The sequence below is a fragment of the Orcinus orca genome, chromosome 17 (genome assembly GCF_937001465.1).
Source record: "Orcinus orca chromosome 17, mOrcOrc1.1, whole genome shotgun sequence".
In the NCBI taxonomy this organism is placed as follows: domain Eukaryota; kingdom Metazoa; phylum Chordata; class Mammalia; order Artiodactyla; family Delphinidae; genus Orcinus; species Orcinus orca.
Genome location: NC_064575.1, coordinates 41,912,814 through 41,984,902, shown reverse-complemented (window position 1 = coordinate 41,984,902; position 72,089 = coordinate 41,912,814). Strand labels below are relative to the sequence as shown.

Sequence of the window (72,089 nt, the reverse complement as noted above, 5' to 3'; positions counted from 1 at the left end):
AGTGAATAAACAGCAACACCAAAACAAAACTGAGTTTGTTGTTTCCCATTACCTGAATAGTGTTTAAAATAAAAAAGTGTTCCTGGCTGTTTTAATTTCATAGAACTATGGGTTTCATGTTCCTTTCCAAAGAGGTTAACAAGTTATCAAACATTATATTACCAAATACCAATATTACTAAGATAAGCTATATACAAAATTTAGTGGCAAAAAAAGACAATTAATAGAAATGCCATGCATCTACAACTGTATACAAATACATTCCAATCTGTACCTAATAAATTAGTAACCACCATATGGTTTTCTAAGATCATAGTAAATACCTAGGCACATATATAAAAATCTAATTTCAATACCATTTTTTAAACTCATGCTAAAATTGAGTATGTCAGTGATACCATTTGACTTTTTTCCACTGGGATTATAGCTTCTGAACATCCTTGTAAATATTTATTACTTAAAATGAATTTGGATTGAGTAAAATGTTTAGAAGGTTGGTTTCTTTTTGTCTGCTTGCCTTAGGATTGGTAAGAAGAATGAGAGCTCTTCAGTGCTACTTTTGCCATATAAGCACATCTAGGTAGAGATTCCTTAGAAGGGATTCCTTAGAAAAGATACTCTAGTCTCTCCATCTGATCCTGGGGAAGTCAACTGTGGGCTCAGTGTCTTCACTTGAGGATGAGCATTAGCAACCTCACTAAAATCTCCTTAAGCCTATTTACATTTGTAGAATAAAGTTGATACCTCAAATTGCAAATAAACAAACATAAACAAACATCAAAATAGATTAAATTTTTATTATAGAAAGTTAGAAAGGATAGAAAGCGCTAAGAAGATATTTTAAATTCACTCATAAATCCAACATCCAAAGGAGAGCATTTTGGTGTATTTTGTTCTAGTATTTTTATGCATACTTAATTTTCAGTATTTATTTCTTACACAGTAAGTCCTCATTTTATGTGTCAGTGTAAGACCTTTTATGCCCAGCATAAAAGAGAATACTGTACAAGTTCTGCACTGAATGAAAAAATAGAAGTGAGTCAAAATTTAAAAATAAACAGACTAAAATACTAGGGGAGTGGTGAGGGGATAGAATTAGATTTTCACATTACCTATGTCATGTGGAAGACAGTAGGTGTAACTAAGGAAGATACTCCTCCCAATAAAAAAACCTAGTAGTGATCTTAGGTTCCAAAATAAAATTTAGAGGTAACTTAGACATAGATTCCATATTGTTTAGTAGCTTACCTGTAATACCAGGAAGGAAATCATTCTTTAGGGCACTCTGTAGCCTGTTGCACTAACGTGAAATGAATATGGGGGACAATCTTGGATTGCTCATACCAAAGTCTAAATGCAGTCCAAAGAATAAGGCTCAATGCATTCTTTCTATGTGATCACGGGACCAATTTTTGTTTTACCTGAGGAATGGCTCCAGTAAATATGTAATTTTGAAATAAATATTTTATTTATGGGGTGCCAAATATTAAAAAGTGAATTTTATAAACCAAGATGTGAAGAGGAATTATTAACAATAATTGACTTCACTTAAGAGAAATTTTCTTTGTGAAATAGATTTTTAAACCTTATTTTAAATTGGTGCTGCTATGAACATAGGGGTGCATAAATCTTCTTGAATTATAGTTTTGTCTGGGTGTATGCCCAGGAATGCGATTGATGGATCATATGGTAATTCTATTTTTAGTTTTCTGAGGAAACTCCACACTGTCTTCCATAGTGGCTGCACCAACTTACATTCCCACCAAAAGTGTATGAGAGTTCCCTTTTCTCCACACCTTCTCCAGCATTTGTTATCTGTAGACTTTTTAATGATGGCCATCCTGACTGGTGTGAGGTGGTACCTCATTGTAGTTTTGATTTGCATTTCTCTAATAATTAATGATGCTGAACATCTTTTCATGTTCCAAATGGCCATCTGTATGTGTTCTTTGAAGAAGTGTCTATTAAGGTCCTCTGCCCAGTTTTTGATTAGGTTGTTTGTTTTTTGTTGTTGTTGAGCAGTATGAGCTGTTTGCATATTTTGGAGATTAAGCCCCTGTCTGTTGCATCATTTACAAATATTTTCTCCCATTCCATAGGTTGTCTTTTCACCTTTTTTATGGTTTCCTTTGCTGTGCAAAAGCTTGTAAGTTTGATTAGGTCCCACTTGTTTGTTTTTATTTTTATTTCTATTTCCTTGGGAGACTGACCTAAGAAAACATTGGTATGATTTATGTCAGAGAATGTTTTGCCTATGTTCTCTTCTAGGGGTTTTATGGTATCATGTCTTAAGTTTAAGTCTTTAAGTCATTTTGAGATTATTTTTGTGCATACTGTGAGGGTGTGTTCTACTTCATTGATTTACATGCAGCTGTCCAACTTTCCCAGCATCACTTGCTGAAGAGACTTATCTTTTATGCATTTTATATTCTTGCCTCCTTTGTTGAGGATTAGTTGACCATAGGTGTGTGGGTTTACTTCTGGGCTCTATTCTGTTCCATTGATCTGTATGTCTGTTTTTGTACCAATACCACACTGTTTTAATTACTGTAGCTTTGTAGTATTGTCTGAAGTCTGGGAGAGTTATGCCTCCTGCTTTGTTTACTTCCTTAGGATTGCTTTGGCAATTCTGGGTCTTTTATGGTTCCATATAAATTTTTGGATTATTTGTTCTACTTCTGTGAAAAAATGTCTTGAGTATTTAGATAGGAATCACAATAAATCTGTAGGTTGCTTTGGATAGTATTGTCATTTTAACAATATTAATTCTTCCAGTCCAAGAGCATGGGATATCTTTCCATTTCTTTGAATCCTCTTTAATTTCCTTTATTAATATTTTATAGTTTTCAGCATATAAGTCTTTCCCATCCTTGGTCAGGTATATTCCTAGGTATTTTGGGTGGGGGTATTATTTTAAAAGGTATTATTTTTTTACATTCCCTTTCTGAAATTTCATTCTTAGTGTAAAGAAATGCATCCAATTTTTTAATGTTAATCTTGTATCCTGCTACTTTGCTGGTTTCATTTATTAGACCTAGTAGTTTTTGTGTGGAGTCCTTAGGGTTTTCTACATATAGCATTGTGTCATCTGCATATAGTGACAGTTTCACCTCTTCCTTTCCAATTTGGATACATTTTATTTCTTTTTCTTGTCTGATTGCTATGGCTAGGACATCCAATACTGTGTTGAATAGAAGTGGTGAGAGTGGGCATCCTTGTCTTGTTCCAGACTTTAGCAGGAAGGTTTTTAGCTTTTCACCATTGAGTATTATATTAGCTGTGGGTTTGTCATAAATGGCTTATATTATGTTGAGATATGTTTTCTCTATTACCACTTTGGTAAGAGTTTTTATCATGAAGCCATGTTGAATTCTGTCTAATGCTTTTTCTGCATCTATTGAGATGATCATATGTTTTTTTTTAACTTTTGCTAATGTGGTATATTACATTGATTGATTTGTGAATGTTGAACCATCCTTGTGAACTGAGGATGTTTTTGTTTGTTTGTTTGTTTGCGTTATGCGGGCCTCTCACTATTGTGGCCTCTCCTGTTGTGGAGCACAGGCTCCGAACGCTCAGGCTCAGCAGCCATGGCTCATGGGCTTAGCCACTCCATGGCATGTGGGATCTTCCTGGACCAGGGCATGAACCCACGTCCCCTGAATTGGCAGGCAGACTCTCAACCACTGTGCCACAAGGGAAGCCCTTTTTTGTTTTTTGGGGTTTTTTTTGTTTTTTTGCTTTCATTTCTTATTTTATTTATTTGGGTTCTCTCTCTTTTCTTCTCAGTGAGCCTGGCCTGAGGTTTTTCAATTTGGTTTACCCTTTCAAAGAACCAGCTCTTGGTTTTATTGATTTTTTTCTATTGTTTTTTCATCTCTATTTTATTTATTTCTTCCCTGATCTTTATTATTTCCTTCCTTCTGCTGACTTTAAGTTTTGTTTGTTCTTCTAATTCTTTTAGGTGGCAGGTTAGTTTGTTGACTTGAGATTTTTATTGTTTTTTGATGAAGGCCTGTATCACTTTGAATGTCCCTCTAAAAACTTATTTTGCTGTATCCCATAGATTTTGTATGGTTGTGTTTTCATTATCATTTTTCTCAAGGTATTTTTTTAATTTCCTTTTTGATTTCCTCGTTGACCCTTTGGTTTTTTAGTAGCATGTTGTTTAGTCTCTATGTAGTCATTTTTTTCTCATTTCATTTCCTGTGGTTGATTTCTAGTTTCATGCCATTGTGGTCAGAGGAGATGCTTGAAATAATTTCTATACTCTTAAATTTGTTGAGATTAATTTTGTGCCTAAGTATGTGGTCAATCCTAGAGAATGTTCAATGTGTGCTTGCAAAGAATGTGTATGCTGGGTTTTTTTTGTTTTCTTGTGTTTTTCTTGGATGTAATGTCATGAAAATATCAATTTAGTCTAACTGTTCTATTGTATTATTTAGGATCTCTGTTGCCTTATTGATTCACTGTCTGGAAGATCTGTCATTGATGTGAGTGGGGTGTTAAAGACTCCTACTATTATTGTATTCTTATTGATTTCTCCCTTTATGTCTGTTAGTATTTGATTTTTTGTATTTGGGTACTCTGATATTAGGCACATATAAGTTGATGAGTGTAATATCCTCTTCTTGTATTGATCCTTTTATCATTATATAGTGTTCTTCTTTATCTTTCATTATAGTCTTTAAAGTCTATTTTGTCTGATATGAGTATCGCAACTCCCACTTTCTTGTCATTTCTGTTTGCCTGAAATATCTTTTTTCATCCCCTCACTTTCAATCTATGTGTGTCGTTTGCCCTAAGGTGGGTCTCTTGTAGGCAGCATATTGTAGGCTTTTGTTTTTTTATCCAGTCTGCCACTCTATGTCTTTTAATTGGAGCATTTAGTCCCTTGACATTTAACCTAATTATTGATATGTATGTATTTATTGCCATTTTAAACCTTGTATTCCAGTTGAGTCTTTGTTTCTTCTTTGTTCCTTTCTTTTTCTTATTGTATTTCTTTTTGTGGTTTGATGATTTCCTTTTATTTTATGCTTGTGTTCTCTTCTTTTTCATTTTTGTGAAGCTATTTTATGTTTTTGATTTGTTGTTGCCCTGTTTTTCAAGTATGGTAACCCCTTCATATATTTGCTTGCTTTAGACTGATAGTCAAATAGGTTCAAACACATTCTAAAACAAAATAATAATAATAAAAAGAATCTGTATTTTCTTACTCTCCTTCCCATTATGATTTTTTAAAAATTCTCTCTTTCTCTTTGATGTTTGGTGGGTTTTTTTAATATATTAAGTAATTAATTTGGCTGCATCAGATCTTGGTTGTGGTGTGCAAGATCTTTTGTTGCGGCTCTTGGGCTATTCATTGAGGAGTGCAGACTTTTCTCTAGTTGCAGCATATGGGCTCTCTAGTTGTGGTGCACGGGATCAGTAGTTGTGGCATGCGGGTTCTTAGTTGTGGCACACAGGCTCTACAGCATGCAGGGTTAGTTGCCCTATAGCATGTGGGATCTTAGTTCCACAACCAGTGATCAAATCCATGTCTCCTGCTTTGCAAGGTTGATTCTTAACCACTGGAACACCAGGGAAGTCCCAGATTTTATGATTCTCATGTCCCTTTTTACATATTCATGTTTATCCTTTTGCTGTTCCTTGTATTTATCATTGCTTCCAAAAATAGTTTTGGAGGGCTCGCTAGAGTTCAGGGAGGCCACCACAAGATTCCAGCGAGGTGATGGGTCCCACTTCCCACCGGTGGGGCAAGGGTGGAGTGGTTAGAAGGGAGAGGATGGGCACCAGGTCAGCTGTGGCCCGTGTGGAGGCTGAAATGGCCAAGGGCATGACAGGAGGCAGTCATCACTCTTCAACTTTTATGACTCAGACATTTTGGCTATGCTTCTCTAGATTCTTCAGTAGTCCTGGAGGCAAACAGTGTGGGTGACAGGGTCTGGGTGCTCTGGCCAGGTGTCAGACCTGTGCCTCTGAGGTGGGACGGCTGAGTTCAGGACATGGTCCACCAGAGACTTCCTGGCTCCACATAATATCAAACATCAAAAGCTCTCCCAGAGATCTCCATCTCAATGAAAAGATCCACCTCCACTCAACGACCAGGAGCCTACAGTGCTGCACAACCTATGACAAACAACTAGCAAGACAGGAACATAACCTCACCCATTAGCAGAGAGGCTGCCTAAAATCATAATAAGGTCACAGACACCCCAAAACACACCACTGGATGTGGTCCTGCCCACCAGAAAGACAAGATCCAGACTCATCCACCATAACACAGGCACTAGTCCCCTCCACCAGGAAGCCTACACAACCCACTGAACCAACCTCAGCCAATGTGGGTAAACACCAAAAACAACAGGAACTAAGAACCTGCAGCCTGTGAAAAGGAGACCACAAATACACTGAGTTTAGCAAGATGAGAAGACAGAGAATCACACAGCAGATGAAGGAGCAAGGCAAAACCCCACCAGACCAAACAAATGAAGAGGAAATAGGCAGTCTACCTGAAAAAGAATTCAGAGTAATGATAGTAAAGATGATCCAAAATCTTGGAAATAGAATGGAGAAAATACAAGGAAGATTTAACAAGGACCTAGAAGAACTAAAGAGCAAACAAATGATATACAACACAAGAAATGAAATTAAAAATTCTCTAGAAGGAATCAATAGCAGAGTAACTGAGGCATAAGAAAGGACCAGTGACCTGGAAGATAAAATAGTGGAAATAACTACTGCAGAGCAGAATAAAGAAAAAAGAATGAAAATAATTGAGGACAGTCTCAGAGACCTCTGGGACAATATTAAACACAACAACATTTGAGTTATAGGGGTCCCAGAAGAAGAGAAAAGGAAAGGGACTGAGAAAATATTTGAAGAGATTATAGTTCAAAATTTCCCTAACATGGGAAAGGAAAGAGTCAGTCAAGTACAGGAAGTGCAGAGAGTCCCATACAGGATAAATCCAAGGAGAAACACACCAAAACACATATTAATCAAACTATCAAAAATTAAATACAAAGAAACAATATTAAAAGCAGCAAGGAAAAGCAACAAATAATACACAAGGGAATCCCCATAAGGCTAATAGCTGATCTTTCAGCAGAAGTGCTGCAAGCCAAAAGGGAGTGGCAGGACATATTTAAAGAGATGAAAGGGAAAAACCTACAACCAAGATTACTCTACCCAGCAGGGAACTCATTCAGATTTGACAGAGAAATTAAAAACGTACAGACAAGCAAAAGCTAAGGGAACTCAGCACCACCAAACCAGCTTTACAACAAATTCTAAAGGAATTCTCTAGGCAGGCCACAAAAGAAAAAGGAAGAGATGTACAAAAACAAACAAAAAACAATTAAGAAAATGGGAATAGAAACATACATATCGATAACTACCTTAAATGTAAATGGATTAAATGCTCCAATGAAAGACATAGAGTGGCTGAATGGATACAATAACAAGACCCATATATATGCTGTCTACAAGAGACCAGCTTCAGACTTAGGGACACATACAGACTGCAAATGAGGGGATGGAGAAAGATATTCAATGCAAATGGAAATCAAAGGAAGCTGGAGTAGCAATTCTCATATCAGACAAAATAGACTTTAAAATAAAGACTACTACAAGAGACAATGAAGGACACTACATAATGATCAAGGGATCAATCCAAGAAGAAGATATAACAATTGTAAATATTTATGCACCCAACATAGGAGCACCTCAATACATGAGGCAAATGCTAACAGCCATAAAATGGAAAATCAACAGTAACAAAATCATAGTAGGGGACTTTAACACTTCACTTTCACCAATGGACAGAACATCCAAAATGAAAATTAATAAGGAAACACAGGCTTAAAATGATACACTAAACAAGATGGACTTAATTGATATTTATAAGACATTCCATCCAAAAACAACAAAATACACTTTCTTCTCAAGTGCTCATGGAACATTCTCCAGAATAGATCGTATCTTGGGTCACAAATCAAGCCTTGGTAAATTTAAGAAAACTTAAATCATAACAAGTATCTTTTCTGATCACAACACAATGAGACTAGATAACAATTACAGGAAAACACCTCTAAAAAATACAAATATATGGAGGCTAAACAATACACTACTTAATAACCAAGAGATCACTGGAGAAATTAAAGAGGAAGTCAAAAAATACCCAGAAACAAATGACAATGAAAACAGGATGATGCAAAACCTATGGGATGCAGCAAAAGCAGTTCTAAGAGGGAAGTTTATAGCAATACAATCCTACCTCAAGAAACAAGAAAGATCTCAAATAAACAACCTAACCTTACACCTAAAGCAATTAGAGAAAGAAGAACAAAAACCTCAAAGTTGGCAGAAGGAAAGAAATCATAGAGATAAGATCAGAAATAAATGAAAAAGAAATGAAAGAAACAATAGCAAAGATCAGTAAAACAAAAAGCTGGTTCTTTGAGACGATAAACAAAATTGATAAACCATTAGCCAAACTCATCAAGAAAAATAGGGAGAAGACTCAAATCAATAGAATTAGAAATGAAAAAGGAGAAGAACCAACTGACACTGCAGAAATACAAAGGATCATGAGAGATTACTACAAGAAACTATAGGCCAATAAAATGGACAACCTGGAAGAAATGGACAAATTCTTAGAAAAGTACAACTTTCCAAGACTGAAGAAGGAGGAAATAGAAAATATAACCAGACCAATCACAAGCACTGAAGTTGAGACTGTGATTAAAAATCTTCCAACAAAACAAAAGCCCAGGACCAGATGGCTTCACAGGCAAATTCTATCAAATATTTAGAGAAGAACTAACACCTATCCTTCTCAAACTCTTCCAAAATATAGCAGAAAGAGGAACACTCACAAACTCATTCTACAAGGCCACCATCACCCTGATACCAAAATCAGACAAAGGTGTCACAAAGAAAGAAAACTACAGGCCAATATCACTGATGAACATGGATGCAAAAATCCTCAACATAATACTAGGAAACAAAATCCAACAGCACATTAAAAGGATCATAGACCATGATCAAGTGCAGTTTATCCCAGGAATGCAAGGATTCATCAATATATGCAAATCAATCAATGTGATACACTATATTAACAAACTGAAAAATAAAAGCCACATGATCATCTCAATAGATGCAGAAAAAGCTTTCAACAAAATTCAACACCAATTTATGATAAAAACCCTCCAGAAAGTAGGCATAGAGGGAACTTACCTCAACATAATAAAGGCCATATATGACAAACCCACAGCCAACATCATTCTCAGTGGTGAAAAACTGAAACCATTTCCACTAAGACCAAGAACAAGACAAAGATGCCCACTCTCATCACTATGATTAAACATTGTTTTGGAAGTTTTAGCCACATCAATCGAATAAGAAAAAGAAATAAAAGGAATCCAAATTGGAAAAGAAGGAGTAAAGCTGTCACTGTTTGCAGATGACATGATACTATACATAGAGTATCCTAAAGATATTACCAGGAAACTACTAGAGCTATTCAATGAATTTGGTAAAGTAGGAGGATACAAAATTAATGCACAAAAATCTCTTGTATTCCTATACACTAATGATGAAAAATCTGAAGGTGAAATTAAGAAAACACTCCCATTTACCACTGCAACAAAAAGAATAAAGTACCTAGGAATAAAAGTACCTAAGGAGACAAAAGACCTCTATGCAGAAAACTATAAGACACTGATGAAAGAAATTAAAAATGATACAAACAGATGGAGAGATATACCATGTTCTTGGATTGGAAGAATCAACATTGTGAAAATGACTATACTATCCAAAGCAATCTACAGATTTAATGCAGTCCTTATCAAAGTACCACTGGCATTTTTCACAGAACTAGAACAAAAAAATTTCACAATTTTTATGGAAACATAAAGGGCCCTGAATAGTTAAAGCAGCCTTTAGAAAGAAATACGGAGCTGGAGGAATCAGGCTCCTTGACTTCAGACTATACTACAAAGCTACAGTAATCAAGACAGTATGGCATTGACACAAAAACAGAAATATAGATCAATGGAACAGTGTAGAAAGCCCCAAGATAAACCCATGCACATTGGTCACCTTATTTTTGATAAGAGAGGCAAGAATACACAGTGGCGAAAAGACAGCCTTTTCTTTTGGTTTTGGGAAAACTGGACAACTATACATAAAAGAATGAAAGTAGAACAGTCCCTAACACCATACACAAAAATAAACTCAAAATGGATTAAAGACCTAAATGTAAGGCTAGACACTATAAATCTCTTAGAGGAAAACATAGGCAGCATGCTCTATGACATAAATCACAGCAAGATCCTTTTTGACCCACCTCCTAGAGAAATGGAAATAAAAAAAAAGGGACATAATGAAACTTAAAAGCTTTTGCACAGCAAAGGAAACCATAAACAAGATGAAACGACAACCTTCAGAATGGGAGAAAATATTTGCAAGTAAAGCAACTGACAAAGGATTAATCTCCAAAATTTACAAGCAGCTCATGCAGCTCAATATCAAAAAAACAAACAACCCAATCCAAAAATGGGCAGAAGACCTAAATAGACACATCTCCAAAGAAGATCTACAGATTGCCAATAAACATATGAAAGAATGCTCAACATCATTAATCATTAGAGAAATGCAAGTCAAAACTACAATGAGATATCATCTCACACCAGTCAGAATGGCCATCATCAAAAAATCTAGAAACAGTAAATGCTGGAGATGGTGTGAAGAAAAGGGAACCCTCTTGCACAGTTGGTGGGAATGTAAATTGATACAGCCACTACAGAGAATAGTATGGACATTCCTTAAAAACTAAAAATAGAACTACCATATGATGCAGCAATATAACTTCTGGGCATATACCCTGAGAAAACCATAATTCAAAAGCAGTCTTGTATCACAATGTTCATTGCAGCTGTATTTACAATAGCCAGAACATGGAGGCAACCTAAGTGTCCATCAACAGATGAATGGATAAAGAAGATGTGGCACATATATACAATGGAATAGTACTCAACCATAAAAAGAAATGAAGTTAAGTTATTTGTAGTGAGGTAGAGACCTAGAGTCTGTCATACAGAGTGAAGTAAGTTCAGAAAGAGAAAAATAAATACCATATGCTAATACATATATATGGAATCAAAAAAAAAAAGTTCTGAAGAACCTAGGAGATGGACAGGAATAAAGATGCAGCCGTTGAGAATGGACTTGAGGACATGGGGAGGGAGAAGGATAAACTGGGACTAAGTGAGAGTGTGGCATGGACTTATATATACTATATACTACCAAATATAAAATAGATAGCTAATGGGACGCAGCCACATAGCACAGGGAGATCAGTTCCGTGCTTTTTAACCACCTAGAGGGGTGGGATATGGATGGTGGGAGGGAGACGCAAGAGGGAGGGGATATGGGGATGTATGTATATGTATAGCTGATTCACTTCATTATAAAGCAGAATCTAACATGCCATTGTAAAGCAATTATACTCAAATAAAGGTGTTAAAAAAAAGAATAAGTAAGGTGATCATGTGAGAAAAAAGAATAGTTTTGTTTTTTTTTTTCTTTTTGATCTGTATACTGGCTAATTTAAGTGATTTACTTTGTTTGTGATTTTCTCGTTCCTATATCTTCTTGCTTCTTTTCTATTTAGAGATGACTTTTCAGTATTTCTTGTAGGGTAGGTTTAGTAGTGCTGTATTCTTTTAGTTCTTGCTTGTCTGAGAAATTCTTTATTTCTCCTCCTATTCTAAATGATAATCTTGCTGGGTAGAGTATTCTAGGTTGCAGATTTTTCTCTTTCAAGACTTTGAATATATTTTTTCACTCCATTCTGGCCTGCAGTTTTTCTGTAGAGAAATCATCTGATAGCATCATGGGGGTTCCTTGTAATTAACTCTTTGTTTTTCTCTTGCTGCTTTAGAATCCTCTCTTTATCTTTAACTTTTGCCATTTTTATTATAAGATGTCTTGGTGTACGTCTGTTTGTGTTCATCTTGTTTGGGAGACTCTGTGCTTCCTACATCTGGATATCTGTTTCCTTCTTTAGGTTTGGGAAGTTTTCAGCCATAATTTCTTCAAATACATTTTCAATCCCCTTTTCTCTTTCTTCTCTTTCTGGAATCCCTATTATGTGCAGATTGGCCTGCTATATTTTATCCCATATGTCTCATATTGTTGTGTTTATTTTTTTCATTTGGTTTTCTGTCTGCTGTTCCAATTGTGTGGTTTCCATTATTCTATCTTCCAGGTCACTTATTTTTTCTTCTGCATTATTCATTTTGCTCTTCACTGCCTTGAGCTCAGCTTTCATCTCAACAAATGACTTTTCTAATTTTTCTTGGCTCCTCCTTATAGTTTCTAGTTACTTTTTACAGTAACCTGCATTTCTGTAAATAGCCTTTCTTAATTCCTTCAGTATTTTCATTACCTCCTTTTTGAACTTGCTGTCTCTTAGACTGAAGAGTTCTGTTTCCTTGTTATTTCCTTCAGGGGAATTCTCTTGGTCTTTTAACTGAGAGTGGTTCCTCTCCCTCTTCATTTTGCTTATATTTCTCTTTGTGAGTTTAGGAGAAACAAATATCTACTGTAGTCTTAGGGGTCTATTTATATGTGGGAGCATCCCTGCATAGCTTGTGTGGCTTTTAATTTTTTTTTTTTTTTTTTTTGGTGTGAAGACTGTTTTTGGTTTGGATGCTTGCTGTCCCTTTCCCCAGTATGTGCTGGCTGTTATCCCCTTGATAGGCGGTGTGCAGCTGCACAGCACTTGCCCATGCTCCCAGGTAGGCGGGAGCAGCCACTGGCTCCCATTGCAGGTCTCTCAGCAGAGGTAGCTGGCTGCACCTATTCCTGGGGAGGTGGGGGCAGTTGTTGGCCATGGGTTGTGTGACCCTTGGCAGCAGTGGTGAGTCATGCATGCCCCCAGGGAGGTGGGGGCAATTGTTGGCCCTGGGTCGCTCGTTCCTTGATGGAGGCGGCTGACTGCATGTACTCCTGGGGAGGCAGGGGCAGAGGTTGGCACCAGGTCATGGGACCCTTGGTGCTGGTGGGCAGTGCACACTCCCAGGAAGGTGGGGGCAGTGACCTGCATCCACTCACAGGACCCTTGACAGCAGCAGTGGTTTTCACCTGCCTCTGGAGTCCAAGATGGCAGCTGTGGCTCACATCTGCCACCATAGCTCGTGTATGTGGTGCCCTGATACCTGAGAGTGTGCAGAGAAAGAAGCTCCTATGGCAGGCCCACCCCTCACCTTGCACACACCCCCAACAATGGTGCATTTCCTCTGGTGGGCTCAGGCTTCTTCCCGGACTCCTTTGGTTGTGGCACACCATACCCTAGACCCCTCAGGCTGTCTTTGTGCTGCCAACACCAGTCCTCTCCCCAGGGTCTGACCTCTGAAGCCTGAGCCTCAGCACTCAGCCCCTGCCAGCCCCAGTGGATGAGCATCTCAGGCTGAGTAGTGCTGACTGGCACTGATCGTCTGTGCAGGTCTCTCTCTGCTTTGCCCTAAACAAACCTGTTGCTACACTCTCCTCTGAGGCTCCAAAGCTCCCCCTCTGTCCTGGCTGATCTCCCCACCAGTGATGGGACTGCCCCACATGTGGAAACTTTTCCTCTTTCACACCTCCCTTCCAGGAGTACAGGTCCCACCCATATTCCTTTCTCTCCTCTCTTTTTTTTTTTTTTCTTTGTCCTACCCAGTTACGTGGAGATTTTCTTGACCTTTTGGAGGTCTGAGGTCTTCTGCTAGTGTTCAGTAGATGTTCTGTGAGAGTTGTTCCACCTGTAGATATATTTTTGATGTATCTGTGGGGAGAAGTGAGCTCCATGTCCTACTCCTCCACCATCTTGATCCACTTGCAAGTCCTTTTCTTCTACATGTTATAATATTGTTCCATTTCAATCAGTCATTAAGTGGTAATATTTGCTAAGAATAAAGCTTTTAAATTCCTTTCTTTCTAGCATAATTCTCAAGTCATTAATTATTAACATTTAAGTAAATCAGTTGCTATTTTATTTTAACAAATTCTTTTATAAAGTGAATTGCTTTAGGAATACAAGGAACTTTTTAAATAACAGTTTTTATCAGATTTCCCAGATAAAATTATCACTATGTACAAATTGTATATCTGATTTTCTTAGATGGTCAAACTTGTTTGTTCAGCAACTCGGTGGGTGGTTTTCTCTTAACCAAGTAGCCTATAATTTTGACATGAAGTTTCTTTCCTTTTAGTTTCTTTTTAAAATGAATCAGTGTTGCTGATGTACACATATCCTCTCCAAGGAGACTATGAACCTCTTGAAGGTTAGGATTGTGTCTCACTTTTATACACCCTGTACCTTTCAGAGGCTGACACATTTCTGGCAATCAGAAAATGTCTTATGAGCCAATTTTATATTAGTGCTCTATGCTCCTTTCAGTACTTCATAAGGAAACAAGAAATTATTCCTTTTATTTCTCCTGTCCAAATTCTTCATCTTTGTTATCAAATTTTATTAGGTAGCTGTATAAGTTTCCTAGTGCTATCATAACAAATTACTACAAACTGGCTGGCTTAAAAACGATAGAAGTTTATTCTCTCAGTTTTGGAGACCAGAAACCTGAACTTGAGATGTAGGCTGGGCCACGCTCTCTCTGAAAGCTCTAGGGGAGAATCCTTCCTTGCCTCTTCCAGATTTTGGTGGCTCTAGGAGTTCCTTGGCTTGCAGATGCACCACTTAAATCTCTGCCTCTGTCTTCACACGGCCTCCCTCTCCTTTCTCTCTGTATTTTCCTCTTCTGTCTCTTATAAGTGCATGTGTCATTTGATTTAGGGTTCAACCAGTCAATCCAGAATGATCTCATTTTGAGATTCTTAATTACATCTTCAAAGACCCTTTTTTCCAAATAAGCTGACATTTACAAGATCTAGGTAGATTTATATTTGGGGGGGGGCCCTCTATTCAACTGACTATAGTACCTAATTGTACAGATTTCTTCCTATTGAATATTTTAACAAATATCATATAGAATAGGCATAATATTTGTACTATTTGGTATATATGTTGACATTAAAAAAAGACCTATGAGTGGTGGGGGTGTGGGATGAATTGGGAGATTGGGATTGACATATATACATTAATATGTATAAAATAGATAACTAATAAGAACGTGCTGTATAGCACAGGGAACTCTACTTCACTTTGCTGTACAGTAGAAACTAACAAAATTGTAAAACAACTATACCCCAATTTTTAAAAATGATAAAAATGTAAAATAAATAAAAATAAAAAGAGACCAAAAAATCACAGTGGCCTAAATAGGTAGAAGTTTATTTCTCTCTCATCTTATAGTCTGGCCAGGCTAGGTTAGTAGAAAGGCTCTGCTCCATTAAGTCATTAAGGGTCCCTGGAACCACTGGTCTCTGCCACATCAGCATCTCAGCCCAAGAAGGGGAAAGAAAGTGGAGACCAAGTCATTTCCATTTAAGCAAGTGAGGTTGGAGTTGCACACATCACTTTTACTTTGCCATTTCATTGGTGAGAACTTATTCACATGGCTACCCCTAGTGGCAAGTGAGACTGGGCAATAGTTTCTCTAGCTGGTGGCCATGTATCCAGTTGTAAATTTACTACTATGGAAAATGGAAAAATGGTGTGGAGGATAACTAACAGCATGTGACAACTTTTAAAAACTTTAATTCCTCTAATTATATATATATATATATATATAAATTAAATAATTGGTGGAATCAACACAACTTATGCATCTAAATACAGATTTTGTCATCTTCATTCATAGCCTGAAAAATAAATATTAACTTTCCTGATTTTCTAAAATTCCTAATTGTGTGACATTAATTATCTTAAAGGAAGAAATTATTTTTCTACAGTTCAGAAGTCATTGTTAGACACTGTTATGGTTAACCATTGTTATTTTCTTTAAAATTCTATTATAAAATATCTGGTTTCCACGAGGAAGTGTTTATCTTGACTTCTTGCCACTCTACCCCTTTACTCCTCCACATGGTGGTGGAATGAATTACCTGAGAGGAGGGTAAGAACTTAGGTTAATGTGTCTGCCCTCCAGATTCAAACTTTCCCTCTACTGGGTTGTCCAAAGGACTAGACTGGCAGCAGGTTCTTATACTTGGGTCTCACTCTAAGATACATTCTTCATCAACATTATCAGTAATAGAGTTAAAGTTTTGAACTTCATTTTCCTGACTCATGTCTCTCTCAATTAGTTCAGAATTTATATGGTGAGAAGAAGGAGTAATTTATTAACCCCCTCTAATTCCAATAGTAACTAAATGCATTATGAAGCTTTTGTTTCCCACAGGAATTATGAACATAAGAGAATGAATCAGAAAAGTCCCTGGAAGGCTGCAGCCAAAGGCTATGTTTAATGTTTAAAAACAGAGTAGCATTTTCTGTCTAAGGCAGGGATCTGTTTCCAGTTTAGACCCAATCTGAAAGTTACTCTTCTAGTCAAAAGGAGCAAAGTATACCATGTACCTTACCCCCATTCTACTCCATTCTCTCCTTCCAACCTACCTCTCCCTATCATTACCAAGGGGCAGAACACAGAGGCTGCAGCCCAATGCAAGAAGCACAGAGGGTTAATGGGCTGCAAAAACAAAGAGAAGTTAATGGCTTGTAAGTATTTAGCAAAGAGGATTGAAGAAAGCAACCTCCTTAGAAATGCTATTGGCAGAGATTATACTGATGGAAAAATTTTTTAATAACAAAAAGGTAAAAAATGGTTTATACAAGGAGCTGACCATTTCAACAGCCCTGCAAGAGAAAAGAACAGCACGAACAGAAGAGGGTCAGCAGAACTTTAAGAACAACAACGTTCAGAGAAAAAGAAAGCAGATCAGTGACATTTCCTTAGTTACACTTGGCTAAGGGATCAGTTGCTAGAAGGAGAAACTAGAAGTTAAAATCAAAACTTCACTTCACGTTACAATGGGTTTAATAGAATTAGGATCAAGTTAGTCACATATACTTCTTTCCATTTTGTGGTTTCAGCCTGTCTCAATTTATCCTTCATGTTGCATCTATAAATTCCTATGTATTGAGGGAACCTCCTACAGTTAACAGTATACTAAGGTCTTTCCAGACCGCAACTGATACTTGCAGCCAAGGTTCTGATACTCAGAGTAGGCACACTGGGTAAACAGCACCCCTAGATGGAAGCTTCCTTAGGAATGCTTGATCTTACCTGAGTGGGCTTCATGTCATACATTTTTAAGGTGTGACTGCTGAATGACCATGGCCAAGCCATCTCACTTTCTTTAGATGTAAAGGTCTAACCTGTGACACTGGCAAGAAAATGATCTGAAACTCTGAATGAATTGTTGGACCCCATTTTTAAGATTTTGGTAGGATAAGACTCTTTGAATACCTAAGTATTATAATGTTTCATTTACATTATGGAACATAATTTTAACATTCTGAGATTCCTTCCCTTTCCTTCATTCCCCATATTCAATCATTCCAAGCAATCTTGATCACACCTCAAGTCATTCTATTTCATCTTTCCAAAAATATGTTGAGGCCCATTTACTCTGTCTCTTAGACATGTGAAATAATCTACTAATCCTTCCATGATTCTCCTCATAACTTCCAATAAACTTTCTAAATTCAAATCTGACTCCTTTATCAGCTATAAAAATTCCAGGTATTCTCAATTGACTATAGAATAAAATCCAAACTCTAGAAAGTGGTTCTTAAGGTGTGTCCCAAGACCAGCCTCATCAACATCACTAGGGAATTTGTAAACAATGCAAATTCTTGATCTCCCTCACCCCAAACCTTCAGAATCAAAATCTCTGGGGGACCCAGTAAACTGTGCTTTTAAAAGTACTCCAGGGGAACTGATGCATGCACAAGTTTGAAAGCTACTACTAGAGAATGGTGATATCTGCCTCGCTTCCTCCAGACTCACAAGTGTGCTCTGTGCATCTGTCCTCAAATCTCACCACTTCCCAAGCATATCGTACTTTTTCACACTTCTGTGCTTTGGTACTGCCTGTGTCCAAAATGCAATTCCACTCTTCCACTGTGTGGTCAACTCTTACAAGGCACATAGAATCCTTTTGGAATGAGCAGGATATAAATTAGTGTATACTCATCCTTTAACACAAAGCTCAAATAATCACCTTTGCTGCAAAACTTTCACTCCCAGACTTAGTCATTCCTTCCTCTGTGCTGTCATTGTGTGTAACATGCTGTGTTACAGTTGTTTATGGCTGTAGCACTGGAAGATGAATACTTGAGGCCCAGTCTCACCCTCAAGGTGCCCTTTAAAATACTGGAATTATAGATTTTCCCAAGTAAATTATCGAGTAAGATCTTACTGGGTGGTTTAGCAGACAAGCCTATCTACATCTCCTGTGTTTGTTTGTTTGTTTTTAACTCCTTTCTCTTAACTGAAGATGAATCCTCTTCTTTCTGGGGAGATTCCCCTCTTCATCCTCTTCAACTGAGAGCACAGATTTGAGAGGGGATGACACGAAGAGATGAGGTAAAAAAGTATCAGCCAGATGGGTTACTTTATGCCTGGAGATCAGCAGAGTATGCCTTTCCTCCTTAACTCATACCTAATAAATGAAACAAATACTCTCTATAAATAAAAATAGACTATAAATTTTTTTAAAAAATACAAATTCAAATTTTTTAAATGCTCTCTAATCATATATTGTCTTTCAATTTTGACTTATGAGAAGAGTTGAAAGCCATAAGTACTTGATAAATATTGGAGAAGATATACTTCTGTGCATGTGTGGCTAAAAAATAAAGGATTCATTTTGTGGAATTAATCAATATCAGTCTCAATATCAGTATCTAATCATATTTTCTATACTGAGAAACAAGGCTCATTAGCAGTAGGATTTTCTAAATTTTCCTTTCTCTTACTTTCTAACAAAAATTTAAAGGTGATATTTTATACTCATTTTTCTCCCTGATATCCTATATGGTATTAATTAGTGTAGAGGCTAGACTGAGCAGTACTTTGTGTGTACATCAACTTACACAGTAACAGAATTATAACAACTGCAAGGTTTGGCATTTTCATCCAGTATCATGAATAAACAACAGTTTTCTAATTGAACCCTGAGTTACTATTTTCCACAGAATTGAAACTACTTGAAATGGGAAAGACAAATCTTTCTGACTATTCTGAACTGGAAGTTTTATCTGTAGAGTCAGCCTATTGCTTTTCATTTTCTTACTGTGAGTAGTAATTACTAAACAATTACTTAGCTGATATGAGTGCATTTTTCCCTTCTTTCCACTAATCCTTACCTGCCATCTCTGACAAGATCCACTTCTTTGGGGTCAAATATATAGTGAAGAGCAATGAAAGAGGAGAGGGGAGCTGGAGATACTCCTCAGGAAGATGTATACTTGGTAAAGGATGGACAGGCATGTAAGCGTAAGGATGGCAGATTGAGTCTGGATGAGATTGTTGCATTTCCCACCATAACTGTAATGCTGGACAGAAGGCATTGTAGAAGATTGATTATATTCACAATTTAGCTCAGGGAATTAAGGAAGCCTTTAATTGGAAGTATTCTAGTTAAATACAACCCAGGAACAGAAGTAATAGCACTCTTTGGAAATGACTACCCCATCAGTAATTATCTTCCTTGTCTCTGCCATCCCAAACCTCTTGGCATCACTCTGATGCACCTATCACACATGATTTGTAGTGGAGTTATTTTTCTCTTCTCCACAATTAGACTCCCCAAAGGTAGGAAATGCCTTTAATTCATCTTTACATTCTCAATGGAATCTATCAAAGTATGTATCTCCAATATGCTCTTGTTGAACAAATAAGTTAAATACACGTCATTCAGAAAGAACTAGTTGCTAACACTGAAATAGCAACTTCATACAGGGTCCAGATATACTCATTTAAATTATATATCTTAAGCAGGTCTGAAAAGAGAAGGCATTTGTCTTTTATACAGTGCTCCAAAAGGGTGTTCAAAGTATCCATCTTGCTAGCTAGAGAGCCTACTGAAGAACAGCACTGTTCTCCTGTTACTACCTTTGATGCAGTACTTACACTTCCATTTCCTTTGGCTGCAGTAGTCATTGAAAGATGCCTGACGTGTGTTTATTTGACACAGAGTTTGTCATGAAGAATTCAAAGGCTTCTGGAAGCCTATTATAAAATAAGCCAGATTCTAATTTTGATCCCAGAGCCCCAAAATCTCCCCCAAAACATACAAATCAAAGACATAAATAGAAGCAAGAGAAAGGCAAAGACATCACAGACCACCCAAGTCAGAAGAAAAAGAGATGCCTAATTGTGCATGAGAAATAATTTGCATGAATAACAACAAATCACAGCAAACCAATTTTAACTATTAGCTTCAATATTCACATATCAAACTGTATTTATCACTACTTAAATTTAAGTGAAGGTAACATTTTACAGTACATGGAAATCCATAATTGTAAAATAGATAATTCAGAGTTTGCAGAGTAATTTACCATTGAATTAGTTTTTAATAGCATCTTCCCATTTTGCATTTAAATATGATTACTTAACAATGTTTGACTGAATTCCCTCTTCTACCCCATTCTCTGTTCTCACAGATACTAACAAAGTAAGGTATCTAAATGACAAGCACAGTGGAAAGTCTACAACAAGGAGGCCGGAAAAATGTACCCATTGTATGACTGACACCTGAAGAGCTGAGAAGACAAATCAGTCCTTATTTGTGATGAGGGAAATTCATGGAAATCATGCCCTAGGCTACCAAAGGAGAAAGAAAAACTATCAGCATCTCCCCAAATACATTCAAATAAACCCTCAAATGACAGACTCCATTACAATTAGAAATAAGCACTGGCAACTCTGCATTCATTTCTATATCTCTTCTTTGAACTTCAAGCATTGTCTCCTATGCATCTAATCCTTTCCCCAGATCTTAATCCCATTCCTTCTAATCTCCTTCAGAGCCTGGCTTCATCACTTACTTTCTCCCTTCTGTTCCTTAACTGTTTTCTCACTCCAGCCTTCTTTATCTCAGTTTATAAACACACTGGAACATCTCACTTATAATATCCCCATCTTCCTCATCCTGCATTACCTTCTAGCTGTCATCCTTTCTTTCCTTCCTTTTTGTTCAGGATGATCAAAAGAGCTATTTAAACTCACTCTTTTTTTATTTTTTCTAATTTTCTATTGTAAATTACTTATAAAATTTACCATTTTAATCACTTTAAAAAATTTTATTAAAGTATAGTTGATTTACAATGTGTTAGTTTCAGGTGTACAGCAAAGTGATTCAGTTTATATATATATATGTATATATATCCACATATATATATTTTCAGATTCTTTTCCATTATAGGTTATTACAAGATATTGAATATAGTTCCCAGTGCTGTACAGTATGTCCTTGTTGTTTATCTATTTTATATATATCAACAGTAGTATGTATATGGTAATCCCAAACTTCTAATTTATTCCTCCCCCCCTTTCTACTTCGGTAACCATATGTTTGTTTTCAATGTCTGTGAGTATATTTCTGTTTTGTAACGAAGTTCATTTGTATCTTTTTTTTACATTTCCCATATAAGTGATATCATATACTTGTCTTTCTCTGACTTACTTCACTAGGTATACTTGTCTTTCTCTGACTTACTTCACTAGGTATTATAATCTCTAGGCCCATCCATGTTGCTGCAGATGGCATTATTTCATTCTTTTTTATGGCTAATATTCCATTTTATATATATACACACACACACACACACACACACACAGACACACACACACACACACACACATACACACATATACCACATCTTCTTTTTCCATTCATCTGTTGATGGATATTTAGGTTGCTTCCATGGCTTGGCTATTGTAAATAGTGCTTCTCTGAACATTGGGGTGCATGTATCTTTTTGAATTAGAGTTTTCATCTTTTCTGGATATATGTCCAGGAGTGAATTTCCTTTTTATTGAAAGTAGTTTACCTAAGGCCCTAGTGGCTACTTTTGAAATAGATACCTAAGGGGCACTTATTGGTCCTTCTCTCACCTTGAATCCTTTGCTACATTGGGCACTGCTGACTCTTCCTTCTTTCTTAACATTCTCTTTTCGTTGGATTTCTAGTATAACAGTTTCTCCTGATCTCCTCAAATTACCTGAACTTACTTTGAATTTGAAACCTGATTCCATCACTTTCTCTGTATAGCCTTCGGCAAGTTATATGAACTCAGGTGTTGTGTTGAACTCATCAGTCTCTGACCTGTCCACCTATGTCAGTCAGGGTCCCAGCAGGCAACAAGAGTCTAATCAAGGGAGTTTTACAAGGGATGGTGAAGCATCAGGAAACCATTACCAGAGCTAGGAAAGAGCTGGAAACTTAAAGGCCACTCAACAGGAACTTTGGACATGGAAGAATTCAGTTACTACCAAAAACACAGTGAAGCTGGGTTGGGAAGAGATAAATACCCTGACCACCTCTCACTCTACTATCTTCCAATCTTCTTCTGGTGACACTCATTGGTCAAACCTAATTGGAAACCCAGAGCACAATGAAGATTGGGTGATGCAAACTCTAGAAGTCAACCTCCTGAGATGCACAGCAAGGCAGGGAAGAGTAGAGAATGAACCTGGATAGAGGACTAGCAAAAAATAGCCAGTAGATGAGCACACTACCTACCATCTCCTTCATTTACTTAAAAAGTATTTTGTGGGGCTTCCCTGGTGGCGCAGTGCTTGAGAGTCCGCCTGCTGATGCAGGGGACACGGGTTCGTGCCCCAGTCCGGGAAGACCCCACATGCCGTGGAGCGGCTAGGCCCGTGAGCCATGGCCGCTGAGCCTGCGCGTCCGGAGCCTGTGCTCCGCAACTGGAGAGGCCACAACAGTGAGAGGCCCACGTACCGCAAAAAAAAAAAAAATTATTTTGTGTGTCAGGGACTATTCTCAGGAATACAGGGGATCACAAGACAGAAAAGATGCCCATTTTCATGGTGTTTTCATTCTCTTGGGGAAGACAGATAGTAAAGCAATAATCATACAAGACAATTTCAAATGGTAGGTGCAATGAAGGAAAGGAGTATATGACTAACATAGATGAGGTGATGGCAGAAGAGCTTAAAGTGGTTAATAAGAAGAAAGGAATAATAAGAAAGCTTTCTAAGAGGTAGGGGAAGAGTATTCAAACAAGAGAGATCATCAAAGGCAGAGTACAAACGTCCTGACGTTGAAACCAGTTTGGCTTATCCAAGGGAGAGACAGGAGGCCAGTGTGGCTGGGGGAAGTGTGGCAGGAGATGAGGTAGGAATGGTAGGTAAAGGCCAGATCATAAAGGGCCTGTAGGCTACGCAAGGAGTTGGGTGTTTTTGCTAAAGCAACAGAAAGGTTTTAGGCAGAGGGTGGGAGGTTGGAGCATTTGTAGGTTAAGACACATCTCATTAACATTTGTAAAATATAACTCTCACAATTCTTTGAAAAATAAATTTTGGTGGGACAAAAATGGAAATGTCCCATTATAGTCTGACCAGAGCTCCCATGTTCAGGAGTGGTATTTTGCAAAGCGGTGGCACTGTTTGGATCAGGATGGGCACCTGATATAACAGTGGCCCAACCACAGGCTGGTTGGCAGCCCATGATGTGGCTTAGAGCTATGGGCTCTTGCAACTGAATTGTGCTCCTCTGAAATGTGTATTATAAGATAAGAAGAGGGTTAATTAGCTGTCAGTAGTGTGAGAACTGATCAAAGAGGTAGAGAAAAACAGAGATACAATGGGAAAGAAAAGAACAGCTTCTCTTTAGAGGTGCCTTGATTCCTAATAGCTACTAATATATCCATATAAATACTCCTGCTTCCAACCCTTTTAATTAAGGTGGCTTCTTGATCTCTCTTTCTTGCATGAAAATAGTCTAATGAGCACACTGGTGTATCCAAGTTTTTGCTCTTCTTCTCATTCATTCAGTAAGAAGTGACAAAGATTTGCTCTGAAAACAAACGAACAAAAACACCCTCAAATCTCAGTTGCTTTAAAGAACCAAAGTTGACTTCTCATTCACTTTAAATACCATTATGAAGTGGATGGGACACTATTCTGCCTCAACCTTCCAAGACCAAGATTAATGGAGCATATTCTCTGGAACATTGTTGATTGCCATGGCAAAGAGAAAAAGAGCTCTGGAAGGTCTTGCATCAGCAATTAAACTCTGTGCTCATAAGTCACGGGCAGAATGTGTCACTTAGCTCATCCCAACCACAAGGAGACTGGGAAATGCAATCTTACCATGTACCTGAAAGACAACAGGAAATATTTGACACACCCACCACCATTCACTCATCCATAACCATGACTTTAACTGCTGTCTATATACCAATGTCAAAATTTCTAGGAGAGTTGCCCCGTTTTCCCTCTTTATCCATATTTTCAACCACCTACTGACATGCCACAACTGGATTGTATCATAGACATTTCAAGTCTCATGTACCAAGACTGAACCCTTCATCTTTCTCACAAACTCTGTATTTTTTCTCTTGGTCAGTGGCTCCAATATCTATCCACTACCTCAAATAGAAAACCCAGGTGTTATCTTTGACTCTTTCTCTCTCTCTTCTAACATCCAATCAGTCGACAAGCCCATAGCTTCTAATTTATCCCAATTCTACTAACTCCATGACCATTACCCTACTTTAGTCCCTCATGGATTCTTGCCCAAACAATTCTGTTAGCCTCCTGTCTGGTTTTCCTGCCTTCATACCCTCCCTTGTAAACTGTAATTTATTCATTCAACAAACATTTAAAGAGTGCTTACTGATTCTTAGATTAAATAAGTAATGGGCCCACCTTGAAGAAATTCAGTGTAAAGAGGGAAACATTGATGTAAACAAAAAATTTCAACACAGTGGACAAATGATAATAACTATGTAAAAAGAGGGGTGGGAACGGAAAGGAGACACCAAACTGGGTGTGATGGTGATGGGAAGGTAGTGTTGGAAGCTTCTAGGGAGAAAGTAAAACTTTAGCTAAATAAGGGAGTTGCTCCTCCATGTGAACCACAGGAGTTAAAAAAGAGGTGAAGGAAGCAGCTTGTGCCTGACATCTTTGAGAGACTTTGACTCAGCCAAACCAACATGGATTGAGAGGAATGGCATGAAAGAGAAAGCAGGCACCTAATCGGTAAAGACTCAAAGTGTCCTGGTGGCTACTTGGCTGATAAGTGGGTGGAAGATCATCCACTGAGGTTAGAAAAGAAAGAGCAAGTCTATGGGCTACAATACTTTTTTTCGTGTGTGTGGCATGCGGGCCTCTCACTGTTGTGGCCTTTTGCGTTGCGGAGCACAGGCTCCGGACGCGCAGGCTCAGCGGCCCTGGCTCACGGGCCCAGCCGCTCTACGGCATGTGGGATCTTCCCGGACCGGGGCACGAACCCGCGTCCCCTGAATCGGCAGGCGGACTCTCAACCACTGCGCCACCAGGGAAGCCCTACAATACTTTTAAATTATGGATACCTTCCCATATTGATTCCAGGCACAGTGCCAAGTATCTTTATTATTTTATTTAATCCTCACAACAGTTTTATGAGGTAAAATTGTACTATTGTCTTCATTTTGCAATTTAAAAACAAATACTGAGATTCAGGGATTCATAACCAGTTACATAGTTACCAAATCTGTTCTGCACCAGAGCCCAAGTTGGTATCTTTCTACCATGCTATGCTGAATTTGAGGTGCCTACAGGAATTCCATCTGGATGTGTCCACAGGCAGGAGTGCAAGGGAGGGATAGGAAAAGAGACACAGACTTGGGGCCTATCAGCATATGGGGACGCAGTGGGATCAAAGCTATGGGCTCAGATGAGAGGGTTTAGCGAGCTCTAAATAGGAAGAAGGAAAAAAGAGGACCTGGGGAACACTAACCTTAAAGGGCAAAAAGAAGAAAGGAAACCATTAAAAAAATAGTTTGAGAATGAGCCATCTGATACTGCGAATCCTAAAAATGTCCTTCGGTGAATCTTTTTGAGAAGTCCCTAGTCCAGTAAAGGACTTCTGGGGTCAGAAGCGGCATTCTGTCAAGGTTGGGCCTTTGTACCTAATTCCTTCAGTTCCTTAAGGACCAAACGACGACCTGAAACCTATACGGGAACTTCACTACCTGGGTAGGTAAAAATTAGCAAATCCTCCTTAAAGCAGATCAAGAACTTTTTCCTCTAGTGTCCCAAAGGAGCTGTGAATGTGAACGATCAGAGGTTACTGCAGAAACAACCAACAGGTATTGGGCAAGGATCCAAGCAGCTGGCGGACTGCGACTGGGTCCGAGAAAAGGAGAGCTTGCCCTGACAGGCAGGCACGCGCACGCCTAATAGGAAGGCCGGGAGCGCCCGGCGCTCCCCGCGCTCACCGCGCGTCACCCGACTCTACACCTCATTGCAGTCCCCTCCTTCTCCGGTGCCCGCATACTCTCTGATCTTTCTGCCCTCCCAAACGCTCCCCTCAGCATTCCAGCCCTCCCTACGCGGTCACAACCCCTCTCTTTACCCGCTCAGCCGGCTGGGCTGTGCGTCACGGTGGCGGGGCCAAAATGTAGCTCCCGCCAGGCCCCGCCCCGCGCGCCTAAGGCCCCGCCCCCTCTGGCCGAAACTGGGAGGGCACTGCTTGTGTGGGGTCCGGAGTTTTCTAACTCAGCGGCATCATCCCACCGTCTCCGAGTCCTTGCCTTTTTCTGAGGCCCTCTACTGCCACCTGACCGAACGCGGGGAGTCAAGGCCAGGCGTGCGGGGCGCCATGAACGGCCGCCGCCTGATGGGCGCGGCGGCGGCGGCGGCGGCGGCGGCGGCGGCGGCGGAGGGACTGGTCGGCTGAGGGCCTGTTTGGGGCCGAGGCATGTGGAGCCCCAGCGGGAGCTTGCTTCAGACTCTGCCACGACTTCTGCAGCACGACACCCTTCCGGGCCACGCAGAACTGCCGCCCCGCTGGGCCCTGCCGCGGGCGGCGGGCGGGGACGACTCGGCGGACCGCCTTCCCCGCGGGGGCGGGGCGAGCGCGGCGGAGGCGGCGGCGGCGGCAGCGGCCTCCGGAGCCTTGCTCGGAGCTTATCTGGGGCACCACGGTCAGCCTGCGGCCTCTGAGCTGCCGGCGCCGGGCGCGGCCTTGGCGGGCAGCCCCGGGAGCGGCGGCGGCGGCGGCGGCGTGGTGGTCGGCGTGGCCGAGGTGAGAAACTGGCGCTGCTGCTGCCTCGGCAGCACCTGTTGGTGCCGGAGCCTGGTGCTGGTCTGCGTGTTGGCCGCGGTGTGCTTCGCTTCCCTGGCCCTGGTCCGCCGCTACCTGCAGCACCTCCTGCTCTGGGTGGAGAGCCTTGACTCGCTGCTGGGGGTCCTGCTCTTCGTGGTGGGCTTCATCGTGGTCTCGTTCCCCTGCGGCTGGGGGTACATCGTGCTCAACGTGGCCGCCGGCTACCTGTACGGCTTCGTGCTGGGCATGGGACTAATGGTGGTGGGCGTCCTCATCGGCACCTTTATCGCCCATGTGGTCTGCAAGCGGCTGCTCACCGCCTGGGTGACCGCCAGGATCCAAAGCAGCGAGAAGCTGAGCGCCGTTATTCGCGTCGTGGAGGGAGGAAGTGGCCTGAAAGTGGTGGCACTGGCCAGACTGACCCCCATACCTTTTGGGCTTCAGAATGCAGTGTTCTCGGTAAGTGGTGTCCCGCTGGTCCATCTCTCTCCAAGTCTGTTTTTGAGCGATCTTGTGACAGCCCTGGGAGGACGCTCCAACAGATAAATGCCAGCAGAGAAGTGACATTAACAACAGGAATTAAAATTACTTTCCGTCGTACCCTGAGAAATCTCAAACAAAGCAAATCTAAGTCCGGCACTCAATAGGAGATTTGGTAGAGAAAGAGCTACTCCTTTTTTGGCGTATGAGTTTGATTAAAAATGAAGAGCCCTAGAGAGGGTGGGAGGGAGGCTCAAGAGGGAGGGAATATGGGGATATACGTATACGTATAGCTGATTCACTTTGTTGTACAGCAGAAACTAACACAACATTGTAAAGCAATTATACTCCAATAAAAATATAAAAAGAAATGAAGAGCCCTTTTAACTATGAGGGGAGATGAGTGGAAATATCCATTTTAAACATTTGTCATCTGATTTCTGTAGCAGCTTTGGCAACAGTCAGGGGGTAAAGGCTTCACATGCCTAGCTTTCTCTCTAACCTGCGTAAATGCATCCAGTGTTTTGACTCAAGTTTTTAACAACGTGGGGCTAAAGGAAGTGTTTGGGTAAACAGTGTAGAGGGTAGTTACAGACTCCATATTTTGGAGTTTCCTAAAATTTTTAATAGGCTTTTTTTTTCATCAAGTAATGTGCTTTTACAGTGTAATGGGGGGGAAGCCTCCTTTTTATCTTATTTTGGAGGAACTTCATTTTGAAATCACTAGGTAGTAGGATAAAACAAAATAGGACAGATAACCTTTCTCCCAGTGAGAATATATTTGTCTTTTTACACACCTTCTGTGCTCTTTTTGCCTTGTATTCATATGTTCTGCTTATTCAGTTTAGGTATTTCTAGTTAATGTACATCACATTGTAACTGAGGAAGAGAAACACTGCGAAGTGAGGAAACCATCCCATTGGAAGAAAGGAATCCAGTATTTACAAACTTAGTGTCTTTGGAACAAATTATTAACACTATCTGCCCTTGCTTTCCACTTTTCTAAGGTGAAGGGGTTGAAGTGGTTACTGAGTTCCTCAAATTCAATGATTCTAAAGTTCAAAGAGTTCATATAGAGATTCCCAGGAACTCAACTCTTCAGCTAGACCTAAAGAAAACTGTGAAGAAAGAAATTTAGCACTCAAATCCATAGGAATCAATGTATTTTATGTTATTCTGACACATTCTTTTGTCTCAAAAATAAATTGGTAGTCTCTAGAAACTTTCTCATTTGTTTTATGTTAAGAATAATTCTAACCAACCTACCTCTCTGTGATGAAGTTAAGGTTTTTCTCTTTTTTCTTCTTTTCTTTTTAAATGCCTTTTGCAAATCTCATGTTGATTCTAACCAACAGCAGTAATGACTGTAGATTGAAGCTTGGGGAGGCATGGATATAGATAAGGAGTTTTCTGTACAGATACAGTTTGGTGTTTACAGGCAGTTTGGTATGTTCGCTTCCTTAAACTTTTACCTTTTCACAACCTCCTATAAACATGAACTTTGACCCAACCTTGGATAATAATAGGTCAAGTATCCTAAGACTTTGAAAGAGAGTGGGAACTAAGGAACCTGAATAGTTTCATACCTTTAGTTTGCTTCCTCTCTAGTATAATTTCCGTGTGCATTTTCTTGTCCACCTACATGTGCCTACTATCCTAGGCTCTTTCCCACATATTATTTCTAATCTAAACTAACCCTGCAGAAGGTGATTATACATATTTTATAGACTATTGTCTAATAGTCTGGAACACAGGGCTGGTGCTCTGGAATTCTACTGTCCCCATAGAATCTGTTGACCTTGGTCAAGTTACTTATCCTCTCTGTGGTTCATTTTCTTATTTGCAAAATGGGGAAAGTAACGGTACCTACTTCATAGGATTATTGAGACAATTAATAAAATAAATACTGCTACTGACCTTGGATTAACAAACACTCACATGTTGGCTTTTGTCACCATTACTGTTGTTATTACCCAGGGTCACCTAGGTAGAGTCAAACTTTGCACTATGGTTTGAAGATAGGGTCTCAACCCATAACTCTGTTTCTTCATTGTATATTTAATACCTAGTATAGTCCCGGGTATATAATGTGGACTCTATATATTTCTTAATTAAAAATAAGTTAGGTTTTTTTAAAAGTAATCTCTTAAACATATTAAACATGTGATTAAGAAGTTATACTTCGTACTTGGAAATAATTTAAGGTAATTATGTAATTGAAACCAAACTTGACAAGGGGCAATTCTCAGTTGGCTTTGTGGGGTCAAGAGAAAAGAAGGAAAAAAAGAAAACTGGCCTCTTAAAATAGGTATTATTGGTACAGTTTTACTGAGGAAGAAATGGAGGCTCAAGCATGCAGGAACTTGTTCAGGATCACCGACCTACCAAGTGGTGGAGCTGAGTTATAAACCCCAGAGCAGCTGAAAAAGTGCATGGTACTGTGTGTAATTCTCACTCTTGGCCATAAGCAGGGGGTTTGTGGAGCCATTGGATATAGTCTATTATATCTTGTTCATTTCTATTATTGACTGTCTGCTTAGTAGCTCTTTCAACCAAAACTGTTTACTGAATTCACCCAGGGTATGTGAGTGAAAAGAAAGCTTAGTTTAGGCTGATTTTTGTTTTAGCCTGACTTTCCCTTCTGCCTTCTAGAACTTCATTCTGCCTCTAACCTCTCCGCCCTCCTACCCCTCAGGCTACCCACAGCTGCCCCCTTTCCAGGCATATTTCTTTTGTTTTTTTCTTCCCTACTTATCTTTTTTTTTTTTTTTTTGCGGTACGTGGGCCTCTCACTGCTGCGGCCTCCCCCGCCGCGGGGCATAGGCTCCGGACGCGCAGGCCCAGCGGCCATGGCCCACGGGCCCAGCTGCTCCGCGGCATGTGGGATCCTGCCGGACCGGGGCACGAACCCGCGTCCCCCGCATCGGCAGGCGGACTCCCAACCACTGCGCCACCAGGGAAGCCCCCTACCTATCTTTTAAATTATCCCATTTCCCCGCTATTTCAGTTAAAACTCATCTTCAGTGTCCACGATTGATTGATCTTTAATCAATGCCCATGATTAAAGAAATTTATCTGGGCCTACTTCAAAGAGGAAGTGAAGTATAGTGGTCATGAGGGGCACAGGCTTTGGAAATAGTCCTTGATTAGTCTGTGCTGAGTTATGAGGCTTAAATAAGCTAATGCAGTGAAGGCATTGAGTATTTGCCTGGCACATACTCAATTCTCAAAAATTATTAGCAATTATTATTCTTAGTGGTTTTTATATTTTAGAGGCAGGAGCTGATTGTAAAAGGTGAATGTATAGAAGAAGGAAAGGTGCTCTCCCTTGATTCCTATCTATTCTTTATTTCTTTCCTTCTCCCATGTGTGCTAGAAAGGGATAAGCAAACTGACACTCACTTTTGAAAAGCTTGAAATGGAAAATAAGTACATAACACTTCATTGTATCAATTCTTAGATTATAAGAAATATAATTTCCAAAGGACATATTTAAATTTTTTCCACTTTTAAAAATGCACTCATTGTTTCTGTTGGGAAATAGTTAACCCCTCTCCCCCGACCAGTGTTTTTGATGTAGTCTTGTATCCGTAGGTATTATTGTACATTAAGACAGATTTCTAGACGTGCAGTCTGTGTGTGTTTCTAGATACTATTCTTATCTGGGCACGTATCTAGGATGACTGTTTCTTACTGCTTCAGTCAGGATAGGCTAAGTTATGCTACAGTAACAACCCCCAAACCTCAGTGGATTAAAAAGCAAAGGTTTGTTAAAAATGCAGCTTGAATTATTGTTTATGATGAAAAGGAGATAAATTTAATTTATACTTTGAATTCAGCTTTTATGATTTGGGGGACTATAATATATGCTTCCAGCATTTATAATACAATTAAAAAAATTTTTTTGATTAAATAGACTCTATATTGCATATGATGCCATATTTTTCCCATGACTTCTCATAAATATATGTTCTTTAAGTATAAAAAAGAAAAAAATCAAAGGTTTGTTTACTTACTTGACACAGATCCAGGTTCAACTTGGTTTGGGGAGGGGGTGGGGAGTCTCTGCTTTATGTCGTTTTTACTTTGGGATCCAGGATGACAGAGCCACCATTTTTCACTTGGTTTATGTGACATGGTGAATTGCGCACTGGTTTTTAAAGCTTTCACCTGGAAGTAATCTCACTTTTTACTGGCCTGAACAAGTTACATGGCCACAGCTAACTTCAAAGGGGTAGTGTGTGTGCCAGGAAGGAGAGAGAACTGGAGTGTTTGGTAGCAGTCTTCATGACTCTGGCACTTGACTTATGGATTCTGCCTCCCAGGCCCTTCAGTTCAGTCCACTGCCACTACCCTGGTTCAGGCATCTCAGGCTCCCATCTGGTCTCCTTGCTTCTTAAACAAGGGTTTCTAATTTTTTCTCTCTCCAGAAAGATCTTTCTAGAATGCATATCCAATCTTGGTACTCCCTGCAGGGAAACTCTCAAGTGGGTTTTCTTTTCCCCTCAGGATAAATTCCCAGTGCTCATCTTACCTCTATAGCCTCTCTCTTATCATTCCACAATTACTAAGTGCCCTTTGATGTGTTAACTATTTCATCCTCATTCTAAGAGGTAGACATGATTATTTCTGATTCAGACATAGCAAATCTTGTCTGTAGCCTCAGAATTTCCTTTTTGTTGATAAAGTTGAAAACTGTAAACATTCATAAGAATAACATCCCATGCTGTATTGAGTAAGCATTAAAGCATTCTTGTAAGGTTTCCTATAAGATGCCCCCTTGGAGACATCTGAACTTCTACAGTTTAAAGTTACCACCTGTGAAATGTCAACTTTAATCCAAATATATTACACGATAATTGGTTGTTATGGGTAACAGTATTCATATTGGTGCTTGCAACTTCCAAAGGGGTTTGATTTTGTTGTTGCTGTTGTTCCATAGGAGATCCTAAAAATCATTCTCTGTTTTCACTTCGGTTATAGAAAAACTTCTCAAACAATTCCACATGGGAAATTTTCTTTCCATCATGGTTAAATCTTTGAAACCTCAAATAAAAACATAAAACATAGCATGGAAGATCCTCTTTTTCATATGTTGTATACCACTTTACAGTATGCAGAGCAAATTTACATACATGATATTCTTTAATCATCACAACAGTCCTCTGAGGAGTTATTAGTGGCTTATAGGCAGTTATATAGAGGACAAAATATCACACACTTGAAATTAGATTTAGTTCTAACATTTACTCTGACGTCTTGAGCTACTCTTTTGAGCCATACTTTCTGTTGTAAAATGTGTTTACTAATACCTGCTACAAAGCTGTGGTAAAATATATAGCTTGCTCATTACTTACTATTTCTTTCTGTCTATCCTCTGCGTTCCAAAAAAAGGACATTGATACTCAAAGTATTTTTGGTTTGTTTGTAATTTAACCATTATTTATATTGTACTTAATAACTGCCAGGCACTGTTCTTCTAACATGTATACATTACTTATTTAAGACTCATATAAACCCTAATCCTCATCTTAAGCTAAGGTAGTTGAGGCAGAGTGATGAAATAACTATCCCAGAAACATACAGTTAGTAAATTGTAGAGTCATGAACTTACCTAAAATTCTATTGTTGATCTGAGCAGAGCTGGGTTGCTCAGAGATCTCCTTATTCCATTGATAGTTGCAGAGCACTTGCCCTAGGGCCTCCCATGTGTCAGGCACTGGGCAAGGTTCTACACAGTTGAATTAGACATCATCCCAGGAAAATGATTTGAAAAAATATCAGAAGAATAATGTTTTGTGCATGTGAGAATTACATGAAATTGGAATTTTAACATCCGTAAATAGTGTTATTGGAATACAGCCATGCTCATTCATGTATGTACAATTTGTGGCTCTTTTTAAGATAAAACAGCAGAGTTAAGTAGTTGTGACAAAGACCCTATGGCCTGCAAAACCTAAGATATTTCCTACCTGGCACTTTGCAGAAAAAGTTTGCCTTAGAGCTACAGCAGTCACAGCCACCAGGCCTGAGCCCCTGCAACTGTAGGAGGAGGCCCTTAAGCTCTCATATATATATTTTTACCTTTGTATTTAGCAAAACCCTTTTTATAAAAAAGACCATATGTGGATAAAAAGAAATAAAAGAAAAGAAATGAGTAAATTTAAAAGTGCAAGGCCTGACCCATCATCCTGGCTCACTTCTCAGTGGAACCACTTTAAAGAATTTTATGTTACCTAACTGTTAGTTACTTTGGCTATTTTTATTAGCTCACAATAGGTTAGAAGCAGCAACAGAAAGGTTCTTTGTTTGTTTTGGGAGGGGCAGGGAGCTGTGAAACTGGTGTACTGACTAAAATAATGACAGCAAAATAAGATTAAAGACAAAGTTGAAGCAAATGTAACTGTAGTGTATTTTCCTAGAGTTTGCCTTGAGTAATCAAGAAAAAGATACATTACTTCTAGTAATTTAGTTCACAATCGAACTGAAATTTATTATAATTAAATAAAAGTATTTTATTAGCTAGTGACTGAAAGACCAGAAAAATGGTAAAATCTTAGCCTCATGGACTCTTTGGGGACCTTAGTTTCTGTCTCAGCTCCTGTGTGACTTTGGTGAAGTCATTTAATGATCTGGCCTCCAGTTTTTGTTATTTGTAAAATGAGAGAGGTTAGACCGGGTCTCAGAGTTTGCTCTTAAAAAGACAAATGTTCTGAGTAACTAGCATTACTTTTTATTTAACAGTTTGGTGATAGTATGTTTTATAAAAATGTTTTCTCATCTTCTTACATTCTTATTCTGTGTTATAGATATAATCATTCATTCATACACAGATGATGGGTCATGATACTTGTCACTGTACCAGTATATCTAATGATTATTTCTTCTTACTATTAAAGGATACTGATTCATTGCCAGTGGTACAGTTCAGGTGGAATAGAAAGACAGAGGCACAGTCTGTGTTTTGAAGGAGCTTGGAGTCATCAAGTCTTAAAGGTTGAGACATGATGAACAAGTTGAAAAATGTCATGCCCACATCCTTAGACCTCACAGTACCACTGAGTATAGCTGGCTATTGCTTCCTCAAAACTGTGTTCTCCTGTTTGTGCCTCTTCAGTTATCTCACCAGCTTCTGTGGTTTTCATGTGTCATATATGGGGTTAGAATTCACAAATCTGTATCTCTAGCCTGTTGTATCACAGTAATGAATACAGTATATCTTATTACCCCTTCCTAGATAAAAAAAATTTCTTTAGAGACAGAGAGTCTTATTAAAACTTATTTTAACAGTATTTGCTTTTTCTGTCTATGAAATAAGTATTCATTGTAAAAACTTTGAAAAGTATAGTAAGTACAAAGAAGAAAAATCAGTAACATTTCAGTGTTTGTTTTTCTAGTCTTTGCATTTGTTATGCATGTGTTTTTATTATATAACATTGTGGGTGAATGTTATAAATGATTTTTGTGACTTTTTACTGAATGTAATGAACATTTTGGTCATTAAGTATACTACAAAATGACTTAAAATGACCACACAGTCAGCTGTGGTTTTCTATCTTTGTATCTTTATCCTTGCTTAGACCTGGGCCTTACGTGTAGAAGGCATTTGATAAATTTTTGTTGAATGAGTAGAAGTAATAAACCTATAGTTTGTCATAACTCTATAAAGAAGATCTTTTTAACTTATGTTCCAGAAATTATATGCAGTAAGATATATATATATTTTCCCCCCCCTGGGGAGGAGGTTCAATGTGTGTATTAATCAGATTCTCAAATGGATCACTGACCCCTAAAATATTTAGGAACCGTTAAAAGCAGTTCCTAATTTAGGGATAGTAAACTAATGAAAAAATCTGTATATATGAAGATGGTTTCTGCATTGTAGACAGATTTATTGTCCTATCTCTGTCAGTAGAAGCCTCTACACTGATGCTCTCTCTACCTGTTATTGTGGGGTCTCTCAGAGCCCTTGCCTTGTTGGTTTTTTGTTGTTTTTTTTTTTCCGGTAGCAAGACTTTTCTCAGTACATTCAGGGTTGCTGCCTGAACAGAGGGTCTTAACCTTGATAACAGGTTGACCTCAGAGGTTACTGGAAATGCTTTTAGTGTTCATTCAGTATTCACTCAACAAGTAACTGATAGGTACTACTCTGTGCCCACTGCTGTTCTAGATGCTAGAGATACAATAGCAATGAATAAAGCCATCCCAGATCCTTCAGGGTGCTTGCAGTCTAGTGGAGAAAACATTCTGGATATATCAAGGCTAATATTTTGCTGATAATGAATTAATTTCCATTTAATACATTATTTCTCTGAGGGGAAGGGGGAAAGCATGTTTAGTTTCTGAACAGCCAATTACAAGTGGACTTTGCGTCCTAGCCTGTTTATAAACTGGCAACTATTATAAGTCTCCACATTTATAAACAAAACAATTTTAATGTTGGTACAGTCTACATCCAATCAACATATATTTAGTATCTGATATATAGTAGGCATCATACTAAAGACTAGAGACACAATGAGGAACAAGACAGATGGGTCCCTTCCTTTACAAACTTATAGTCGGAGGAAGGGGTAAAGGGCAAACAGATGGTGAAACCTTCCGTTACTCTCTAGTGTGAAGGGACTTGGCGAGTAATAGTGTCTGTCAGAGAACTTGAGAGCAGTTCTTAATGCAGACTTGGGAGCTTGGGATAGGTGTCCTAGAGAAATTGATGACTGAGTAGTGAAAGATAGTTTGGGACTTTGCCCAAATAAAAGGAGTGGGAGGAAGGGTCTAAGTGTTCTTGCCAGAAGGAACAATGTATAAAGGCCCAAAAAGAAGAGAGCAAGGAATGTTCTAAGAACAAGAGAATTTTGATGTGTCTGGAACATAGTGTGATATGAAGCATGAGACATTCAGAGGCCAGGTCATGAAGCAGTTTGCATGTTGAAGAACCTGACCTTCATTCTGATGGCAGTAGGAAGGAGTTTAAGCAGGATTGGATTTGCATTTTTAAAAGATTTCTGCAAAATTTAGCATAGGTTGTGAGTGGAGGGTAGGTCTAGAGTATCAAGACTAGAGAGGGGGAGACTGAATAGGAATAGGCACAGACAATGGGTAGATTTCTAACATATGTAAAAGGTAGAATCCATAAGAAAGGGTAGATGATTGGATGTGAGAATGAGGGAAGAATGAGTGGTGTGACTGACTTCTGAAGTGTCTAGCTAGGGCAACTGAGATTGGGAACACTGAAAGAGGTATTTTGGGGAGGGAAGGGAATGGGCAGTTAATGTTTTTCCTTTAACCAGTTTTTAAAATTTCATATTTCTGGAAATGAAAACTACTTGCCATTTGTTGACTATTTCTCCCTCTCTGTTTCTGAAATATTGATAGTAAGTATCAATATTTAGGATATATATTATAAAATATATAATTTATCAATAATATTTAGATGAAAAGAGCAAATGTAGTCATTTTAACTTCTTTTGACCATTCCTTAAAAATTATTATGGGGATTCATGATTTTTTTCTGTATAATATTACTAAATATATATTTTAATTGGAATTTACTTTAATAGTAACTTTGTCAATAAGCAGCATTGCTTTTATATAAACTAAGAAACACACCTATACAGGAAGGTGTAATTTGCCAAAACTAATAGAGATTCACAAAGCTATGGATAAAATTTGAGTTCTTCCATACACAGATCACCTTTATATTCTTCACTCGATCTGTGTCAAGATATTCTTTGTAAAAATGATAAAGTTTCTTAGTGTGTTAAATTAAAGCCCGTAAAGCCATTGTGTAAACAGCCGTAAATAGAGAAAGCAGAGGGGCTGGAGGCAGGATTGCCAGGGGAGCTGTGCTTTGTGCCGTGCCTGAAAGGACAGCAGGCCTCAGGTTCAGTGAGCATCTGAGTGATCCATCTAAAGACAGAGTTCTCTTATTGTCAGCTTCAAAAATGTGTTCAGAGAAGAATCAGCTCTTGCTATTCAGAATTAAGTGTTTCTTTCTTTTTTCCTTCAGATGGGCACGTCTTTGTTTTCAGGATCTATCTGGTATATGGTAAAGTAATATTCTACAGTAACCCCTACTGACCCAGACAAGTGAGTTACATCTCCAAGTAAATCACAGTACCTCTGAGAATAAGAATGTGTATACTTTCATGGTGCTTCTAGAGTTTTAAAAGCATGGGAAGATGGCTATCAGGCAGCATTCACCATCCCTGGAACACTCACTGGAGTATTTCTGATCACAGAATCTAACCGGCAGGATAACACTGACATCCTAGGCTGAGATTTCTAGGAGTCTTTGGAGTAGGAAAACGTCCTGAGCCAAGATCCCAGGGTATTGTAGTAAGGAATTCCAGTGGGAATACTCTAGGCTCACATTTAATGTCTTTTTGGAAAGTAGGACAAGGAGTCATGTTTTGTTTTGTTTTGTTTTGTTTAACATCTTTATTGGAGTAAAATTGCTTTACAAAGGTGTGTTAGTTTCTGCTTTACAACAAAGTGAATCAGTTATACATATACCTATGTTCCCATATCTCTTCCCTCTTCTGTCTCCCTCTCTCCCGCCCTCCCTATCCCACCCCTCCAGGCGGTCACAAAGCACCGAGCTGATATCCCTGTGCTATGCGGCTGCTTCCCACTAGCTATCCACCCTATGTTTGGTAGTGTATATATGTCCATGCCACTCTCTCACTTCATCACAGTTTACCCTTCCCCCTCCCCATATCTTCAAGACCATGCTCTAGTAGGTCTGTGTCTTTATTCCCGTCCTACCCCTAGGCTCTTCATGACATTTTTTTTCTTAGATTCCATATATATGTGTTAGCATACGGTATTTGTTTTTCTCCTTCTGATTTACTTCACTCTGTATGACAGACTCCAGGTCCATCCACCTCACTACAAATAACTCAATTTCGTTTCTTTTTATGGCTGAGTAATATTCCATTGTATATATGTGCCACATCTTCTTTATCCATTCATCTGTTGATGGACACTTAGGTTGCTTCCATGTCCTGGCTATTGTAAATACAGCTGCAATGAACATTGTGGTACATGATTCTTTTTGAATTATGGTTTTCTCAGGGTATATGCCCAGTAGTGGGATTGCTGGGTCATATGGTAGTTCTATTTGTAGTTTTTTAAGGAAACTCCATACTGTTCTCCATAGTGGCTGTATCAATTTACATTCCCACCAACAGTGCAAGAGGGTTCCCTTTTCTCCATACCCTCTCCAGCATTTATTGTTTCTAGATTTTTTGATGATGGCCATTCTGACCGGTGTGAGATGATATCTCATTGTAGTTTTTTTGTTTTTTGTTGTTTTTTTTTGCAGTACACGGGCCTCTCACTCTTGTGGCCTCTCCTGCTGCGGAGCACAGGCTCCGGACGCGCGGGCTCAGCGGCCATGGCTCATGGGCATAGCCGCTCCGCGGCACGTGGGATCTTCCCAGAGCAGGGCACAAACCCGTGTCCACTGCATCGGCAGGCAGACTCTCAACCACTGCGCCACCAGGGAAGCCCTCATTGTAGTTTTGATTTGCATTTCTCTAATGATTAATGATGTTGAGCATTCTTTCATGTGTTTGTTGGCAATCTGTATATCTTCTGTGGAGAAATGTCTATTTAGGTCTTCTGCCCATTTTTGGATTGGGAGACATGTTTTTTTAAAAGTCGGTGGGTAAAGGCTTACTAGGGAAAGAAGGTTGGATGGGTCTCTTTGTGGGAACAGGTATTCTAAATTAGCTTTGTTTGTCAAAGACTGGAACTAGGTGCAGATTCTGAATAGGATCATGGCTTATAGGAAATGCCATATTAGAATAATTTAGAAACTGTTTATCTTTAATACACTTAGTAATAGTTGAAAAACTGTATGTGTATGTATTATCGTTTTGTTCTATTGGTTAAATTATTTGACACGCCAGCAAAACAGTTTACAATGATTACCTGAAATTAGTTTCTTTGCTTTATTTAGCTATGCAGCTTTTCAGAAAAGAACCGTATTTAAATAATAACACTTGCTTTTTCTGTAGGATGAGGTTCGGTCATGAAACGTTTGATAAACTTTGATTTATGCTTTGGACAAGGGTCTTGTTAAAGAGTTAAGTGGCAGGGTTGTTTCAGATTTATGATATCTGTTCTTAAAATAGCCGTTTGGATATTATTGACGTCATCCATGAATGTCAATTATGTGTTCTCTTTGGAGAAACTTCATTACATTTAAAGATTATGAACTGAAGCTTTGCATTCTGATATTTTGGAACTTAAATATTTATTTTAAAAATAACTTCCCTAACATATAATGTTATTATTAACTGCAGTGTAATAATTTTTATGATTCATTTTTGTCATATTTACTTATTTTATATATTTGACATGTTTAATTCTAAAGCAAGTTTTCCATTCCTGTAAGTGCTCCAGACTGATAGAGGAACCTTCCTAATACTTAGCCCCATTCATGTCATTCATGTCATTCATGTCATTAGACTCCCCAGAGCTTTTCTACTGAGTACAAACTCATTCGCCTTTCACCCAAGGCCCATAACAAGTATCACCCCAAATACTTGCCCTGTCTTTATTTTACAGGATTCCCTTGCCCTATAAATAATCCAAACTGTACTGCTAACTTTACTAATACATCCTGTATGTTCCCTACCACATTGTCCTTATTCATTCTCTTCTTGGAACACCTTAACTTCCTCATCCCACCTATCTTTGCCTGCCAAACCCATATTAGCTTGTGGAGTTCATTTCAAATTCCTCTTATTCCACAATATTGCCCTTTGGCCCCCCCCACTCCTACAGAGATTTTAATCCCTGTTTACTCTTTAATACTTTCTGTGTAGTTCTTCTCAAGGCTCCCTTTCTGCCTGTTTCTGAAGTAGTGTGTGTACTTGTCAGTGTGTAAATTCTTCAAGGTAAAAGTTGTGTCGTACTGCCTCTCTTGCAGGCACCTACCAGAGCATCTTGCATGGAGCAGTCTTTGAGTCAGTAATTGTTTAGGTGAATCTTTAACAAGCAGTCACTGCAGTATTCTTTCTAAACCAGCAGTGGTGTATCTCCAATTAATCATCTATGAGTAGAGATAAATGTATCTTTATTGAAAACATGATTTACATAATTATTAGGTTAGATTGTAGTTATAGAGTAACCTGTAGCTGATTAAAATACCAGACTCTAAAAATTAATGAAAGTGAAATTTAATAAAATAGCCACTAACTTTCTTATATAACAGTAATACCCAGTTAAGGATGTGGAAAAGTTATTCTCAAAATTAATGGCAGTAGCAACAACAACTATAACACAGAATGCTTAGAAATAAACTAATAAGAAATAACTGATACATGTGAATAAAACCACCAAACTTTAGTAAGAAATGTGGAGGATTTTTAAGTAATTATAAAAACATTTCTTGATAAGAGGACTGAATATTCTGGAGATTGCATCTCTGTCCAGATTAATTTATAAATTTACCCTAATCCTAGTTTAATATTTACTAATTTTTTTGAGTGACAGAGTGATCCTAAAATGTATCTGTAAAAATGAATAGGTAAGAAGGTTATACAAATTTTAGAAAGAAGAGTAATAGGGGTTTGAAGGATGGGAAATTCCTTATGAGATATTAAATTGATAGTCTTTACAATAATTTGGTTTCAACACAAGGTTTAAGATATCAGTGGACAGTATTAGAGTCCCAAATAGAGCCCTTTATATACAGTAACTTCATTTATAATAAAGTAAACATCATAAGTTGCTGGAGAAGTTATTGATTATTCAATAAATAATGCTAGGAAAATTGGCTACTGGGGAAAGGGAGGAATAAGGAATCCTCACCTTTAATTCAAATAAATTGCAGAAGGAATAAGTGGTAAATATTAAAAGGAAAATATAATAAAAGAAATATAGGAAGAAATTAACAATGGGTTCTGAAAAGACATTCGTAAGCTAAAAGCAATGGAAAATCAGAGGAAACAATTAATAATATATATAAATAATATATGTATAAATTTAGAAACATTTGAATGTCAAAACATAAAATTAAAGAGACACTTTAAAGGAAAATATTTACCACATATAATGGACAAAAAGTTGCCCTTACTATAAAAAGAATAAATATCATGAATAAATAAGAAAACACTTAACATTTCAATAAAAATGAGCAAATGTGAACAAATAAAGCCATAAAGATGTGCAAATGTATATTTAAAACTAATGTAAATATAAATTAAAATAGTACAGATTAAACAATGATCAAACATTATTTTTACCCCTATCAAACTAAGAAAGATTGAAATTTAAAACTTAAAGTTGGTAAGAGTATGATGAAATGGACACACCTATACATTACTTACTGATAGGTATGTAAAACTGTGAACCTTCTGGGAAAACAGTTTTTACTGTTTGATCCAGTAATTCCATTCCGAATGATCTTTCCTAAAATAATGGAGTTGCATATTAGTCATTTCTTGCTGTGTAACAATCACTCCAAAACTGAATGGCTTAATAAACATTTATTATCTCACAGTTTCTGTGGGTCGGGAATTCCTGTACAGCATAGCTAGGTGCCTCTAATTCAGGTTCTCTCTCAGTACTACAATCAAGATGTTGACCAGAAAAAAAAAAAAAAAAAAGATGTTGACCAGAGGTGCAGCCATCTTACGGCTCCACTGGGGGAGAATCTGCTACCAGGCTTACTCTGGTGGCTGTTGGCAGGTCTCAGGTATTTGCTAGCTGTTGGCTGAAGGCATCAGTTCCTTGGTACAGCAAGGACCTCTCCATAGAGCTGCTTACAACATGGTAACTTACCTTCTTGAGGGAGAGATGGAAGTCCTGTTTTTTTTGTAACCTAATCTTGGAACTAACATCTCATCCTTATGCTGTGCAGTCTGTTTGCTAGAAGAAAGCACTAGGTCCAGCCCACACTTTAGGGGAGAGGATCACACAAGGGCATGAATACTATGAGATGGATTTATTGGGGATATTTTAGACACTGTTCTCCCACAGAGGTTAATGTAGAAAGGTTTTCATATAGGTTTAAAAAATTTATAATAGCAAAAAAAATACGTAATCACATATACACAAAGAAGTAACTAAGGAAACAATTTTAGATGTTCTACAGCAAAAGAATGGTTAAATTGTGCTACATCCACGCAGTGTTATTGGGTTGGCCAAAAAGTTCCTTTGGTTTTTAAGTAACAATAAAGTATACATTTTTCATTTTCACTGAGAACTTTGTTGACCAATGCATTCACTGTTTTGTTCCACTACCTTCTGCCATTTTCAGGCAACTTCATAATTCCATCTTTCCAAAACTTTTTTTGAGCAAAGAACTGTTCCAGGTGCCTTTTACATCCTTCCAGGAAATTGAACTTTTTTCCATTAAGAGGAAAAAAAAAAAAAAAAAAAAAATATATATATATATATATATATATATATATATATATTTTTTTTTTTTTGTGGTACGTGGGCGTCTCACTGTTGTGGCCTCTCCCGTTGCGGAGCACAGGCTCCAGACGCGCAGGCTCAGCGGCCATGGCTCACAGGCTCAGCAGCTCCGCGGCATGTGGGATCTTCCCGGACCGGGGCACGAACCTGCGTCCCCTGCATCGGCAGGCGGACTCTCAACCACTGCGCCACCAGGGAAACCCTATTAAGAGAATTTTTTAAAGACATAAATAAATGGAAATCCGAAGGTACAGTGTCTGGTAAATATGGTGGATGAATCAGAACTTCCCAGCCAAGCTGTAACAGTTTTTGCCTGGTCATCAAAGAAACATGCAGTCTTGCATTATCCTGATGGAAGATTATGCGTTTTCTGTTGACCAATTCCGGACGCTTTTCATCGAGAGCTGCTTTCAGTTGGTCTACTTGGGAGCAGTACTCGTTGGAATTAATCGTTTGGTTTTCCAGAAGGAGCTCATAACAGAGGACTCCCTTCCAATCCCACTATATGCACAGCATGACCTTCTTTGGATGAAGACCAGCCTTTGGTGTGGTTTCGCTTGCCTCACGATCGCTTCCATTCCATATTATTGTACAGTATCCACTTTTCATTGCCCATCACAATTTGTTTTAAAAGCAGAATGTTTTTGTTACGTTTAAGTAGAGAATCGCATGCGAAAATACCATCAAGAAGGGTTCCCCCCCTCCCCGCCCCCCCCCCCCCGCCCCGCTTAACTTACAAGGAACCCAAACATCAATGCGATTAACATAACCAAACTGGTGCAAATGATTTTCAATGCTTGATTTGGATATTTTGAGTATGCTGGCTATCTCCCATGTGGTTTAACATTGATTGTTCTCAATTAATGTCTCGATTTGATCACTATCAACTTACCTGGTCTACCTGACAGTGGAGCATCGTTCAGCAAGAAATCTCCAGCGCGGAACTTTACAAACCACTGTTCAGTCATAGCACCTTCTCCATACACTGCATAAATCTTTTTTTGCGTTTCAGCTGCGTTTTTACCTTTCCTGAAATAATAAAGCATAATATGCAGAAAATCTTGCTTTTTTTCTTCCATCTTTAATATTAAAATGGCTACAAAAATTCAGTTTTGATAAGTTATTGTTTAAATGCACACCGATATGACAGCTGTCACAATACAATCTAACAAAATTGTTTCGAATGAAGTTAAAGACACCTAAGTGCTACTAGAGCCATCTTATGGAAAAAAACTGAATGAACCTTTTCGCCAACCCAATAGTGTAATTGTATAATAATAATAATTTCTACCTTTTTGAGTGTCAGTCATGTGCTAGCATTTGTTAAGATATTTACAAATATTTCTCATCCTAACAACAACCATGTAAGGTAGTGGTTATTATCCTCATTTTACAAATGAAAAAACTGATATTCAAAGACTCCGCCCTTAAATGTCATTCTAGAGTTACCTGGCTTCAAAGCCCAGTGACCACATTGCCATTTAAGTATGCTTATGAAGAATATTTAAATGACATGAGGAAGACTTAAAAAACTGTTTTTACAGAGTGATCTGTGTGTGCACATTTTATTTACGTGTAAGGAAAAAACAATAGTCACAAATGTTAGCTTTCAATGGCAGAATAATAGAATATTAAAATTTTTCTTTAAACTTTTATTTCATCTTTTACATTCTGTATGTATTCCCTTTATAATCATTTTTAAAAACCAGAATGCTTTGAAAAGTAGTTCAGCTTCCTCTACTCCAAGGGAAAACTGCTAACAAGACTTGTACCACAGTTTTATGTAAAGTTGAAATTTTATGTTATAATGAATCATTCCATTTAATCTGCTCTTCTAGATTACTGATCTCTCCTTACCCAACTATCTGATGGCATCTTCGGTTGGACTGCTTCCTACCCAGCTCCTGAATTCTTATTTGGGTACCACCCTGAGGACCATGGAAGATGTCATTGCAGAACAAAGTGTTAGTGGATATTTTGTTTTTTGTTTACAGGTGAGTTTAAGGCCAAGGCTTGTCTTTTTTTGTTTCCTTTTTGTATGACATTACTGATTCAAATCTAAGAAATTTCACTGAAAATAATTTAAGAAGATTTTTTCCTTTTTACACCTTTTCTTGTTCTTTCAGTACTACTTCATATTTTGACAACACTTACATTTTTAATTGTGTGGATATATGGAAATATATAGAACTGAATTGACACTTATTGAAAATTCTCTTAAACACAAAAAAAAGGAATGACAAAAATAGGTTTCTTTTTGCAGTGATTATTTTCAAAGTCATGACTAAATCAAATACTCTGTTTTGAGTTTGTATGAAGTGTTAATACTACATTTCTAAAGATAATGAGATTTGGTGGGGTTGGGTTTTTATCTTAGTTACTTTACCTTCAAATTTTGAAGGTATTGAACTCTTCTATTTGTATTTTTTAGATTATTATACTGGCAATGTAAATTTATTTCTAGTACAATTTGATGTGAACAAAAATTTTTTAGAAAGTATTGCTTTATAAGAAGTATAGAAGTATTCCATTATAAGTTCAAATAATATTTGTATAATAAATTATTACTACCATGCAGATTATAGCATAGTTTGGGGTACATACAATTCAATATAAGAGGTTAATAAAAGAGGAAAATCCTGCTATGTAGGCAGACTTATTCAGTGCCTTAAATTATATGCAGGAAGAGTTAAAAATTCATTTGCTTGTGATACATTTCATTCCTGAGATTTACCAAAATATAAAATCACCATAATTTTTGATGATTTAGTAAGATGATGATGATGGTCACTAACATTTATTGAATGCTTTATATGCCATATATTTAAGCTCATTTAATGCCTACCAAAACCTTAGTAGGCATATAATTTTATTATCTATTATCTCGAGCCAATTGTACATTCAGTGATGTCACACTGGTAGCTTGAAATTGGTCATGACGGGGGTATCTACAGTTATGGAAAATGGCAAGTGCTCTAAGTCAAGCTTCCCACCTCTGATCCTTAAGAGCTAGTTTACTAGCACACCATTGGATAATAATTTGTCTAATGTCTGAGCTGCAAGGGGTAGGATCAGGATTTGAACAAAGGCAGTTGGTTCTAGAGACCACACTTACAACCAACGGTCTACTGAGCAGATAATACTAGTGAGATAGCTGACTTAACTTACTGGTCCCTTGACTTGTAAGTTTTAATTTATACTGTTATTGAATATATGGTGTCACATTGCAATTTACTGTTAGTGGTATTCTCAATTTATTGAGGTACTATATTGTATTAAAAATACTACGATAAATAAAGCCAGAGTTAATTTTCTTTGTGCTTATGCAGTACAAGTTTAGTAAACAAAGTAAGCCCAGGAATATTTACATTAAACTATAAATAAAGCTTGTCAGTGAAAGGGCTTGCTTTAACAAAAATTTTGTAATATTTTTGATATTCAGGAAGTCAGTTTTTATTTTTCTTTACTATTTTTTCTTCAGAGCTACATTTTTTTAAGATAACCTGCTATAGGTTTAGAGTTTTTGTTACAGTTGGTTTATTTTTATTAATGTAGCATGCCAATCACATACTAAACTTTCTATGTGTTACGTAGTATCTATGTTAATAATTTATGTTTATAATCATCCCAAGGTACTCTAAGATTCTGATGTACACTACATTCTCAGATTGATTTTTTTAGTATATTTAAGCATATTTTATGTTTTTCAAGTTTCCTGAAAACAATTTGAAACATCTTTTTTTCTTGACATTGTAATTAGAATTCCTCATTATTAGTAGTTTTCAGAAGATATTCACTATTTGATACTTTATATTTCTATGCATCTTAGTAAATTACTCAACTATAATCAATGGAATTGTAATAGAACAAACTAGTTCATGCATTTGTCAGTGGTGCTTCTTAAAATATAGGATGTTCTTTTTTCTAAGCGATTTCTTACCCCTTTGCTTGAATTGGCAAATTATTTAAGCTTAGGATACAAAACAGGGGGAAAAAGGTAAATGTTTCTTAGCCCAGACATTTACAAAAAACAACCACCACAACAACAAAAAAGTGAAGGCATGTTTATGCCTTGATTGGATATATTGATGATGTTACTTGTAATTTGTTTCAGGGAGGATTTAATTTAGCTTACAAAAGATATACAGGAGAATAAAAAGAGAGGAGAAAGAAGTCATCTTGAAGGAGAAAATTAGCATAGGAAAAAAGGATGAAGCGTAGGTTAAAGTTAGCAGAGTAAATAACATGAGGTTCCTCATATTCGCTAGAAATGAGCCACAAATTTGCCTCCCACTGTAGCCACCTAAATAGAGTCCACAGTGTCTGTAAAATCAAAGAAATACCAAACAGATGTTCAGAGGAAGGCACAAGTATTTACTGTACTGAAATCCAACTTAGATTCCATGGTTTGTCAGTTCAGTTAATCTTTTCCATATATTTTTGTGTGTACTCATCAGCCAAAACCCCAGTCCTGGATAAATGCAAGTTTTGATCTGCTTTAGCACCTGCTCTTTTGGGGAAGTCATACAACCAAGCAAGTTGGTGATATTTAATTCATGGTTGCAAACCTTCAGCTGGTTTCTCAACACTGCCCTATATTCTGTTTCCTTTGTCTTCCCGTTCCCCCATTTTCCTCAATGACTATTTCAAACTTATCCTCACCCTCCTCACAGTTTTTTCCTCCTCTCGTGGCTTCCTTCTTCATTCTCAACAGATTACCTCTCTTGCTTAACAGAAAAATCAAAAGTCTTCAAATGGGAAACCCCTCAATTTCCAACTAAGAAATGTACTAACCCTCTTATGTTCTGCTCATACTCTCGGCTTGCTTTTCAGTTAACCGCGGAAGAAATCACTTTCTGTAGGCTTTCCCCTTTAAAGCTTGTCTTTCTACTTGGGTTTGATTCTTCTGTTTTTTTGTTTTTCTTTTTGTTCTTTTTTTTTTTCTTTTTGATTCATTTTAATAGGGAAACTTTTTAAAAAGTTTTTTGTGTTTTTGTTTTGTTTACTTCACTGGGCTGTTGGGAAGAGTCAGTACACATTGCCAGGCCCTGGGCTCCAGAAAGGCATCTGGGGGAAAATCCCATGTAAAGATGTAGCCCATTCACCCTTGCTGGGAACCCAAAAGACTTTTTCAGTGGTTCTAAACTTATTTTCTGTGGCCTCACCAAATTCTTCCCTCAAGCTTTCATCACTAATCTTCTCTAAATCAGATGCACTTTCCAGTTCTCATCTTAACAACCTAAGATTCTGTTGACTATGCCTTTTAAAAACACCTTCTTCTCTTAGCTTCTTTGATAACACTCTCCTGATCTTTTTTGCTGTTTGCCTGGCTCATTTATCAGCACCTCCTTCTCTTTTCACCCCTAACTTGGTCTTCCTCAAGATTCTAGCCAGAGCTTTTTAGTCTCACTCTGAAAACTTTTCTTCTTGGTAAATCAAGTTACTGTGGTTGCTGCTGTTATGTTTATTGCAAGGACTCCCTAATACACATCTTCAGCTCAGCCTTCTTTCCATACCTTTAGACCCATTCACTGAATTGCTTTGGATATCTAATAGGCACCTCAAATTCAGCATGTCCTAAGCAGAACTTAGCATCTCATCCACACCCTCCCCCAATTAGTTAAAATTTTTTTCATCTCTTTACATTGTATCACCATCCACATAGTGTCAAACTTAGGGTGTTCAATAAGTATGTCTTGTGTTTTTAAGAGAGCTCATATGTTAGAGAACAAAGACAAGATTTAAAGGCCTACATTTAAAATAACTAATTTGGGGCTTCTCTGGTGGCACAGTGGTTGGGAGTCCGCCTGTCGATACAGGGGGCAGGGGTTCGTGCCCCAGTCCGGGAGGATCGGTACAATGAAATAACAATGTGGTATACAATGAAATAACTACTCAGCCATAAAAAAGAATGAAATAATGCCATTTGCAGCAACATGGATGGACCTAGAGATTATCATACTAAGTGAGGTAAGTCAGACAGAGAAAGACAAATATCGTGATATCACTCATATGTGGAATCTGATTTTTAAAAAAGATACAAATGAACTTATTTACAAAACAGAAACAGACTTACAGACATCAAAAACAAATGTATGGGGCTTCCCTGGTGGCGCAGTGGTTGAAAGTCCGCCTGCCGATGCAGGGGACGCGGGTTCGTGCCCCGGTCCGAGAGGATCCCACGTGCCGTGGAGCGGCTGGGCCCGTGAGCCATGGCCGCTGAGCCTGCGTGTCCGGAGCCTGTGCTCCGCAGCGGGAGAGGCCACAACGGTGAGAGGCCTGCGTACCGCAAAAAAAAAAAAAAAAAAAAAAAAACTTATGGTTACAAAAGGGAAACTGGCAAGGGAGGGATAAATCAGGAGCTTGGGGTGAACATACGTACACTACTATATATAAGATAGATAACCAACAAGGACCTACTGTATAGCATAGGAAACTCTACTCAATATTCTGTGGTAGCCTATATGAGAAAAGACTCTAAAAAAGAATGAATGTATGTGTATTTGTAACTGAATCACTTTGCTATACATCTAAAACTAACACAACATTGTAAATCAACTATACTCCAATAAAATTAAAATATTTAAAAAAAGAAAATATTTTAAATAAGGATGAATAAAATAAATATCTTTGTTTCCTATAACATAAAAAATAGAATAAAATAACTAATTTGATTAGACTTGTATTAAGTAATGGGTATTCGCTTCATGTACAGATTCCCTTGTGCAAGTTCCAGGTTCCCCCATCTACTCAACCTACCTTACTCCCAGTATCCTGCCCTTCCCCCTACCTCCCTCAACGCTTGTATTTAGAATATTTCTCCCATAAAATTATAGGTAGGCTTAATTGAAACAGTGTTATATTTAAGGATCACTATGCTTAGAGCAGCCTTTGAAAGCTTGCTGGGACATTAAACAATATCTACTGAGAATATTTGCTCCGAACTCTAAAGAACTGCTTTAAAATGAACTTTGGAATAAATACCATTTAAAAGATGTAGACTGCTTAGACATTCATTGTGCTGAATTGTATGTAGAATGTTTAAGCACAGAGGGACCACAACTTTTGGACAGTGGGAGAAGCCCATGTGGTTTAAAGGGACTTACCTGAAATCACAGCACTAGTGAGTGGCTAAACCAAGACTAGAACCTGATTTTCAGTTTAAAGCTTTTTCTAGTTATCCCTTTGACTGGCGTTTTTCCCCTCACCGTGTTCCTTTGTTTTTGTTTTGAAAAGTATAGACAGTTTCGTGTTCACAATCTCTAGTTAATTTCTTTTGAAGCTTATTGGCATTTCGTTTTTTTTAATTGTTTAAATTAATTTATTTATTTTGGGCTGTGTTGGGTCTTCATTACTGTGCGCGGGCTTTCTCTAGTTGTGGCAAGCAGGGTCTACTCTTCGTTGCGGTGCGTGGGCTTCTCATATGGTGCCTTCTCTTGTTGTGGAGCACAGGCTCTAGGCACACAGGCTTCAGTAGTTGTGGCACGTGGACTCAGTAGCTGTGGCTCGTGGGCTCTAGAGAACAGGCTCCGTAGTTGGGGCACACAGGCTTAGTTGCGCCATGGCAAATGGGATCTTCCTGGACCAGGGCTTGAACATGTGTCCCCTGCATTGGCAGGTGGATTCTTAACCACTGCGCCACCAGGGAAGTCCGGCATTTCATTTTTTAAAAGTGTTTCTTAATATTTTAAATTTTGGCTGCACCAGGTAGGTCATTTGCAAATGGTAGTGCTTCTCTCTAAGTGGGCTTAAAAATACCTATGGACATTTATAGTTCTGCACAGAAATAATACTACATTATTACATTAATAAAGTTTAGCCAGCTTTACCTCTATTGTAGAAATTTTTTTTATTCCTTGAAGGAAACTTTTTGGTACAAAGAGAGAAGCTTGACTTGTATCAAACAAACATCATTTAATATGGACTAAAAGGGATGTATAGTTGCCTTGTGTTAACCGGATACCATATAATGGTTACCCTGTAGATTTTGGCCCTCCACACCCGGCAGCCAAAGGAAGAATAAATGACAACTGTGTGTAAACTATTTAAAAATTTTACCTAACGGTATTTGACAAGCATCCTGTTTGTAACATTTCTAAGACAAATATTTATTGGATATATTTCTCCCCTTTTTCCATGTAAAATATTGTTAACTGTAATATTTTATTTTTATTCACAGATTATTATAAGTATAGGCCTCATGTTTTATGTAGTTCATCGAGCTCAAGTGGAATTGAATGCAGCTATTGTAGCTTGCGAAATGGAACTGAAAACCTCTCTGGTTAAAGGCAATCAACCAAATATCAGTGGCTCTTCATTCTACAACAAGAGGACCCTAACATTTTCTGGAGGTGGAATCAATATTGTATGATTCTAATGAAATGTATGATTGTCAGAGCCTAGTGTGTGGTCCAAGGTCTAGCAGTCCCCTCGCTAGTGGGCAGATGCAAGTTCTAATTGTATTACAGCACAAAAAAACAAAACAAAACAGAAACTGACTAGTTTTTAAATTGCACATTTTTTAAAAAGCAAGAATAATTTTGTGGATAAGTAAGTGTAAATGTAGATGCAATTTTGGCTGCAACTCTTTATCATTTATTATACCCATAATGGCCTATAGGTCTGCACTTTAGTTTTTCTTCATTGTTTTCTTTATGGGTACTTATGAATAGAGAAATAATCCAAATATTTTTTTGCTTTGTGTCTTTATTTATAAAGTCTATGAATAGTTGTAAGCATCTTTCCTACTTATAAAGATGAGTAAAAGTATGCAATTTTAAATGTATAATATTATTGGACATTCTTTGCTTTGGTAGTCTTTCCAGAAAGGATAAACGGTGTGTTTTTTTTTTTTTTTTCTAATTGTTTTAGGTGGGACCACTTTGCTTTCCTTTTCCTTGCTAGTTAGAAAATAGACGTGAACTTTTGTTTGAATGTATTTTTGTAAGGATCAATTATACCGATACACACAAGCTTAAATCCTACATTGTGGGACTGAAGTGCTCTTAAGATACCTTTTTTAGTTTCACTGTGTAATATGCAAAGCAAAAGGGAAATTATTTAAATGGGTAGTGGCTCAAATTAGAACTTGAGTTCTAATTTCATTACATTGGTTTTACCCTCCTTAGGTCTTCCATCAAAGGGCTGTCCTATTGCAGTCTTACTAAAACATTTTATTAAAATAAACTTCTTTTTCTTTTTATATTCATAATTAGGCTTTGAAATGAAGATGTTATTCCTTTAAAGTGGTGGGCTTACCATCATTAAAGATGTCACTCAGGTGGCCTTGTTTGATCAAAACGCCTTTCTAAAACACTAAGCTTTAAAATCATGTTTATAATTCCATTGAAGTACATATATATTTTTCCCATAGTCTTCATCTTTAAAACTATAAGTAATGTTAACTTAATGCCCAGATTTGTATTATTTGCCATACTGTAGAGTAGGCTTATTTTGTTTGGTTTCTGGTACTTATTTTTCTCTAAGACTCAGGAATTCTGAAATGTGAAATTAAGTCTCGCAATTCTTTCTCCTGTAGAATGAATTGAGTGTATTTATTAATAACACTTATGTGTATAGAATATAATGATTTGGCAATATGATTCATATGACATATTATTCATTTATCACCTTATATTTTTTAAATAGCTTAATTGTGAACTTAATGATTCATTTTTTTTACAATGGAGATTATAGATATGAATGCAAATTTTCTAATAGGTATCTCTTTTTTAGCTATGAAGATGTCACCTTATCAGAGACCTCCCATATGCCTTTTCATTAGGGTAAAATCTTTGCCCTGATTTACTAAAGTGCAAAAGAATTATTTGTAAGCATATTATTTTAGTTTTATGCTAAAGATGCATTTGACCACTTTAAAGTGTAAATTTTTTGCCCTGTTGCAGGTATAATTGTTTTCCTGTCCTTCATAATGCCTAAGTTTGCTCACCTTTGAGTAACAGTGAAGTTCATATGTACATACCAAGAAGAACTCAGTGCAAATTATCTTATAGGCACCTGGGTCTAGTCTATAGCATTCAATTGGCCTACAAATCCTTCCTTCTTTTATTGGTAGAAAAAATATATAGTATTGGAATATTATTATTCTTTTTTGAATCCTAATTACTTGTTTGGTTATCTTTAAAAATTATTTAGTTTAATTATCCCAATAAACAATATGTTTGATTTATTCTTTTCTGTCTAACTTGACAGTATTTCTCTTGTGCTTCTTGTTTGTGTTTAGTTTTTGGTAAAGAAATCAATAATTTAAGATCACTACTTTCATACACTTGTATTACACTTCATGTATTTTGAAGTGCATTTATTTAATTAGCATTTTGTAACTTGAATAATTTTGCCAAATGAATACCTTTTGGTAGTTCGTCATGAGTTCTTCCAACTGTTGCATTTTGCTTAGTACTTAAAATAAATATGTAAAGGTAAAAGAGAAGTAATTTTCTGTATTCTGCCAACATAATTTTATATAATAAAATCATCCATTTTTACTTAAAATAGTATGGATTTACTATTTCTAAAATACTAATCTAAAGCTGCAGTTTTCCTTTTGTTCATCATCTCTAGCCTCCCCATAAACTATATTCCCTTATAGCCATGCTATTTGATAGCTGGTTTTTTATATGAGCTGTCTATAAATTGTACAAAGCATTACCATGCCTTATTCACTCCATCTTTAACTCTGTATCCCAGATTTCTGGCAGCAACAAATTTCTACAGGATCCTTTTATGTTGCCCAAATATTACATCCAGTCGTAGAGTATATATTTATAAGAGAAAATGTTTTGGATTTCTCAGATCATTTAAGTGCAGTATAAAGTTGCTTTATGCATATTTTTAAAAGCACACAATATACCTTATCTCAAATCTGATGAAAGATATGTTCTATTTTTAATTCGTTGGGCCTTTTTCTTAGTTTTCCACATTTTCTGGGTTATTACTAATGATTTTGTTTACTCTTTGCCAAGTTCTGTCATGTAAATTATTTTTAAACAGCAGCACCTCTTTTTAAAAACATAATAATTTACTAAATGTTTTCATGTCCATTTTCATTTGATCATCTGATTTGTGAAATAACTTGAAATCTGTACTTTGGTTTGTGAAAATAATAGAACCAAATCTCTGTCATTAGAATGTGTATTTTGAGTTTATGTTCAGAAGTGACTTTGTGGGTTTGTTCAGAACCAACCATACTCTCCTTTTAAGCACTTTGTAACCAACTGCAAACCTTTTAAGAAGACTTTCCCCTGATAGGATCAAGCCTATGACTATAAAACATTTCCCTCCCTGAGAAGCTATTAAGTTCAGTATCTACTCTTATTTACCATTGCTCTAACTGAGCTAGGTGGTGGAGCTACAAGCATATACCAGTATGTGTTTGTTAATGTGCAATGCTGATTGGAACTGTTCTTAGGAAAGGTGCTATGGCTTACATACGTCAATATTTGTGGGACTTTCTTTAGAATGCTGAAAGTTGCTAGGTATGTGCCAGGTTGATGCAGGTAAATCCTGAGATGCATGGTAAATCCATGCTGTTCAAAACCAAGTCAGCATTTGCAGAGAATAAGAGAGCTTTAATGAGGACCTCAGGAGCAATGATACTGACCTAGGTTGATGACTTCAATGATGGAATTTTGTTTCAGACACAGGCCACTCAGTGTACCAGAATGGTGGTCTGAATAACACTATCTGGTTTTTAAATTGGACATTGCTAATTTCTGTTATAATAAACTGTTCAGGATATAATTTTTTTAAAGGTCATGTCTTTAACCTAAAAAGCTTAAAAGAAGGGAGTGGAATCACTTGTTCCACAGGATATTTAAAGCTAAGGAGTTCCAATAACCTCACATATGTTGAATGAAAACTGTTAAATAATTCAACAACTAAATAATAACTTGGTACTTCTGAATTGCAAAGTGATTGCTGCAAACTATTTTCTCAGGTAGCTGAAGATTTAAAATAGATAATTCTAAAGGTAAATCAGTAAAATCTTTTGATAATTGGTATCCCAGATCACTTGTGTGCCTGAGAAAATAAAAGGTTATGCCAGGGGAGGGAGCAATTCAAGAACAAAGGAGGACATGCTCCTAAAAATGGGAATGCTGGTAATTGACCTTAGATGGGGGTGGTTATGGTTATAGCAGAGGCCCTGTGGAGAAATGGTTCTGATGTCTTACACTGACACTCGATCTTCTGTGTTTTTTTTTCTAATATCCCCAAATCATGAAATGCTACCTGCCAGTCAAACAATTGTTAGTTATTTATCTCAGGCTGCAGTAATGCTTATGATGCCTTTCATAATGTTACAGGACTTTGGTAAATCTAATTTCCTGTTGACCTCTACCCTGTTTCTATGACTGTTTCCTTGAGGCCCCATTCCAGCTGCCATAAAACTTTCGTCTTAATACTGAGAAAGACACTTGTTCTTGTTTATTTGTAGCAGATCCCATCCTGTTGCATGTATACGTTTCCTAGACATTTTAGGTCAAAATTGCTTGCTAGAGCATAAAATAGGCCAAAGACGGGACACCACATGTTGCAGACTGCCTTCAGCTGGGGTGGTGCAGTGGAACACTCACTGGATAAATGTGTTAGCAGTGTGTTCATTACCCAAGATTGTACAGTACTTTCTGCCATGCTCACTCTCCTTGGCTGAGGGTGCCTGTCAGCACTCAAGAGTGTGGGGAAAACATATTTTAATAGTATACAGTATTATGAGTTAAATATTATGAGTTAAATATTGAACATTTTTAGGGAAAGCATTATATGTGTGATAGTGTTAAAACAGGATATATGTAGGTGGTAAATTTATATTTAATCATTCTGTCATGTTTCAACAAACCTGATTATCTGAATTAAGTAATTACTAACTGATACTACTGTCTTAACAGTGACTAATATTCTATGGGATAACCTGTTGATTGAAAGCCTTAAAAATCATAAAATATGCACGAAGCTGAATAGAAAAGAGTGAGTAGAATATATATTGAACCAGAAAAAAAGAGTAATTTGAAAATTATAAAATTCTTGAAGTAGGTATACAATTGTTTTAATGTAAGTATATTTATCCGAGGATGCATAAAACTCATAACCATCATAAGAGTGAATTCTTTGATTCTGTCTTTGTTAGTTATAAAGCCATTTTCAGTAGAAATGTTTTGATGCATGGCCTGTTTCATGCTCATTTCTTACAATCCTGCACTCAAGTTGACCACAGCTGGGAGGACAGGGAACTGAGTAGTTTTCCACTAAGGTTTTTCAGTTCATTATTCTGCTATTAAGTTAACTAACTGGTTTTATGTCATCATATTTCTACTTTAAATGTATAATAGGACAGCTTTGCTTGGAATCAGCATTCTAGGTAGGTTTCATAGCAGTGCATTAAATTATTAAATGGACTTGGAACAGATTCTGGTAACATTGAACCTGAGAGTGTCTTTGCTTCCCTCCACTTGGCTGCTAGGATCAACTCTATTATGAGTTTGTGGGGGTCTTGTTATAGAAAGCCAGAGCAGGGGTTTCTCCTACATGGGCTGCCAAATGCTGGTAAGAAAGGCTGGAAAGCTGCAGATCTTGGGGAGACTTCAGCTTTGAAATCCTGTGGGTTTCCAAATGGAAGTTTGATATCGGTCGCACAAAAAATATGTCAGCTCTCCCTGACCTCTAAAAGGCTGAGAAGGAGCTGAATGACCTTAATGTTCCTTGCTGCTCGAAGAGGAGAGAATTCAGGAAGACCATATACAGAGAAGCTTCCTGCAAACTTCCTCGAAGGAATTCGCAGCGGGCCTACTTCACATTCCACCTCTGGCATTTCTGATGCCCCATATTAATTGCAGCATTGTTCTTAGTGCCAAACAACTGGAGACAAAGTGAACACAGTTCATAATAGGGGAATGGCTAAATAAATAATGTACCATCCATACCATGGGAGATTGACTAGCCACTTCCTTAGAAAGGAAGAACCAGATTTATGCCAGTAAATTAGAGGGATTTCCAGGAAGTATTGTTTTGTGAAATAAATGAGATGCAGAAAACTAAGTAAAAATACCACATTTTTGAGAAAAAGTCCTATCTCACTTTCCTGTGCATGAGTTTCTGTATGTGACTTTCTATACATGAATTTGTGTGCATGTGAATAGGTGCATCTCTCCATATCGGATTAAATGAGTAGTGAGAAAAATGTGAAAAGAAACCTACTAGCTTAAGATGGGTTATTTTGATGGTGGTGGAGAGCAGGTGTGGGGGACTAATAGAGAAGAAATGAAGAGGAGAGAGAATGAAGGTAATACAGCCAAAAGGAAAGTGGGGAAAATTGCACTAATTTTTTTTAAATAGGTAAAGTGAACCTATATTCCTTTCTTTGGCATGGTAGAAGTCATCCTCTTATTAAACCATCCCAATTGATAGCTATTCTGTTCAAGTACTCGAGGTCATATAGTACAATATTGAAGTTGGCTCTCTTAAGGCCAACTGCCAGTGGTCAAATCCCAATACCACTGCTTCTTGGCTACATGACCTTGAAACATTAAGAAGTTACTTAACTTCTCTCTGTGCTTCAGTTTCCTCACCTGGATGATAGCCTACCTCGTGGGGTAATTGTGAGAATTAAAGAGATTAAAATGGGTTAAGTGCTGAGAGAATACCTGGTAGGTAGTAAGTATATAATAAGCGTTAGGTATTATTACCCAAAACCAACCTTTTAGGAGTTGAGAAGCACTTTGACTATTTGAGTGTATATTGGGCAGACTACATTGAGTTGATCATTTATGGAACAGAATAGGGAAGAGTATTAAAACTTTTACCTGGCTCCTGTGTTTACAGAGCACACAGTGAAGTTGGAGAGAGAACATATACACAAAATAACTACTATATAATATGTACAGGGTAAAATCAGTGAAAAATTATAGCACAAATTGAGTAATTAGTGAAAGGAGTACTTAGATCATTGTATTTAGGTAAAGGTTGGGGAAGTTTTCTAAAGAAGATTTAGCTTATTGTTTTTTTTGCAGATAGGGGCTGTAAAGTACATGGTTCTCAAAGGGATCTGTGACTAAAAAAGACTAAGACAAATTGTTATGTGTCTTAGTCTTTTTAGGTAAAAGGTGAAAGTTGTGCAGATAGGAATTTTGTTCCTTTCCTTATTGTGTACCTAGTTTGAATTGGTGCATCAGTATATTTATGTCTCTCCTCTTCCTTTACACCTCATAGACTCTATTCATGTCTGTGAGGCTAGCCACTTTCTAAATGCTAATAAGAAAACAAGTTTCACCAAAGAAAACTGTAATTTATCCTACTTTATGCTATTTGAGGGTTGGTTTTGTTTGTTTTTGGAAAATGAAGGAGTTTTCAGTCTAGTAAGTTTTCCCCAGTGGACTGCTTTCTCTACCAGCAGCTCTTTTAATTTTTTAAGCCAACATATAACTTAGACTTATTTGAATTGATATCTTATGAACCTAAGTTATTTCCTTCATAAACAGTTGACTTTAAGTTTATTGCCTTATTGTGGTTTGTGATGCCAATATTACCCTTTTATCAAGATTCTAATTTTCTGAATATTCATTGTCAGTCATTTTTTCAGAAAATACTGAAAAAAATTAGCTAGATATCAGACATTCTGCTAGGCTTTGGAGTTAGAGAGAGAGGAATAATACTAGAGGAACTCTCATTTAGTGGGAAAGGTAGAAGAATAAAGGAACAATTACAATAAAATGTGATCAGATCCACGATAAATGTTTATACCATAGAGGCAGAAGGTTAAATTAGAATCAAGAGTTGCAACAAGGACAAAGGGAACTGGGGTGGGGGGGAGGGGAGGGAAATGAACCAGGGTAGGAAAGTATTCCACAGTTAGTGATAACTGAATTGAGTTTGAAAGGATAAGTGCAGATTGTCCAAGGGAAGAGGAAGAAGAGCATTCTAAAGACAAAAGCACAAGAGCATGGCAAATAATTAAATACAGCTAGAATATAGAGAGCAAGTGGGAATATTGAATTAAGACTAGAGAATTACATATATGATGTGTGTATACGTGTGTGTGTTGTATACCCACATATATATCACATGAATAGATTTATGTAGAATATTAAAAAGTAAGAAGTTAGGATTTTATGTTCATGGATGAGGAGATATCAAAGTGGCAATTGAGTCTGCATTTTATATGACACTAAGAATATTGGAGGAATTGAAGAGTCGAGACTACTACTCACTCTGAAGACCAGGGGAGAAATGATGAAGGCCACAAATAAGGCATAACAATAAAAAATTAAAAAAGAGAAAGTGTTTTTGAGAGGTATAGAAAATAAATTTGGTGAGTATAGGATGAGGGTGCCAAAAAAAGGGGAGAAGCTGTGATGGCTCCTCAGGTTCTGTGAATGGTGACATATTTATGAGCAGTTTGGAGGTGTGGGAGATGGTGAGTTTGAAATGTCTATGAGGCATGGAGATCAAGAGACACTGATTAAGTGGATATGTGGGTCCAGAGATATGGGCTGGGAATAGAGGTTTGGAACTTATCAACACACATAGATGGTATTTGAGGCTTTTGGTGTGGATTTGGTACCAAGTGAATACGATGGTGACTAGGAGACTGATAGAGAGCAGCCAGAGAGAACAGCAACCAGGAGGGAGTGTCATAGGCAATGGAAGGAAAAAGTTTTGAGAAATAGGAGGCTGTTAAATACTACAGAGAGGCCCAAATAAGTTAAAAACTTGAAAGTATTCATTGGGTTTGACAATTAGGCAGTCATTGGTAACTTGGTGGCAGTAATTACAAACAAGTAGGGGGTGTGCAAGCCATGTACAAGTGTGTTAAAGTGTAAATGAAGACTGCAAATGTAGACCACTCTCAATAAACTTGGCAGTGGGAGCATAGAAAATTACAATTAACGTTGAAATTAATTAGAAAAGGACCTGCTTTTCAAAAAGATTTGCATTTCTTTACCTACTCTAAAATTTGCATTGCTTGTATAGTTTCTACATTAATTATGTCATTTAAAGTTTTTAAAAGGCTATGAATTAAAGAGGAGAAAGCAGTAGCTGGGGAGTGGGGAAAGATAAAGGAGGAGGTAGGACTGTGGTTCTCTCACATTGAGTCACCTGGACACCTTTCAAAAAATATCCATGCTTTGCCCTTACTCACCTATTTTCATAATCTCTGCAGGTAGGGCCTAGGCATTGACTATTTTTTAAGAGCTCCAGGTACCTTGATACCCACTGAAGGTTGAAACCACTGAGAAAAGATTTTTCTCTTAAGATGGGAGTGACTGAAGACTGTTTAAATACTGAGAAAAATGAACAATCTATAATTTATATAGCTTATTGATTATATGTTATAATTTATTGATATGAGATACCATTAGCTTATATCAGAAGATACTGATATTAGAGAATTAAATAGATCATTGACCTGGGGGTTAAGAGACATATGCACTTTATTTCTGACTGTCACCAATTTGCTATATAATTTTGTGCAAGTCAAAAAATATCTACACATGTATACAGTGTGGAGGCTATGATTCTGTACCTAAGGACCATTTCCATCTCAATTTCATTTTATTTTTCATCTACTTCTTGAGCAGAATCATGGCTCTCTAGAGTAAGTATCTAATTCGTATCTGCAGTTAAATATAGTTCCAATTCCAATTAATCTTAGGATGTTTCCTTAATTTTCCTTTTCTTCCATCTCTGAAATAAAAATTTCAAAATGTTTACAGGATGAAGCACATCCTAAGAACTGCATGGCTTAGAGAAAACTCAAACTGCGTTTACTGCATTCTCTTCTACTCTCAACATTCATACTCCAGGGAAATTTATTTTTAAATTAGTTTGTTCAATTTTGGAAAAAGGTGTTTTAAAGCTGAAAAGAATGAAGATTCATCTAGTTCTGCATTCTCATGTTGAAAGAGGAGGACACAGGATCAGAGAAAGTTAGCAACGGAGCATCTTATTCCCCCATTCTGTGCCTTCTATACTAGTCCACTCTTTGGCAGATGGGAAGCCTACATAAGCAGTGACACAAAAGCATCCAGCCTGTGTTGCCTTGGTGACATGGGAAGCTTCAGAAGCACCACAAAGCCCAGGGACCATCACCCTGATTAAGTGAAAGTTTTATTACATATCCACTTAAACCTGATATAATTTGATTAATGCTGAATTTTAAACTCACTTTGAAAATATCAAGCCCTAGAAAATTGCATCTATAATAATAACAAATAATTATCAAAATAGTTTGAGGCAAATGGAAAAATAATGTATTCCAATCTCTTAGTTTTAAATATTTATCATTGAGATCAAGAAAAATGAATTTTAGGGCACTTAGGTTAGACAGTGTCACTCAGAAAAAAGTTTGTTATATGTAAAAATAGATATAATTCCCATTAAGCAAAAGAAGCAAAATCTATTTTCAAAATACAGAGAAATTTACAAAAAGTAATTGAAAGGAAAAGGAAAAGTATTCCTAGGTAGCAGTTGCAAGCGTTATCATATCTCCTGGATGTAGAAGTAGGGCATCAGTTCAGTTATAAGATCATTTCGGCTCCAGCATTAGTCTCAAGCTTAAGAAATGATAGTGAAAGTTCTAAGTATGCATATGATTATAAAATGCTTTCAAGGTTAAATATGTGCACTAAACACTCAGGAGTAGCTATCAACTGAGCTTATTATCAGACTTAGCTTATGGACTTTTTGTACTTATTGATTTGATAGACAAAATTAGAACTAAAATAGGATTTATTCAAACTAATTGAAAGAAACAATTTTAGTTGTAATACTACAGAAAAGTTGAAATTTTATAGAAACTACTTTGACGAATCATCTAACCTAAAGTTCTGAATTATTTAAATGAGTTAACTCTGCAGAGAGGAAAGTGAACAGTAGTTGGCTTCTGATTCAATTTTTGTACTGTATCCCCCCCAAAAAAGTTAAATGCAAAGCACTTATCCCATAACAGACATTTAAGAAATGTGAATTCCTTCCCTCACTGCTCCCCATTTTTTCAGTGACTTAATTACCATTTCTGCAGGGGACACTGTATAGAGGCTCCATGGGCAAAAGGGAGGCCCTAATTGTCTCACTGAGATATAAGAGACCAAATAATTGAAAATTATGTCTCTGTTGGGTATCAGAGTTACTCTTGGCTCATCAGTTAAGAATTAGCCTATTTAGATGCAGCTTTTACTACCATTTAGTATCACATAAGTACACTGAATTTCTTGCCTTGTTACTCCTGACACATGAGCTGAAAACTCTTCGTGTTGATTTAACTTTAAGTCAAAGTCAAAATTGATAAAGCATTTTTAAATTTTATAATCAAATTAGAAACACCTCTCTCATTTTGACTTACTCTTTCATATCATCATTCAAATAAATAAAATAAAATAAAAAAATAAATAGAATGTTGTACTATTTTTCTTACAGGGATTATAATATATTTAAACTTTTAGCTGTTCTGTTAGCTGGGAATGAGTGAGTGGGACTGTACTATTCTTGTAACATGAAAGAGGCAGTTCATCGCATTGTTAAATCACACATTGAATTCTCTCAAATTATCCTGTCAAGTAGGTCTTCTTACAATAATTATTCCAAAGCATTGTTCTTGATTTTTTTTTAAAAACTGATGCATGGATCATCTGCAATAATAAAAGTGTGAAAATGTCCAGGAAAGTTTAAAAAAAAGGTAACAAAAGAGGACTTTCTGTGCAAAAATTTCATATGTAAAGTCATTGAAATCAGAAGAAATAGTTAGATTAATGGAACAGAAGAGAAACTGTAGAATCAGACCCATGTATACATAAGAATATATTGTGTAAAGAAGGTGATATCAATAAATAGCATTGTGAAAACAAGCTATCTTTTGAAAAAATTAAGGTGAATTAAAGATTTAAAGTGGAAAAAAAGGAATTACAAGGTGCTACCCTCAGAATTAATGAACAAGGATAAATTTTAAATTTCTAAAAATAATTCAAGCCTAATTCCACCTCCCTAAAATGTTTAATTTTTTCAACTATTATCCTATACATATTGTTTAATGCAGAAATGTATGTTCATTATGTTTTACATTCTATTTTATTTAATGTTGTATGATTTGTCTTAGGTCTATTTAGTATTTTTAGTTATTTTAATGAAATCTTATCTTTTTAACAGGTATATATAATTCACAACTAACAATTTAGTGTAAAGATTTTTGGATATTTTTCTCTATAAATATGCATCTAAATATGTTTGTATGCATTTATCTCACTGACAAAAATGGAGACATACTATATATACTATCGCAATCCTTAATTTTTTTCTGTATACAATATATTTTAGAAATGACATAACCTTTAGAATCAAACTCTCATTTTGAAGTTCAAAACAAAAAGACCTTCTGTGGTTTTGTTTGGAAACCAAATTGTAAAGAAATCATTATTTTCTAAATTAATTTCTAGGCTGCATTTAAAATTTTTTCTACTTTGTTATCTATTTTTAAAGAATATACTATTTCAAATTATTTTTATTTTTATCTGAGATTTACTTATTTTGATTGATTAATTTTTGCCACTTTTATGTTTTGTCATTTTACTTTATAATTTAAAAATTTATACTTCTCCCTTTTCCTTTTTCCATTATGGTGTTACTCTATTTACATTAATATTTTAATAACGTTTGAAAGTAAATATCGTACTTTTAACACTTTATAAATGAGTTAAAGCAATTCACAGTCATGATACTGCAATTATCAATTTATAACTAATCAAGCATCCTACATTTTTGTTTCTTTTTAAGGAGAGAAAAATAATTTTATGCTCTTTAGTGATGTTTTCTGTTCCCTCATTCTTCATCATTAGTTAAATGGGAAAGTCTTTTTGTTGTTAGTTTTAACTAATGTTTCAGTAGTCATAATAAGTAGTAATATTACATCCCTTACCTTTCTAGAGTATTCATAATTACTCTTGTTCTGTCAGTAATTACATCAATTTTTAGTTGTAGTAACGTTTTTTACTCATCTCTAAACTACATAATACTTATTCTAAATATTGAACTGCCTCTGTTGGGACCTCTTTATCCCTGTCCACAGGTTGTCTTGAGTTTTCTAGAGATCTTTACAGGAAACATATACTTGGGTAATAAATATTGCAGGTCTAAAAATGTTTTTAGGTACTTTTATACACAGATGATAGCTCTATTAAACAGACTAATCTTTGACTACATACTTTCAGTTTTTAATTCAACTTTTTATTTTGAGATAATTGTAAATTCAATTCACATGCAGTTGTAAGAAATAAGAGATCTTGTGTACTCTTTACCAATTTCCCCCAATGGTAACATCTTGCAAAACTAAAGCTCAATATCACAACCAGGATTTTGACACTGATATAGTCAAGAAACTGAACATTTCCATCACAAGAAAGGAAATTTCTTTCCTTTTATAGCCACAGCATGTTGTTCTTTTATAGCCACATTCATTTCCCTCCTCCCACCTCCTCCTTTATCCCTGGTAACCAATAATCTGTTCTTCATTTCTATAATTTTGTCATTTCAAGAATGTTATGAAAATGGAATCATAAAGGATGTAAACTTTGGGGACTGGCTTTTTTCACCAGTATAATTCTCTGGAGATACACATCCAGGATGTTGGATGTATCAATCATTTCTTCTGTGTTATTTTTTCTAAAAGTTTTATAGCTTTATAGTGAAGTCAGTGATTCATCCTTGAATGACATTGAAAATTTTCCCAGGACATGTTTGATCTTGGTTTCTGTTGGCTTTCTTCTTTACTTCCTCCCCAACTCAAATCATATTTCTTAATATATTGAAAAGCATCTTCAGTTTACAGTTGTACCCCTTATTAGTGATTCTGGGGGGTTTTGTGTGTGTGAATTCTTTACTTAGCACTTCTATTATTCAAAAATTTGTGTCTGTATCTTTTCTTTTCACTGGTGCATGTCCTGCTCTTAAAACAGCACCTGCCACATGGTAGGTGCTATATAATTAACTGTTAAAGGATTAAATAAATATCTTTAATGTTTCTCAGCTTATCTGTCATTTTCTTTCTCTGTTATTTTCCCCTCATATTTTGTATTTCTTCCTTAAGTTTATATACTATTTCACTAAATTCAATTTTGTTTTTTTGTTTGTTTGTTTTAAAGGTACAGATTCCTTTTTTTTTTAACATCTTTATTGGAGCATAATTGCTTTACAATGGTGTGTTCATTTCTGCTTTATAACAAAGTGAATCAGCTATACATATACATATATCCCCATACCTCCCCCCTCTTGTGTCTCCCTCCCACCCTCCCTAGCGCACCCCGCTAGGTGGTCACAAAGAACTGAGCTGATCTCCCTGTGCTATGTGGCTGCTTCCCACTAGCTATCTATTTTACATCAGTAGTATATATAAGTCCATGCCACTCTTTCACTTCTTGATCGGACTGTTTATTCCAATGATGATAATAACTTGTTTCAAAGACCTGGTGTTTATAAAATATTTTGAGATGGAGTGCAACAGTGTCCCAGAGGAAAGCCTGGGGTTGCTCAAGGAAGGAGCACAAAGTCTAGTGGTGACCTAATGAGGTCATGAGATTGGTTTTATACATGAGGAATAAATAAACACACTGTGTATAATGGAAGTCATGTTTCTCACTGTGATAGGAAGGAGCTACAAATATGGAAAGCAGGAATGTTAGAATGAACTTTTTGGCATTGGATTAGAATTTCAGTCTTGATTTTCTAAACAGAAATAGAGATATATAAATATATATTTATATATAAGTATGTATGTGTACACATATGTTGTATATGCATATAGATTTTTTTTTTTTCTATCTCTGTTCACTGAGATGGTCTGGGAGCAACGACACTCCAATAATGATGAGAACACCTTGTACCCAGATCTTGGTTTCAAAATGCCATTCTCTGCTAAAAGGAACCAGTGCTCCTTGGACAAATGGTTAATCCTAGCTGGGACAAATGGCTAATCCTAGCTTTTTTTTTTTTTCACCAGGCAAGGGCAGTGTGTTCTTCCTTCTCAGACACTTTCTCACCCAGCCTGACCATAACCCAGCCTCGTTCCCACCCCACTTTGTCCCTCCTTTGGTCTTGCTCTTGTTGTGAACAGAGCAGGACAATGTGGTCCTGGAGCTGTTTTTTTGTGGTGAAAAGAAGGAAGTGCTCGAAGAATGATAGGACACCTCAAAGCAAGAAAACAAAACAAAAAAACCAGGAGCTGGCCTGAAAGGACTCCTGCTGGCCAATTCTGGAACAATTTGAGCACCAGTGTAAATAAAGATAAAAACAAGTCATAGCCCATTAATGAAATAGGAGTATATGAGTCAATACTGAAAAAAATTAGTAAAGAAATGGGAAAAGAGAAAGCTCTACTTTATAGCAGAATGCCAACTAATAAATCTAGAAGATATTGTGGACATAAAAAATCACCATTCAGCAACTACCATACTTGTGGTGGAGAAATCTGGCTGGTACCACCTTTAACCAAGTGCATATCACCAGAAATGGTATCATCAAAATTGTATACCACATATATGGTGGCCATGGAAGTGCCCTGCTGAGAGAACATACCTTGGAGAGAAAAGCTGCTGACACTTCCAGCCACTATGCCTATGAATGCTGAGGTCCACTTCTCCTAGTCTACTCCCAGCCAATCACTGAGCATGGTGGGGATATTTAAGCCTGTCCATTCCTGCCTGATGTGGGATTCCTCTAACAGGAAACATTTTCTTGGGGACACCCCTTCAGTCTGTCTTGAGGTTTTCTCAGAACTGCACTAGAGTGTGAGTTCTTACCTCCTTCTCACCTTTCTCAGGTGTTTGTCCCAAATATTGGTCTAAAGACCCTCTCTCTGCCAATTCCTGCTTCTTCCCCTTTATTCTTCACAGGCATTTCTCCCAATAAGTCTCTTTTGTGTTTAATTCAACTTGGCATCTTTTTCTTGGAAGACAATCCGATATGAGGCAATGAGGGGGGAAAAAAGCATCACTTCTGTGATATTTATGCCAAAAATGCATAATCTGAATCTCTTTATTAGACAAACCCACACTGAGGCATCTTGTACAAAATAATTGACCTGTAATCCTCAAAAGTATGAAAATAAAAGACTGAAAATCTGTTCCAGGTTAAAAAAGTCTAGAGACAATATAACTAAAATGTAACATGTGATCCTGGATTGAATCTCTTAGTCACAAAGTCATTATCAAGATAATCGGAACTTCCCTGGTGGTGCAGTGGTTGAGAGTCCACATGCCAATGCAGGGGACACGGGTTCGTGCCCCGGTCTGGGAGGATCCCACATGCCGCGGAGCAGCTGGGCCCGTGGGCCATGGCCGCTGAGCCTGCGCATCTGGAGCCTGTGCTCCACAACAGGAGAGGCCACAGCAGTGAGAGGCCCGCGTACCGCAAAAAATAATAATAAGATAATCGGAAAACTTGAACTGGTTCTTTGTATTAGATGGTAAAAACGTCTTGATGGCAGGAGAGGAGATACTCACTGAAGAATTTAGGGACTATGAATGCATCATCATATCTGAAACTGAGTTCAGGAAGACCTTTGTCTTTGCCCTATACCTGAAAATTTCCTGTAAATTTGGAATTCTCATTTTTCAAAAAGTAAATCTGGTGGTATGTGGAGTATGGATTAGAAGAGGCCAAGAAGTAAAGTCTCCAGACTTTCACAGGTGCCCAGATGAGAAAGAGTGGGCCAGCAGATTTGGCAAAAGCAACAATAGATTCAAGGTAGATTTAAGTGATAGAATTAGTGACTCATTAATAAATTGGATATGGGGGGGGGGTTAAAAAAAGGCTTTTTGTTGGTGGTGGTGTTTTTTTTTGTTGTTTTTTTGGGGGTTTTTTTTGACCACACCAGGCAGCTTGTGAGATCTTAGTTCCCCAACCAGGGACTGAACCCAGTCCCACGGTAGTGAAAGCATCGAGTCCTAACCACTGGACCACCAGGGAATTCCAAAAGAGGTTATTAAAAATAGATTTTTGTTTCTGGCTTTAGCAACTGAGTGGAGGCTAGCCATTCAGTGTAGCAAAGAAGATGGAGGGGTTAACAGGTTTGAGAAGAAATTCATGAGTTCTGTTTTAGACATGTTATAATTAAGAATCCTAGTATTAGTAAGCAATTGGTTATATGGGTCTAGAATTTAGAGTAGAAGTTTGGGGCAGAGATGTAAATTTAGGAGTTATTAGCATATAAAAGCCATTGAGATGAATGAGATCACCTGCAGAGAAAGAGTAGACATTGAAGAAAGAAAGTCCATAAATTAAACCTGGATGATCTCCAACATTTACATATCAGTTAAAGGAGGAAAGCAGTTAAGTAGACCAATTCTGATGGAATCTATTTAAATAATTGCTCATCTGTCCCATACTTCTAAAATGCAAAGTAGATAGGATCTGCATATTTATCCAAGAGGAAGGCATGCCAGAGTGCTAGGTTTGTCAGCTCCTCTCTCTCTCCACATAGCTCTCTCTCTCCACATAGCTCCTCAGGCTATGTAGACTGACCATTCCTTCCTTCCAGCATTATCCTCCATTGCAGTAGTAGCTGAAAACAGATGAGCTCTAAATCTGGTTTTAAATTTGCACATGCAGTAATAGGCTCATTCCTTATAAGAACTTGGGAATTATTGTTTCTCCTGGGGCTCATTTAGAAGCTTCCTAGCGTTAACAAACAGGTAACTATTTGCCTTATTACATATATAAGAGAGAGAAAACTACTCTCACTTTCAATTCACTATCAGTATAATCATCAAAGGGGATTGTAAATGAGAGCTTTCTTAAGAAATACAATTAGCTTGAGACTACTTAAGTATTCTTTCACAAAATTTTAACTCTGTCTCTGAAAGATACAAAACATATGTGGATTGATTTTATATATTTTACATTTGCTATTACACAAATTCAATAAAAATAGCTGGCATTTTTATTTTTAAAGATAGGTCGTGGGCTTTCTGGGTACCCCAGTAACTGGTGAATGGGAAAGAAAAACAAAACTAAGTAACCATTAAAACAGTTCTTCCAGGCTTCCCTGGTGGCGCAGTGGTTGAGAGTCCACCTGCCGATGCAGGGCACGCGGGTTCGTGCCCCGGTCCGGGAAGATCCCACATGCCGCAGAGCGGCTAGGCCCGTGAGCCATGGCCGTTGAGCCTGCGCGTCCGGAGCCTGTGCTCCACAACGGGAGAGGCCACAACAGTGACAGGCCTGCGTACCACAAAACAAAACAAAACAAAACAAACAAACAAAAAAACAGTTCTTCCTAGAAGCAGGATAAAATGGATGATCCTGATGACATTTTGGCAGGGGGATTTCTAGGAAGATGTCACAGATATTCATAGTGACTCCAAGGAAGATATCTGGTCCAGTGTCCATAGGGTATGTACTTTGTACACCCTTACAAAATTGTATTAAGAGAGATATTTAGAATGCTGATGTTGAAAGACTTGAAGAATCTTACTTGATCTGTAAATTTAATAGAAAGAGTTCTATCTCAGCTCTGCCATTCACCTGTGAAAGACTTCACTAAATGGAATTTGGCCCTGACATTTCCCTCAGTTCGTGTTTTCTGTCCTTCTCGTGTTTATGAACAAGCATAGCTAGAGTTCTTGGCTCTAACCCTCCAAAATTTTAATAGTAAAATCAGTAGTGGTAGCATATTGAGTTACTTGAATGGTATTTGCCATTGCACAGAGTAAAAGAAGGGGCCAGCTGGAGAAAATCTCTCTTCCTTATCACTAGCCTGTACACAACTGCTTTTCTTCCCTTTCCTAGAATAGACCAGGGACCCTGATTAGGGCTCAGCTGAAGCAGAAATACAGAAACCAGATGTTTCATGGAGTCTTAGTCATAGGTACTAATGTATATTTAATTATTTTATTTCAACAGCCTCATTCTCTCAGAAGCACTTGTCTTATTCCCTGTTTTGTTCATCACTGTATTGCCAACACCTAGAATAGTTCTTGATATCAAGTAGATAATTACAAACATTTGTTGACTTACTGAATACTAAAATTAATATGACCTTGTGTAGATGGAATATGACTTGCTTACTTCACTGTATTTAATAAATATTCAAAAATGTTGACTCTAGGGAATTCCCTGGTGGTCCAGTGGTTAGGACTCCACACTTTTACTGCTGAGGGCCTGGGTTCAATCCCTGGTCAGGGAACTAAGATCCCGCAAGCTGCGTGATGTGGGCCCCCCCCAAAATGTTGACTGTAAATAATTTTTCACTTTTCATATGTGATATAAATGCTAGGGAATATAATTTAATACTCATAATTATACTATACCTGAGGCTCTTTCCTTTTCTGCATTATTGAAAATAAGAACATTTAATTTTTTGTGAATTTAATAGAAACTTTCTGAATAATTTCATAAATTCACTGAGGGATATTGTAGAGCTCAGTGTAACAAGTACAGTCATTAAAGTTTAGAAATTAGTTTCTTTCTTTACTTTCAGTAATTCAATGTTTATTTTCTTAAATCTTTTATCAATACCTTAGAAATTTTCATATTTCATAAAAATGGGGTAATTTTTTGATTAATTGATTAACCCTTTGATATTTGTATAGGAAGTATTTTTCCCAATTTATTTTCATTTTATTTTTCTTAGAGTTTTATAGATATCTATAATAGACTGATATAGATATAAGTTGTTATATGTAAGCCTCATGGTAACCACAAATTAAAAGCCTACAGGAAGTACACAAAAGGTAAAGACACAGGAATATAAGCATACCACTACAGAAACTCATTAAATCACAAAGGAAGAGAGCAAGAGAGGAAGAAAGAAACAGAGAGGAACTACAAAAACAGCAAGAAAACAATTAACAAAATAGCAATAAGCACATACCTATCAATAATTACTTTAAATATAAATGGACTAAATTCTCCAATCAGAAGACATAGCGTGGCTGAATAGATTAAAAAAAACAAGACCTATCTACGTGCTGCCTACAAGAGACACCCTTTAGCTGTAAAGATATACACAAACTGAAAGTGAAGGGATGGAAAAAGATATTCATTGCAAATGGAAACCAAAAGAAAGCTGGAGTATTTATACTTATATCAGACAAAATAGACTTTAGAACAAAGACTAAGAGACAAAAATAATAATAGACAAAAAGGGGCATGATAAAGGGGCTAATCCAACCAGAGGATATAACATTTAAAATATTTATGCACCCAACATAGGAGCATCTCAATATATAAATATTAACACATCCAAAGGGAGAAATAGACAGCAATACAATAATAGTAGGAGACTTTAATACCCACTACGCCAATTGATAGATCACTGAGACAAAAAAAAAATCAATAAGGAACCATCTGCCTTAAATGACATGTTAGACCAGTTGGGCTTAACAGATATTTACAAAAGGTACCATCCAAAAGCAATGGATACACCTTCTTCTCAAGTGTACACAGAACATTCCCTAAGATACATTGTGTGTTAGGCCACAAAACAAGTCTTAATAAATTTAAGGGGATTGAAATCGTATCAAGCATTGTTTCTAACCAATGGTAGAAATGAGAAATTAATTACACAAAGAAAACTGGAGAATAAACATGCTATGGAATAACAAATAGGTCAAAGAAGAAGTCAAAAGAGAAATCAAAAAATACTTTGAGACAAATGAAAGTGGAAGTGTAACATACAAAAATTTATGGGATGCAGTAAAAGCAGATTGAAGAGGGATGTTCATAGAGATAAACACCTACCTCAAGAAACAAGGAAAATCTCAAACAACTTAACTTTACAGCTTAAGGAAGTAGAAAAAGAAGAACAAACAAAGCCCAAAGTTAGAAGGAAGAAAATAACAGAGATTAGTGCAGAAATAAATGAAAGAGACTAAAAAGACAATAGTAAAGACCAGTAAAACTAAGAGATGGTTCTTGGAAAAAAGTTAACAAAATTGACA

The 72,089-nt window shown here is 37.2% G+C and overlaps 1 protein-coding gene and 1 non-coding gene across 2 annotated transcripts; both read left to right on the top strand.

The window, feature by feature from the left end:
• Nucleotides 1-26,892: 26,892 nt before the first annotated feature.
• Nucleotides 26,893-53,667, top strand: TMEM64 (transmembrane protein 64). The gene is made up of 3 exons (XM_004283225.3): nt 26,893-27,699; nt 44,994-45,149; nt 51,335-53,667. The coding sequence occupies exons 1-3, from the start codon at nt 26,893-26,895 to the stop codon at nt 51,524-51,526; spliced, it is 1,155 nt and encodes a 384-aa protein (XP_004283273.1). The 3' UTR covers nt 51,527-53,667.
• Nucleotides 53,668-70,260: 16,593 nt separating this feature from the next.
• TRNAK-UUU (transfer RNA lysine (anticodon UUU)) lies at nt 70,261-70,333 on the top strand. The gene has a single exon. It is a non-coding gene; the product is annotated as a tRNA-Lys (tRNA).
• The last annotated feature ends 1,756 nt before the right edge of the window (nt 70,334-72,089 follow it).

Coding starts and splice junctions, on each gene's coding strand:
- TMEM64 (XM_004283225.3), top strand. CDS start 26,893: ATGTGGAGCCCCAGCGGGAGCTTGCTTCAGACTCTGCCACGACTTCTG. Junction 27,700..44,993: donor TTCAGAATGCAGTGTTCTCG/GTAAGTGGTGTC, acceptor CTGCTCTTCTAG/ATTACTGATCTCTCCTTACC. Junction 45,150..51,334: donor ATTTTGTTTTTTGTTTACAG/GTGAGTTTAAGG, acceptor TTTTATTCACAG/ATTATTATAAGTATAGGCCT.